Source organism: Nelumbo nucifera, chromosome 3, assembly GCF_055504915.1.
Source record: "Nelumbo nucifera cultivar China Antique chromosome 3, China Antique-T2T, whole genome shotgun sequence".
In the NCBI taxonomy this organism is placed as follows: Eukaryota; Viridiplantae; Streptophyta; class Magnoliopsida; order Proteales; family Nelumbonaceae; genus Nelumbo; species Nelumbo nucifera.
The window spans coordinates 47606549-47678637 of record NC_142651.1 but is presented as its reverse complement, the minus strand read 5'-3'; the positions used below and the strand labels follow the sequence as shown (position 1 = coordinate 47678637).

The 72089-nt window shown below is 40.4% G+C and overlaps 3 protein-coding genes and 2 pseudogenes across 6 annotated transcripts; 2 read left to right on the top strand and 3 right to left on the bottom strand.

Moving 5' to 3' along the window:
* Positions 1 to 10010: 10010 nt before the first annotated feature.
* LOC104609584 (uncharacterized) lies at positions 10011 to 12621 on the bottom strand. The gene is made up of 3 exons (XM_010275944.3): positions 11348 to 12621; positions 11021 to 11210; positions 10011 to 10827 (listed from the first exon to the last, which is right to left on the bottom strand). The coding sequence occupies exons 1-3, from the start codon at positions 11768 to 11770 to the stop codon at positions 10205 to 10207; spliced, it is 1236 nt and encodes a 411-aa protein (XP_010274246.1). The 5' UTR covers positions 11771 to 12621; the 3' UTR covers positions 10011 to 10204.
* A 13910-nt stretch (positions 12622 to 26531) lies between these two features.
* On the bottom strand, positions 26532 to 28054 carry LOC148801200 (pyruvate kinase isozyme A, chloroplastic pseudogene; annotated as a pseudogene).
* Positions 28055 to 44773: 16719 nt separating this feature from the next.
* LOC104609620 (pyruvate kinase isozyme A, chloroplastic-like) lies at positions 44774 to 52548 on the bottom strand (annotated as a pseudogene). Its single transcript, XR_016083909.1, has 2 exons — positions 51786 to 52548; positions 44774 to 51090 (listed from the first exon to the last, which is right to left on the bottom strand). The product of XR_016083909.1 is annotated as a pyruvate kinase isozyme A, chloroplastic-like (transcript).
* Positions 52549 to 52911: 363 nt separating this feature from the next.
* Positions 52912 to 59047, top strand: LOC104609585 (putative histone H2A variant 3). Of its 3 annotated transcripts, none has more exons than XM_010275945.3 (3): positions 52912 to 53069; positions 53537 to 53652; positions 58531 to 59047. In XM_010275945.3, the coding sequence occupies exons 2-3, from the start codon at positions 53545 to 53547 to the stop codon at positions 58825 to 58827; spliced, it is 405 nt and encodes a 134-aa protein (XP_010274247.1). In that variant the 5' UTR covers positions 52912 to 53069; positions 53537 to 53544; the 3' UTR covers positions 58828 to 59047. The 3 variants fall into 3 exon arrangements, with proteins under 3 accessions (XP_010274247.1, XP_088756819.1, XP_088756818.1); XM_088900693.1 differs by having other exon boundaries at positions 52938 to 53066; XM_088900692.1 differs by having other exon boundaries at positions 52961 to 53096.
* Positions 59048 to 61133: 2086 nt separating this feature from the next.
* On the top strand, positions 61134 to 67487 carry D27 (beta-carotene isomerase D27-like protein). Its single transcript, XM_088902118.1, has 7 exons — positions 61134 to 61815; positions 61947 to 62086; positions 62165 to 62257; positions 66022 to 66083; positions 66298 to 66404; positions 66821 to 66916; positions 67269 to 67487. Exons 1-7 carry the CDS (start codon positions 61611 to 61613, stop codon positions 67319 to 67321), a joined length of 756 nt encoding a protein of 251 aa, XP_088758244.1. The 5' UTR covers positions 61134 to 61610; the 3' UTR covers positions 67322 to 67487.
* The last annotated feature ends 4602 nt before the right edge of the window (positions 67488 to 72089 follow it).

The window sequence follows — 72089 nt, the reverse complement described above, 5'->3', positions numbered from 1 at the left end:
AGATCGTATCACAAGGTTGGTAAATGATGGTCCTTTGGATTTTCTAGCTGTAGAAGATCTTCCAACCTGTGAACCTTGCCTTTAGGGTAAGATGACGAAATGACCATTTAACGGTAAGCCTGAAAGATGTACAAGCACACTTGACCTTATACATACTGATGTATGTGGTCCCATGAGTGTTAGGACATGTAACCAACACGTTTATTTTATATCATTTACCGATGATTACTCACGGTATGGTTACGTGTACCTAATGAGACACAAGTCTGAATCCTTTGAAAAGTTCAGAGAGTTCGGGCAAGAGGTCGAGAAGCAGTTAGGGAGAGAAATTAAGAACCTTCGATCGGATCGAGGTGGCAAGTATCTTTCTGATGAATTCAGGGACTACTTAAAGGTCAATGGGATAGTATCACAACTAGCTCCTCTTGCTACACCTTAACTAAACGGTGTGTCAGAGAGAAGGAACCAGACTTTATTGGATATGGTCCGATTACTTCTCGTACACTCAGAGTTACTCACATCCTTTTGGGGTTACGCATTAGAGACTGCGATATACGTGCTGAACCAGGTTCCAACCAAATCAGTTCTGAAGACTCCCTATGAGCTTTGGACCCTTAAGAAACCAAGTGTGAGACACTTGGAAGATTTGGGGTTGTCCGACACATGTTAAAAGAACGAGTGCGGACAAATTGGAATCCAAGACCAACCGTTGCCTATTTGTAGGCTACCCCAAAGGCTTTGTGGGTTACTTATTCTTTGACCCTGGAGAATAGAAGGTGTTTTGTAGCCAAAATGCGCATTTCTTGGAAGATGATTACATCCTGAACAATCATCGTCAAGAAGTTGTTCTTGATGAGGAGAGCTCTGGAGTGGGAGATGTCCCACAAGCTCTAGGTAATGACCAACCTAGAAGATCTACCCGGGTTTTCAGGCCTCCAGTTCGTTTCGGCTATGAACAGGATAGTTACTTGGTGGAAGCGACGACCAGTGAAGAGGATCCCATGACTTATACGAAAGCTATGTTGGACATAGATTCCTTGAAGTGGGTAGATGCCATGAGAGCTGAGATGGACTCAATGGAGACCAATGGAGTCTGGACTCTGGTAGATCTGCCCCCTAGGGTAAAAGCAATTGGTTGCAAATGGATCTATAAGAGGAAGAAGGGCCCCGATGGTAAGGTTGAGACCTACAAGGCTCGTCTTGTGGTGAAAGAGTACACTCAGAAAGAAGGAATCAATTATGAGGAATCCTTTTCGCCAATGGCCATGCTTAAATCCATTAGGATCCTGCTAGCTGTAGCAGCGTACCATGATTACAAGATTTGGCAAATGGATGTCAAAACTACGTCCTTGAATGAAGACTTAGTGAAAATATTTATATGTAGCAACCGCAAGGTTTTATAACTACGGGTCAGGAACACATTGTATGTAAATTAAACCGATCCATATATGGACTTAAGCAAACTTCTAGGAGTTGGAACATCCGGTTTGACTCTACTGTCAAAAAGTTTGACTTTGAGCAAAATTCGAATGAGCACTGTGTTTACAGGAAATCCAGTGGGGATAAGGTTATGTTCCTGTTTCTGTATGTAGATGACATTGTACTAATTGGGAATGATGTAGGAATGTTGACTACGGTGAAAGTATGGCTTTCACAACAATTCTCCATGAAAGATCTTGGAGAAGCCTCCTAAATACTAGGTCTTCGGCTATATAAAGATAGATCGAAGAGGATAATAGGATTATCCCAATCTGCTTACATTGACAAAATAGTCAAGAGATACAACATGGAAAACACCAAGAAAGGAAATGTACCTTTCAAGCATGGAGTCACTCTCTCAAAGGGAATGTCTCCCAAGACTCCCGAAGAGATTGAGGGTATGAAGGACGTTCCCTATGCCTCAGCCATAGGGAGCATCATGTATGCCATGTTGTGCACTCATCCTGACATTGCTCAAGCAGTGAGTGTGGTAAGTAGATTCCAGTCAAACCTAAGGCAGGAGCATTGGACTGCTGTGGAAAACATACTCAAGTACCTTCGAAGGACAAAAGAGTTTTGTTTGGTATTTGATGGAAGTTCATTACAGATCCAGGGGTATACTTATGTTGACTTCCAGTCAGATCCAGATGATAGAAAGTTTACATCTGGATACATTTTCATGATAGGATCGTGTGTTGTTTGCTGGAAAAGCAGCAAACAGGGGTCCACAGCGGATTCCACAACCGAAACCGAATACATTGCCGCAAGTGAAGTTGCCAAAGAAGCCATATGGATGAAGAAGTTCATTCACGAATTGGGAGTAGTTCCATCTAGCACATCACCCATTCCATTGTTGTGTGACAAGACTGGAGCTATCGCTCAGGCTAAAGAGCCACGAGCCCACTTGATTATGAAGTGTATGCCCTTAGCTCCAATCAGAATGATGTACATTATGACATTTAATGTAAATGAATAAAGTACATATTTGATTCATGTTATTATGGTGTGTTTCTGTGTATTACCCTTAAACTGGACACATATGAGACTCGTGTTACTTTAGAATCTTCACAACCATTGGATAGATCTGGGGAAATTTATCCTATCAAGGTTGACACTGATGTGTCGCCAAGTTGGTTGGGGTGGCTTGTCTCAGCTGCCAGGGTGAGACCTGAGGTACATGCAGTGTGGGTTTTCTTGAAACCCTGAACCGGACCAGAATTCTATTATTGCCCTGGACCTTGGAGATAGATGGGCAAAACTAGAATGTTACACTTGACTCCTATACTCGATTATGATACTGCACTAGGTGTCGGATTGGGCTACCTTTGATATGCCAATCAGTGAGATCCTTAGAGGGAGTCAAAACCTGGGTATGTTGGGACAGTCCGAGAATTCATCTGAGTGGGTGATCATAGTGACAGGATCAGCCCCTTTGTCGGACAAAGTGAATGATCAGGGCTGCACTTTCTCTGATGGAAACCAGAAATGCCGACAATCAATTTCAACCATTGAAATTTGTTTTGCAAAATATATTTATATAGAGATATACATATATATATATTATGGTTTCAAAATGTTTGCAAAATGTTTTAATTCTCGGGATCCATGTGAGTAGAGAGTGTAGCACTGTACTTTGCAGCCGAGGGAGAGGTCATCTCTTGTCGGGCAGTGTTTGATCATTATGGGCTGAGAGGTTAAGTGTAAGACCATTGAGGGTAATACTTGATGGGCTAACCTTGCATCTGCCCATAGTCCTTGGGTTTTTATAAGGTGGCTTGACCCAATGACCATTTAGTATAAATGTTGGGCCCATTAAGAGCCCATGGTGATGGACTCAAGGGTTCACTGTCTCATACAGTGAATTCGGCCAGGCCTTGTAACAGAGGTTGGGCTGAACCCATGTGGCTGATGTGTAGATCAATGTTTGGGTCTCACGCCATACAAGGATATCTAACTGGGCAGCAGTTTGGAGGATAAGTGAGTACCTGGACTTAATGGGCCTAAGGCCCAATTCGAACTAGCTTAATTAGATAAATTGAAGAGGGGCGGTTTTGGGATTTAGATCAGCAGATAGGATAAGGGATTGTCCCTATCCATTCAGAGAGTCCAGATCCAAATAAAGATTTGGATCAGGAAACTCCTAATTGGATTAGAAGGGCTGATATTTATCTGCAGATAAGATAATGGATTATCCTTATCTCTTAAAGAGAGTCCAAATCCAAATACAAGATTTGGATTACGAAACTCCTAATAGGATTAGGAGAACCTCTCTTTAAGGCTATAAATAAAGGAGAAGGACGAACCCCAAATCATCATTCAGTCTTATTGATTCAAGAGAGAAAACAACATATAGTTAGACTGACGCCATTTTTTGCTCTTGCCTTCTCCTGCTATTGCCGCCATTACCAGTTCGATCTCTACCTGTAGGAGTGATCAAGAAAGGGTTTTTGATGAAAAATCAGGTTTTTGCTGAAGAGCCATCCTGCTGATTCTGCTCCACCCTACGCTGTATCATCTTTAGTGGGAGCAGTTTTTGGTAATTTCTTGGGCGTGAACACCTTCGTTAGTGGTTACTACTACTTCGTATCAGGTATATCCCTCTCCTACATTTTGGTTTCAGATCTGGTCTGGTTTAGGTTCAAGATTGATCCTTGAAAATGCAGTTTTCTAAAATAGGGAATGTGATTCCCACATGGGAGAGTGAAATTTTTGAAATTTCACCCAACCTACCTGCAGGTTCGGCCATCCATATGATGGATCTCTCATCCCTTCAGAAACAAACCAAAAAAGGAGATCCTCTTTATACTCAAACCAATAAAGTTGCTAATTTATAATATTTTTTGTCTCAATGTTTTGTACTTGTGATGTAGAATTTGTTTGGCAATTTCTTGATGGTTAAGTCAAAGATTAATTCTCATTTATTGTCCAATCACCACCCTCTCTTATTGTAATTTTAAGTTTCTTGCTGTGTTGGTGAACCAAGAATCTCGGATAAACTAGTTTAAAGAAAACGATTTGGTTGGGTTGACAAATAAATGTATTATCTTTACAAAGACAGATGGGTCATATTATAAATTCCATACTTCATAGTCCACGCATACGAGAGAGAAAGAGAGAGTTGAAAATATCAACGGTTCAACCCATTAAGGAGGTGTTTGTCAACATGAAAGGTAAAATTTCAACTCATTAAGGAGGTTTTTGTCCACATGAAAGGTAAAATTTCAACTCATTAAGGAGGTATTTGTCAATATGAAGGGTTTTCCTTTTCAAAACAAAAATAGCTGTCATGTCAGAAAACATGTGGCAGTTGTTTTGGTTTTGAAAAACAAAACCATTCTTGTTGACAAACACCACCTAAGTTGTTAGCATGTACTCATCTGGGGTTTGGTTTAAGTAAGGCTTTGTTTGATTTCCCATTAAATGACAGTAAATTATTTTGATTGAAATATTTGAGCAATTAATTTTGCCCTTTTTACAGCTAAAACTTTATTTCTACCCTTGTACTTTGTTTTAATATAATTGACAAGAGAAAGTTTTTGTCATAAAGGGACAAAAGTATAGCTCAGATGTTCCAGCCTGAAAAAAAAAATCTACCCATTATGTTGAAACAAAGGGAGCAATGGGTGGTGAGAGAAAATATTTGAGGGAGAAGAAGAGATGAGGGGGGGACAGATGGGTGCCCTTGGATTAAGAGTGGGCACCTTACAAGTTTGGTAAAGCTTATCCCAATCTATGCTGCCAAGTCACCATGACTCTCCATAAACTGATCCAAAAGTTTAGTTTTCTTGGGCCCATAGACAAGGCTTTGACTAAGATTTAGTACAATTGCTGTTTCTATCTAAAACGTTTTGGGTTGATAAATTCAATTTGCTACTTGTTTCAATTATAAATGTCAACGATCAGTCGCACAAATGCATTTTTCATCTAAAGTGACTCTAATGTGATGCAACAACACATATTTTTCACCAATTTGTATCCATCAATCGAAAACATTTCAGGTAGAACACAGCCCTTTGGCACCAAACACAATCTATGTTATCCAATCCTAAGGCCTAATCTTGGTTAGCAAACTGCAATGCCAGAAGGAGAACAAAGGTAGTCTTGCAGGGATAATCTGAATTTACAATGTAAAGAAAATAACTTCTTCTTGGGCTACTGGTTCAAATGAAATTGAATAATGGCTGAAAAGAAGAGAGAAGGAGAATAAAATGAAGAGGAACAAATGGTATCCCTGGATTGAGAACAGGTGGTTTGCAGTTTACAAGCAACAATAAAAAAAAACAAATCAATAATAAATGGCAGATTAATCAACCAACTTATCACATTTAGGGCTACCAAGAGACCTTGATTAAAAAAAGACTAAAATTCATAGTTTATTTGGAATCCTGTACCTGTACCAGGTCAAACTGACTTATCTTACCCACTGAGAATCAAAACAAAATGTAAAAAGAAGAAAGCGTTTAAGGAATAATCTGAGTTTAGGGAGTAAAATATATAAACTTGTGTGGGAAAGTGTGTAAAGTTTTGAGATTTATATGAGAGAGATGTAAGAAGTGCTCCCTCTTCCCTCTTTGTTTTTTCTTGGGCAAAGTTCGAAATGGAGTATAGAACCTTTAACCTTGAAGGCATGTTATTAAAATAAGGCTGTGCTAAGAATAACATAGACAAGATCCGGCCCACTAATTTTTACTTAATGGGAGTTGTGTATAAAAGCCCATAAAGAATAAATGGGGGGCACATGACTTGTACGACCCTAAAAGAGGTGGATTTCATTGAGAATCACAAAACCCCTTTTCTTATTTCTACTTAATCCTTTTACTTCATCCATAAGCTCGCAAAGATTACACAATTTAAACGTGCCACCATTCCAAACACACACACACACACAAAGCTCCCCTTAAATCGCCTTTTATTTACGGTCATTAAGAAATAAGTACTTCCTCGGCCCAACAGACCCAAACCCATCTCTCTCTCTCTCTCTCTCTCTCTCTCTCTCTCTATCTAGAAGTAAGAACCTCCACTGAAGCTTCCTTAGAATAATTCAAATGGGTGTGTTAATCAGAGCTCTGTCTGAGACAGGGACCATACAAGGGGCATTTGGATAGGGAAAAGGAAGACAAATCCAGTAACAATTTATTGACCAAAATGCCCTCTAACAAGTTCATCTGTCGCAATGAGATTGGTTGGTTAAGTGGACAATGGGGACAAATTCAGCCCGTGGAGACCTCTGCTGGGCCCTTAACAAGTACAAGAAAGAGAAAAAGAGAATTATTTGTTTCGGATGAGATAGGATAAGGGCCTCCTACGCGTTAACTTATCTCCATGTAGTAGCGTAAACGAATTGCTGCTGGGAGTCAAAAGTCAATTGAACAAAAGAAAAAAAAAAAAAAAAAGTAATGGAAAAATTGACCACTATTGATGGTCCATGAAGGGGAGAGTCCAGACAAAAAAATCTACGGCCCACCGCCCACTCTTATATGGGCTTTGGCCCAGACTGTCGGGTGATGGAATGTAAATTGTCCGCTGCGTTTAGGAAACAAACAAAAAAGCGGTTCGTCTAGACGCTTGAAGGGCAGCATGTGGTAGGGTCCAAACGGATCCTAAACAGTTGAGAAGAAAAGGATCATTATGATCAGACGGTTCAGAGTGTCTGGCCGTTGAGAGTGAGACGTGGTCCAATCCAATCTAACAGAAAGGTAAAAAAGGAAAATATAAAAAAAAAATAACTCTTTTCTTTTACTTTAGCAATGAAATTGATGCAGCAGAGGTGACATTGGAAGAAGATAAAAGAAGGTCTGTAATGGAACATTTGCATGCAGCAAGCTTAGTTATTCAATTCAGGGAGAAAATTTAGAAAAAAAAAAATAAAGTAAAGGAGGGAAATCTTTTGAGACAATTCCCCTTCAATTCAAGGAAAGAAGTGTGGATTCGGTATTCAGTAAGGCTTTTATGGGTTTATCGCTGAGTAATATGCTCTCTCTCAGCTCTCCTTTAAGTCTTTACTGAGGGTAAGTCAGTTGAGTGATGATGGTACATACATTGGGGTAAGTAGGTGGTAACGCCCTCTCCAAGTGGGGTCGCTATCATGGAATTTTGTGACCCCTCACCATCTCTCTCTCTCAACATATAATTTAATTTAATTTAATTATTTTTTTTTTTTAACTTTAATGCTTTCTCAGAGCGAATCAAAGAGTGCGAGTCCTAGAAATCAACTCTGCACTAATCTGTGACCATGTGTCACCCTCAAGATAAGGCTTTATTGAATAATATGTTGATGATGATTCGATGCTCACCCTATGCCCCTCTTAATATCAATTTGACATAATTCAGGTTCCTTATCATAATATACAACTTCACATGTTACACGAAATCTTTTAAAAGCAGAAATTTTGCAAACGTTATAAAAAAATATACTCATGTAAATGCACATTGAAGACATTTCCCTTTGAATTTTATGTAGAGAGATTTACTTAATAGATTTTTGTTTTGAAGAATGAAGAGATCTTGACTCCCCATCCTTAGGGCTGCAAGTAAGTTGGATCAAATTCGATTTTAATCCGGATTCTATCTAATAAGAGCTGGATTTGGATACCTCATTTGATTCTAACAAATTGAATCGGATTGGAAAACTTGATCCATTTAGTCAACGGATCAAATTCAAATTACCCTAATCCAATGCCATCCATTAATTATGAAATATTATTTACATATTCTATATTATATAAATAATATAATATATCATTTATGTTATAGCATTAAATTTTTTTATTATCTAATAAGCAAATCCAAATCATGTTCTTAAAAATTAGGTGGATTGTTATTGGATTTAAATCTTTTGAATAGCTTAACGGATCGGATCGGATATACCTCACATGCACCTTCTCCTTACCCCACCCCCTTCCTCCCCTACCAAAGAAAATATTAAATATTTTAAGATGCTTGGGCGAATAAAAGAGTTGAGGTTTGGATGAAGAGAAGCTAATAAAACTTTTTTTTTTTTTTTTAATTTTTGGGGTTTCTTGTTGGCTTTGATGAACCACTACTACTACTACCATCTACTAATTGGTTCTGTTCTGCTCTTGCAAGCAATCAGCAGAAATCCTACCCTACCCAAGCCCAAACAAAGGATTAATTAATAAATTAATAATTAAATAAAAGAGGGTAAAGGTAGTAGGTGAGTGGTTGCTTTCCTAAAAGCACTGCTCTTATTATTATGAAACTTTGGCAATCGCTTTTTATTATTTTCCCTTGTACAGTAAGTGACCCCACACCACGACCCTTCATAAAAAATGTTAAGAAACAGGGCTGTAATGATTCAATGTTCACCACTCACCCGCTCCAATTTACATTTTGTCAACCTTTTTTCTTCTTATCCAATAAGCTACAAACACGTAGAAGGGTAATAACGAATGACCGAATGCCCAGTTGTTTTCCCCAAATAATATTATAATACTTTCAGACGTAATGATTGTTCTTTATCTTATGGCTTATGCTTATTAAATTTTAATTGAAAAAGCAGTTATTATTATTAATTGTTTTTTCTGATTTCCTTCAGTGATACGTCGGTGGGCCCGGGTTTGCCTGAGGCGCAAACTATAGAATTGCATATGGACGAAGGCTAAAAGACACCTAGAGAGGAGAGGGTGCAGATTAGCGGAAACCGATACGGGGCAACGGGGCAAGCGAGTGACGGGACTCTGTTTCCAAAACCGTGGAGCAGAGTTTCTCTAAATTCAAGCTCATCGCGGTTCACAAACTGGGAAAAACGAAAACCCCATCATCAAGTCATCGTTCGTTGTTTCCGAAAGGAATCATTATTCATTTCATTTCTACCGAGACAATGCAAATATAGAGACGTTAGAGGGTAAATCGTTAATTCTAAAATCCCGTGAGATGAGACGAATTTGTACGGGAAGCCTTCGCTTCTCTTCTCTCTGTTTTCTCCCTTGTGAGTTACTGCGACTTTTTGTCATTTCCACCACCCAACTTTCGGTCCTTTTTCTCCTCCTCCCTTTGCTTAAAACCCAATTTAACGAAGGCATCGGGTATGCCGGTGGCCGGTAAACCAGAATACCAAGTTTTGAACGACTTGTCAGTTGGGAGTTGGGAGAAAGGGAAGAAGATCACGATTCACGCAAATGTTGTGGGTTCGTCGTCGTCTTTGCCACACGGCGTTCGAGACGGCACGAGCCTGCCGTCACCAGAATCTCGTTCTCCACAAAGTTTAATTGGAAAAAGAGGAAATTTCGAAATTTTTAAAGAAAGAGATGGGGGACTAACCTTTTCCTTCCCACTTCTCCTTTTGTTTCCCTTCGAGGAACCGTCACTGCACACACTTGAACATAAAAAAATTAAAAAAAGAACAAATAAAATTTGGCAAAAACTAAAAAATAGTGGATAAATCCAAACTGCTCGTTAAATCCCACACCTGAAACGAGAACTGAAAACGCGTACCTCCGTCCGTCGTCCTCTCTCTCAGAAGATTTTCGCAAGACAACACTCGTTTTGAGGTAAATACAGAGGAAATTCAATAGAGAACAAAGAAAAATATATATTATATATATTGCTATTTACTGTAACTTTTTTTTATTATATCGATAGATGGATATGGATTACTATAGCTTTGCTTCTTCTTACAGACCCTTGCCCAAAAAAAGAAGGGGAATTTCGATTTTCCGGAACCAAAAAAAAATTAAAAAAAGAAAAAGCAAAATTTTTTTTTTTTTTATGGTTTTTCTTTGAGGACCGAAGCTAAACCGGTGACAACCTTCGTTCCTCCCTGAGAACTCTTTGGTTTGATCGCCGGTGGCTTCCAGGGTGAGATGATGACCTTAGCCTTTTCCTCTTCATCAGGAATTCCAACTGGAGAAACCGATGAGCCGGAGGTTTCGGTTCCCGTCGGCGAACATTCCTCCCCGAAAAGAAGATCGAACTCACCGGAGGAATCGGAATTGGAATTCGAAACGGAATTGTTAGTAGTTGTATTCAGCGAGGATGGCTTGTTCTCCCTTTCGGTTTCGGTCTGGGCCTGGGTTTCAGTCTCGACTGGCTTGACCGATGGCGATGTGGTTCTAGTATAAGGAGAGAGCCATTTCGAATTCATGTATTCGGCCTTCCTCCACGGAGGTATGTGCATTCCTTTTTTCTTCAGGCTCTGTCTTGCTGCGTCTGAAACGATTCCTACGATCTGTTGGAGGCGGTCAGCTTTTCCGACGAAGATGGATGGTAATGCTTGGAGGACCACTTTGTAGGTTCCAGTCGATCGAGCGATCTCGAATTCCGATCGGAAGTCTACGTCGACTATCAATCGTTCACCTTCCACAATAACGTCTATGTATTCGTATTCTCCTGCATCACAAAGGGAAAATAATAATTAAGTTTCACCGAAAATGTAGAGCAGAAGAACAAAGATATATTTTTTTTTCTGTTTTTTCCGCTTTAAGAACTCCTGTAGAAATGCAATCTTTAACGCATATGGATTGAATTCGGACAATAAAGAATTGGATAAGAGAAACTTAGTAGGAAAAGAGAAAGAAAGTACCAGCAGGATAAGATGGAGATTTTTCCCAACGGGATTTGCAGATGGATGCATCGTAGCCAAGACTAATAAGACCATCAGTGACGATCTTTCTGCAATCATCCTTAAGCTTGCAGCTCTTATTCTTCTCTATGATCTTCGCAGTGTCCGCTAAGAGGTTTCTCTCGGCAACGCTCGCACAAGGAACCAAGCTCTGTTCAAGAAAAGGGGAAATTTTCACTTAAAAATAAGACATGCTAAAGTTCTTGTCTTCAGTAACTGAATATATTAGAAGATATAAAATAAAAGCAAATTAAAAGAATTGAAAGTGATTCTAGAAAATCAGTTTACCTTGAGAATTTCGCAGGCATCGCCACAGGAAGCCGCCGACATCGATTCACCGAAACAATTGCACAAGTCGAATTCATCGTCGGAGCTATCTTTGCAGTTTCCGTTGAAGCAATTGCATCGATTTCGTCCACATTTGGTAGTTGAGGAGTGTTTTTCATTGTTCTCTTCAATGAAGTTCTGAACCATCTTAGCCAAACACACAGAACTCGGCTCCCAATCGTTGTTGTTGTTGTTAGTAGCATCTTTGTTATACTGCTGTTCACCAAGGACGGGCTTCTCAGTCGATGAAAGCCTCAGAACACTCGGGAACTGCCGCTCGAAGAGCCTCTTGAGACGCGATTTCACGACAGGCTTAACCGGATCGTTCCGTATAGACTCCTCAAGCAAATGGCCATCTAATGGTTGGATCTTCAAAGGAGGCATGTTCTTTAACGAGACTAAAACCAGAGAAATCTATTCTCTTCTACCTTCAACTGCTGCTCTCCATTTTCAGTAACTGTGAAATCGTGTTAGTCCAAGTGTTTCATAATCCTAGAACTCCATCTCAGAAGGCTTAGGACTTTGGGCTGCGTTCTGAACTACTCAGTGAAAGAACAAAATAATCACGGTTGCACAGAGTAACGTGAAATCAGGGATTATATTCCTATACATCTACCTCCTCTTTTTCAGCTAACAAGCAATTGGATTGAAGCAGGACGGAAAAGGCGAAACCATTAACTCATTAGATACATCACCACATCGACAAAACCCTCATTCATCTCTCCGATCATCCTCTCCGGAACACCTCATCGGACCAGAAACCTTTACAGAGCAATCCGATCACAACAGAAAAGGGGGACAAATAGAAATCCAACGTAGTCAAATGAAAATCGTCAAAATCTACCAAAATTCGATGCTCTAAACAAAACCGATACCTTTCTCTCCGATTATTATATAGGCTTGCTTCGAGTTTGCAAAACAAGCATGGAATAACTTGAAAACTCTGCTAAAAAAAGTCACTTCTTTCCCCTTTTTTCATTAGTGTTTACAGGAACGATTAAAGCAAGGTTCGTGAAAGACATGACGGCGAGGAACGGAGATACGGACATGCAGGCGACGTATAGAAGGATCAATCGCCGGAGTTCTCATTTCTCCGGTGACGAACGGAGGTTTCAGGCAAAGTAATCAGCGTCGGTGTAGGAGCAAAAGAGAATGGGCAAAACTAAAGAAAAATGCGAACTTCGTCGTCGTTTGGCACTTGGTCTTTCTGAGGAATAACGGGTAGACAGGGATGGGATGGGGTGCCTTTTAAAGGGGCCGAGGTGAAGAGCTCCAGGGCCGAGGCTGCTGACTAGGATTGGATGCCACGTGGAATCTCAGTTGGCGTGGATAAATGGCAGCTGCAATCTTATTAAGTGGCGAAGGATAGGCCCGGTGGTTTCCTGGCCGTGAGAGCACGAAGACACGTTGTCTCGATTGTGACGCGAGGATTCCCTTCATCGGCCCCGTGAATGTGCTCATATACCGAAAATATCCTTGCTTTTGTGAGAAATATCGGACAAAATATCCCTATGTTTCCAAGGACCGGTTAACTGTCCCGCGATCGTGGCAGGGGTAAACCTGGTAACAGGACTCAGTTACTAGTTCTTTACCAAGAAAAAAAAGACTCCGTTACTAGTCTACTGCCAAGAGATCAGTATGATTTTTTTGACGAGAACACCCCTCTGGGATAGAAGAGAGTTTATGATTTGAATTTTAACATATAAGGGTTCTTTTGGGTAATTTATTTTGGCCATAAAGCGGTTTGTGGGTGTCGTTTAGCGAGGCACGCGGCGCACGGACGGGCCATGAGCTGCGGGTTCGCGACAGGAATGTTATGTCCTGGGAGTGTAGGATTCCGCCACGCGTCCAGTAGTACAAAATCGAAAGCGTCCAAATCCGGGCAAACCAGAATGAAAGTCTTCAGTGAATTGACTAGATTACCCCTATGGGAAATGCTAAACCGGAATCGGGTGAATACCTATCGTACGTTAGAGTGGGGTCCGCAGCGAAGTTTATTTAAATTAGCAACTTAGGAGGGGTACCACGTATATAGAGCTCACAGGTCAAATAATGTACAGGAACAGATCTAAGCAGCGTCCGATCATGATAGATAGCGATGCAAGGTGGGGCCAGATGTCGAGGTAGAGGGAGTGAGGGACTACATCATAGAATCAGGAAATCAGGGACATTTTGGTGTTAAACAGGGAGTGTTCGTTGAGACATGTTGGATCAGTGGATCAGGGGGTACGTGTCGAGCTGAGAGAGTGTTGATGAATGATGATGATGACTCAATATTTTTCAGACTGAGACTGAGAGAGTGAGAGGGTGGGGAAGAGAAAGCATGATACAGGGTTTAGGTCTCGTGAACTATAAAAGATTAAAAGGTTTCCAGAGGGCAGAGACCCACTCCACTCGTATGCAGGAAGGCAGTAACGCAGAACCTGTTTTCCTAAATGCCTGTAAGAAAGATAGACCAGATGTACGGGTGAGATGAGTACTACGTACGGTCTTGCATGTATGAGTTTTGCAGCACGACGAAACCAACTACACCACCGAAACGCGAGGTGGGTGGGTCCTCGCTCCACTTTGAACAAAACGGTTCGACCTCTCTCGAGTTGTTTTGGTGGCGTCATGAAACGGGTCGAATCAGATCATGTCCAAATCGAGAAACTGGTTTGGAGTGACAGCCTTACGTGGTGGAAACTGGAAACTGGACTCCTAACCAAGGATGCAACTATGCAACTTGGTTTTGGGTCAACCCGAACCCAACCTAAAACAATGCTTGAAACTTGAAAGTTGAGTGAGTGTGAAAGTGTAATCGCAAGTTTCGCAACCCAACCCAATCCTACCTTATGATCACTTGATCAGTTGGGTTGCATTCAAGACTAGTCTAGTCCTGATTTTGTTCATCAAGTTTAAGATTCTAAATATAGATACAGGCTTGTATCGGTGTTTTTTTTTTATGTTTTATTTATTTATTTTAAAATTGATTTAGAGGAATCAATTTAAGTCCGACTATCCTATAAATTATGAGCTGACTTGATACTCTTTATAGGGGCGTATTGGGAAAGCCCCAATATACCCTCTATATCAGAAAGACTCCAATACCGTATTGGTCAATACAAACTAATACATAACGATATTTTGAACCTTGAGACTAATTACCAAACTGGTTGCAGTTAACCATGCCCAGGATGTTATCCATTTGAATATTCAGGCCCCTAAACAAACATATATATGGAGTTTCCGGATCTCAGATCGGACCCTCTGCTTGGTAAGTTGTGGGTTATGACGGTGCCCCCTACTCTGAGACTTGTTAGGGGGTAAAAGGTGAAAGAATAAAACTAAACAATGATATGATGTGCTCACTGCTCACCAATCAAGTATTGTTAAAGGTTCAAAGTATACGGTGCGGATGCGGAAGGGGTGTATTGTTAGTTTGTTGCTTTGAACCACACTGAAATGGGTCAACCCCCCGCCCTACATTTGGTGTATTGATGACCCATCATTACCAAATGGTATTGTTTGAACCTTGGTATTGTTTGTGTAAGAAGGTTTATTTATGAAAGCAATGTCAAAACAGCCCCAAGTCTTTTAAAGTGCCACGTTTGGGAGGGATGAAGAGTAGCAGCTTCAGCTTTTAGAGAGCCCAAATTGGCTTACAATGATTTGATGAGCTGTCCACTTCAGCCTCTTTAAGTAGTTTAACTGAATGTTCAGGTTTGTCCTCCCAAACAGGCCCTTAAACGTTTGAGTTTAGTTTCTGCCAAAAAGCAGGACAAGCCTGATCCATCTGAAACCCAAAAAAAAAAAAAAAAAAAATGGTCCCCTTGGAATAGAACTCTTTCCTTTTTCCTGGTAATTAATTCGTCCGTATGCCCCTCATGAATGATGAAGAGCCAACAATTAGAGAGCTTTAACAGTGAAACCAAACAAAAATTAAGGCCTCCCTCTCTATGCTCAATGACCCTCCTTTCATTCAATCAATCTTTCTTTTCTTTTCTGCTCTTCTCTGTTCTCTTCTTTTCTTTCTTTTAGGATCAGCAATGAACAATCTTCCCCTTCTCTTGCCATTTATTCAGATAACTTTAATGGGACAAAACAAAACCCTGGTTCCCCTCAATAGAAATTTCTGAATGATGTCCCTCAAAAATTATTGGCTCTTTTGAAGGCTCTCACCCGCCTTTATAGCTTTTAGAACGTGGGCTTGTTATTAGCTTTTTGAGATTCAATTGCTTTAGATTTCTTCTTTCTTGTGAAACTGAGACTTTGAGAAATGCATTGAACAGGACTCAGGAGGCAGCAGGGCCTACATTTTATTTACAAATTGCAAACCAGAGTGATGACTGTGAGTGTGGGGTTTAGGGTTCCTAGAAATCCAAATCTCCACAAACATTTCAAACCCTAATCCCCATAGAGTAAGAGATTTATGGGAACTTGTCTTTGTGCTTAGCCCCAAACGAGCTCGAAGGCCACACTAGTTGTGGAAATATGGGATAAAACCCAAAAAAAACTACGAGTTTGAATTATAATTGAATATGTGCCTGCGAGTTATATTGTAGATGCATTTCTTGGTCTGACTACTATGGTGGGATTCTTACTCTTGGGACGCTAACCCTCTTTTTTCTTTCTTCTTATTTCCCTATTTTATATATAGATAGACTAGTTGGGTGGCACATGGAGAAGAGGAAGAAAGAGAAACCATATGGTGGTTTGGACGTGAAGCCAAGTACCATCAGACTATTCCATAACACTTGAACCAAATCGAATATACCATTATTACATAATTTGGTGAGGGAGGAGGTAGAGTACCCGTTTAGAAGTGATTTTTTGCAAGTTGAAGAGGTCAATAAATCTCAAAGGGCATCAATTGAAATGATAATAAACGATTTAAGATTAATTTATAATTTAACAATAGATATGACACTAAAAAGAACCGAATCGAACAAACAGCCTATTCTGAGTTCTGACAAAAAAATAAAAAAATGGTCAAAAACAATAAACAGTTTGAATGGTTTAACCGCCTGAATCAACGATTTACTGACCAAAATCAATGTTTTTTTTTTAATCAAAATCCAGTTTTGAGAAAAACCAAAACTGATCACCTGATCGATTCCTGTTTTTCTGATGCAGTTTGAAAACCATGGTACATACACTAACATGAGACATGAGGTATTATTATTGGTTACACAAATCCGAAACTCGCTATGCTCATTGCACAAACACACACTATAGGGGTGTTTTGTCAATCAATATGTATGTTGTTGTTTTGAAAAGAAAAATCAACTGCCACATCAGCAAAAAAAGATCCCATTTTTTTGCTGATGTGGCATGTACCATTAAATTTGTTTCGAAAACCAATCAAAGTTGGAAATACTGTAAAAGAATGCAGAAATCAGATGGTGGGGCCCCATATGAGTTAGCTATTTGGTGTTCCCACCCAAACACGCAAGTCTGAATGAATGGAGGCATGGAATCTAGGCTAACGTAGAACATTACCTAACAAACATAGCAACAGAGCACCAACTCGAATCATAGAAGATATTTTCTGTAAGTTGTTATTGTAATAATAAATATTGAATGAATACAGAGAGGCAGCTGGCCTTAAGAAATAGTTATTAGGGCACCTACTCTCCTTTTACCACCCAATCCTATTAAATAAGTTATATATTTAAAAAAAGCAATCTGTTAAACAAATACAGGTATTCCATCTAACTATGATTGGAATTGGAAGGTTGCCAAATTCAACGCCAATTGATCGGAATCCTATGTTAAATGAACCCCCGCACTTTGCAAATGTAGATTTGAACTGATACAAGTTTTACACTCGGTTAGTTTTGCATCCATTTGTTTTTAATTATGATTTATATTTTTATCTGATGCACAATTTGTCCTTTTTTTTGGGGGTCTCATTTGCATATAATGGCAGTGCAAATTTTGTATTTCAAAAGTTGATGCAAAATTTGCACCGCTTGCTCCTATCTTAATTCTCTCTCATATAAAATGCTTCCTATATTATCACTCTCAAACAAATAACCATCGTCCTACTTCCATTCTCTTGCACAACATTTTAATTCATATTTTACTTGTCACAAAAGCAAACTAAATTACACTCGCTCTATTTAATTTGCGCTCCCATACATCTAAGCCAATGCAAATGAAATTTGCATTTCAACCAAACTGAGCCTTAAGGATTTTTGAGACTGTATCTATTTCATTTGTCCTAGTCCAATATATCCAAATCTTGGTCAAGGAGCCCTTTTCTTTGATAGGGCTGGTTAGGAGACTCTTTAGAAGTTAATGGGCTCCCATTTCCAAAGTCTCAGTCAGTCATTCAGTCCAATTGAATTGATGTTATTCTGTGTTCTAATTTGTTCTTCTTTTCCGTTCTTTTCAATTTGTCAAATACTCCCCGTCTTCTCTTTGGAAAAGAGGATTGGTCATGACTGATGAACACCGCTTCTTTATTATTTAACTGTTAGGTATATATAAGTCTGGACTATTTCTGTTTCCAAACATAACATCACTTACCCAGTGGGTTCAAGTTCAACTATTCAATTAGGTAAAAAGATACATATGGTCAAGTGAAATTTCATGCTCTCAGTCTCAGTTGTTTTCATATATTAATGGTTTCTCCTGGCCATTTTGGATTTAGATCATAGCCAAACAAAGCAAAATTCCCACAAGAGAATGCCTGCCCCTGATCCCTGACAAATATGTCTCCTTGCATCAGGGGATTTGAAAAACTGGAGAGAGGAGGAAGAAGCAGAAGAACAAGACTAAAGCTTCATGTGTCGTTTTCTATCAAGTCATTACAGTTGAGGTTTTTAAATAAGTGATGCTGTGGGCCCCCATGTTTAGGTAGATGGGATGTCAAATCCATGTTGGGGCCCACAAAAGGCTCACCTCATATTTGTGTCACTACCCCTTTTGTGGCTGGCCTATTATTATAACCCTCCAAGCCGTTTGGGCAGTTAACGGGACTCTCCTCAATTCTCAAACCCTAGTAGGCTGAGACTGCAACTGCAAGAGTAGATTAACCAATGGGCCTCCATGGATATATCTTTTATGGCAATTGCTCATGTCTCATTTGATATATCCAAATTCAATAGAAAAATCTGGAGTAGAGTGTCTGATCTGTTTATGATCCATAAGACTAATAACTTCAATTGGTTAATTTCCTTTCTAATAAGGAGAGGTCAGTCACCAAATTGATTGTATACATGAAACCATACTAGAGCCCAAATGCGATAATGTATGAACAACTGCAACCACCATCTCCTCCATTTTCTTTTAATAATATCATGGTCACCCATTTTTTTGTCCACTTCTTTTCTGATTTTTTCTTATTATTGGTAGTTAAGTCTACACATCTTGGATGTAGCAGAGAGGACCATCCCAATTGAAAGCTCCATGGCCGACCCTTAATCAATGGGGGGAGGGCACCTCTGTGGATGGAGCCTTGCTAGCCTCACAAAAGCATAAACCAAACTAAACTAAAACCAAGTCACGTGCAGCTTCCAGCAGGGTCACTGTTCAATAAAGGATTCTTCACATGATCGTGTTCTTTTGACCACTAGCACTGGGTTGGTCTCATCAGCAGGACTGGAGCTAATTCAAGGTGGTGGCCTGGTGGGGATTGGGGAACAAGTGTTAAATTTTAATGCATTCCAATGTGACCTGTTGTCTGTTGAAACTTGAAAGCGCTCCCTCGTGTGACTGTGTGAGGGGCTTGGTCCTTCATTTAATCAACAATCCAGAGCTTTCTTCTTGTTGGGGCTACAAGAGGTGCCAATTGGTTTGGCTTGAGTTCAACCCAGCCACGAAATGGCTTAATCCAAGGCCTACAAAATCTAATGAATTCATGGTCTGGTTCTTTTCGAGTAGAACCAGTTTGGTCAGATCAGGCTCGGTGATGGGTCTGGGTTGTTGACCCAGGAAAATCGGTTATGGCTCCTGTCTGGGTTTTAGACCCAACAACTGTCTGACTGGGGTTTGGACCAGATAATCGGCCCATTTGACCTGAAAACTGGTCGATTTTTTAAACCATACCATTTATTATTTGAATCAAGATTCACTCTTCAGCGAAAAAAAAGGTAGGTTAGAATAAAGGCATGACAGGCGGAGACTTTGCAACCCTTGTGACCCATCACAGTTTAACATTTTGATTGGAATGTTTGAATCAAACATTTAATGCTATGAGCTCCCCCTCCTTGTTCGTCCTTTCTGCAGCCAATGAAGGAAAAACTCCAATTGATATCTGGGCCCTAGTAGGAGTAATTTTAGGTCCACCTGTACAGTAATAGAGGTGTTCCTGGGCATAAACGCAGTGCGACTTTTACTTAAAAACATCCAAATTGATTCAACAGGGATTACTGCATCTGTATATTTATTTTTTCAATTGAAAGTTTGAAACTGAAACTATTCATGAAGTTTTCACATGGTTGCTGCAGAAAATTTGGGTCCACTGAGGACCATGGACTTAAGCCCATATAAAAGCCCATAAAGTACAAGTTGCGAATTGTGATACCTTACTAGTGCGACTCATCAATGGTAATGCCTAGCACATTGTCATCGATCTCTGCCCCACGTAGGTCCTCCTCGCATCACTTACCACTTGATGAAACAGTTTCACCCTTTTCCTGATTTGCTTCATCTAAGGCTCTCTTGGGCCCTTCTGCATCGTAATCCTAATTGTTTTCCAATTAATTATTGGCCTTGGGAAAATGCATATATGCCTTTCTCATCAAATGGGTGCCGTTGAAGCTTAATGCACAATCAATGGAGAGAGAGCATGCATTCAATGAAAGAACCCGTTTCTTCTTTTCCTCCTTTCTTTCTTTTTGTTCTTGGAATGCATAATCAGATTATTACAAAACATAAATAAGTACAAGATTTTATTTTTCAGTTGGGTCAGGGAGTAGAGAGGAAGCATTTAGTTTGTCTTTTTAATTCTAAGGGTAATAAAAGCCCATTATTTATAAGGTTAGATTCCATCTATTGACATAAGATCATCTACAACACCTATAAAAAGAAGTAATAAAAGCCCATGATTTAAGTGCTCATATTTAACAACCGATATGGTAATAAATAGAAGTTATTAAGATAGCGTTTAGGCGACAACATCAATGGTGGTGGTGATGATTTATTCTTTAGACTCTATAAGACCCATTTGATTTAAGTTTTTCCTCATGGGTATGGTGATAGATATCCTATTTGATCAACCTCATTGGTTTTGATGTATGATGTATGATGCATGATGGTTTATGGGCTTGAAGGCATAGTAGAGAAGCTTGTATTATATATTGTACCATCCCATCACATGGGATTGGTTAAAGGTCGTAAAAGCTATTGTCATTTCTCCTTACTGGTATAAGCTGACCTTATCCAGCTGAAAGTGATGGCAACCTAAACTAAAGGTTAATAGCTTTTTACTTGAGCTTGCAGAGCCTCATCACACATTATCTTTTCTGTATATCTTCTGCTGGTCCTCCACTCCTGAGAACTTGTTCAGGATTTATTTGTGAAAGACAAAACTCCGAGTTTTCTTCCTCCTATCAATTTCCACATAAATTCCCATCTACTCCACTGTTTGTATTGCAAATTTGTAACCTGGTTCTCAACATTTCTTATCTCATGGTAACAAGAGATGAGACATTAACACCACAAAAGCAAAGAAGAAAAAAGAAAAGAAAAGAGATGGGTTTTCAATTCTCAGAGAAACTGATTGATGGTTTTTACCAGAGTTGATGATAACATGGATCCTCTAGTAAGGAAATGACCCAATCTAGAAAATGGAAGTCAATGACCTTACATCTTTATCTGTGGCACTTGTAAATCAGAAAGAGATTGGTTATACTTTATACAGGGAATTTTATTTATTTATATACGAATAATGCTATGCTAAGATAGTGATATCTCATGTTCTCACAAGTAGCTTCTCTTCACCACACAAGAAAACGAGAGTAAGACTTATCATCTTCTTGAGCAATTATTGTGACCACACTAGAACCTACTGGAAAAAGTCAGGAAACCAGAAAAGTTATAAAACTTAGTTAGATCCCAGTAACCTAACAGAGACAAACGTCAGATGTAGGGGTCATAAACAAATGTTTCACTCAAAACTCAGAAAAGATCCCCATTTGCTGCCCTACCAAAACCCAGTTTCTTATGAGATTTGGTAGTCTACTTACTTTGAAGTAGTCAGGTTCTAGCTATCTCTCCTCCTCTCACCTCAAAATTAATTCCATAAATTCAGGCCTCGTTTGGTTTGCAGGAATAGGGGTCTGGAATCGGAAATGGAGTGGGCTATTCTAATTTCAACTGTTTGGTTGGACAAAATTGGAATCTCATTTCCATTCTTGCTGGAATGGCATTCCCCCATTTGAGGAAATGGCTGTTTCCTGCCCCTCCCTTAGAAATGAAATTTTATTCCTATTGATTACAGTTTCATTCCCATTCCTGTCTGAAGTCTGAACCAAACAGACTATGGGAATAGACCATTCCAATTCCGATTCTGCTTCCATCTGGAACCAAACGGACCCTCATTCTTTGGAAAAGAAAAAAAATTGTCTCTTGGGTATAACCCACATGAAGCAATTTTTCCTTAATAGAGTTTCCTTTGAGTCACATCCATAAAGGCTGGTCTAAAGCTAAAGATGATTCAATCCCCTCCAACATCATCATCTCTATCGGATTATGATGGTTGGGTTCTTGTTTAGGGCTTTTATCTTAGTGTTATTTTAGCTTTAGTCATCTGTAGGGCATATACCCTTGTGTGCTCTTTAGATGAGGGTCCCTTTTCCAGGGCAGTTTAGGGTACAATTTCAATGGTGGATTGATTAATGTATTTGGCAGGTACAATGTTACTTTTTATATAGTTTTCAACTGGGTATGATTAGTTAATGTATGATAGAGTTGGTTGGTGGCCGATAGGGTCATAGTTTAACGAGTCATGTATCGATGAATGAGGTGGATCAGAAATAAGATTGAAGTGGGGGAGGAGGGGTAGAGGGTCTACTGATGAATGAAGATGATGATAATGAATAAAACAGATCGCATGATCAAATCCATGACAAGTTGGTTTTTAATGATCAATAGCCCTGTTTTTGCATTTTTGCCTTGGCCTCACCATCTCTCTCTCTCTCTCTCTCTCTCTTCATGTACACATGCCACTTAACTAAAGCATCAAAGAAAAAAATAACAATGAAATTATGGACCCTTTACTAATCTTGGTTATTCATGGCAATTTTGGACCAGCAATACAGTTTTGGGTTGACTGGTTGTTAGAAATGTTGACTTGGTAAAAAATTTCTCTATACATTATCTTAGATATTTATTTTAATAGAAAATAACTTTGAAAGATAATTTAAAGTTATTCTCTATTTCCCCCATTTTTTGTATGAGAAAATTTGCACATACAGTAAAGTAAACTGCATCCTCATACTCTAACCCTACTCATCAAAGGAAAGCCTCTACTGGAATGACAACAAAGAAATTTATCTCTAGAATTCTGAACTACCTTTTCCTGAGCAACTTTGTGTTTTCTCTGTATATATACTCTCACATTAGGCACTTTATGTTCATTCCCTTCCTATTCTTGCATTGAAAGTAACCACCAAACTTGTTGCATATGCTTTCATGTCCCTTCCAAGTCTTATTCAATGTTTCCTGGCTAACAAGACCAGGGCATTGAAGATGAGGTTTTACAGTATTTGATCATCTATCACATCGGACCTTATGGAAAAGTTAGGACCTGTCATTGGTTCTAAATTAACCATGGTTCAAAGTTTCTATATGTATTGCATCATATGATATGTATCGGTTTTCAGGATCACCAAAACATTAAGGGTGCGTTCGTTTTTTTTGGATTTTGAAAGGGGAGAAAGTTGGTCAATGGGATTTTGGTTCCCATTGACCAAGAAACCCATGTTTTTTTTTTTTCAGATTTATGTGGGGACCAGGGAACATTTATTTTCCTGGGTAAGTGATACCCTTCTCCCAAGTGGGTAAATAATTTCCCCACCTGAGGAAAGTTGTCAGCGCTTGGATGGAACAAAAATACCCATTTTAATAATGACATTTTATGTCTAAAATGGTCATTGTCTTATTTAACTGAGAAATAAAGGAACATGGGTAAATGCATTTACCCATATAAGTAACTTACCAAAAAGCGAACAGGACCTAAATGCAAAGACTTGGGTTGCATCCAAAGAAATCCCTGTTTGTTCACTATCAACCAGCTAGGCTAAGCAGATCTCAGGCCTAGTTCCCACCGGCCTCTGGATTGTGGACCTTGGGTTAATTGTTAGATTTCTGCCTTGAATTCATGCTTTACCCAATAAACTTAGCTTGAATTTGGGATCAAGGTTTCCTTGCTCACCATCTTTTGAGTCACCTGTGGTGGTCTAATATGGCCACATCATGTGGCAGATTTGAACCGTTGGATCAACGCCCAAAATATCTTTACCCGTGTGCTCCAACAGTTGTGCAATCGAAATTTTGCAAGAACAGACTCACCAAGTTTTGGACCCAGATTTTGCAGGTGGTCTATTCAGAGACCGAACTTCTACATGAGAAGTTTTCATCTTGTCACCATGAATTTGGCAGTACTAGTAAATGAGTTATTTAAGCATCAATCATCTGTTTCCTAAATGTGCATTGTTGAAGATCTCGAGCCCCCAGGCCAACCACCTTTTCCCACAAGGCTATAACACAAACTGATCCATTCCATAGAGGACCCATACAGCCAGCCCGTCATGTTAACCCAAACTAGAACGCAAGAGCAATTTGTAGAAAGTGTCGACAACTCCATGATTTGTGTTTTCTGGGTGGAATTTGAATATCAGAATGTAGGAAGACCAAAGGGTGATGATGTCAAGAAAGGTTAGTGTGAACCGTAAACAGGATCGCCTTGAGAGTTGACAGTTGACAGTTGAGAATTGGGTGTCTTGGGTACAAACCTAACACTTAGTTACTATTCTCTTGGTCACTAGTCAGTCAATTTGTAGGGTTAAGCTGAAAGCGAGGCTTGATGGTGCCCATATTGTTGCTCTGAAGTCAAGAACTCGTGGCGCAACAAACCATTTATATATTTTATGGATAAAAGACAATTTGCATTATGTAATCCAAATACATTAAATGATTTATTAATTTTCATACAGAGAAATTACACCACTTATGAATGCCATCTTCCTCCTCTTTGAAGGGGTTGAGTTCATTCATTCTTGAATAAAAAGCCAACAAACCGGAAAACGCTTGTCAAATTTTCATGTTCAACAAGTAAACCAACTCTTTTTCCAAGGTCCTTTGAAGGGGTTGAGAGCCTGCTCTCGTCCTTGGAAAGAGGTCGACAAACCAGCTATTGTTTTTACCAACCTTTCATGTTCAAGATTTAAAACCAGCCCCTTACTAGGAGTGGACTGAATCCTGCCCGTAGATTGATGCCACATTCACAGGAAAAATGAGGCTTATAGGGGGGGGCTACTAGTAGAATAGGAGGGGGCTGCAATTCAGATTTCTGAGGTAGATTGCAGTCCTCTTATCCCTTTTTCTTTTTGATATCCTTTTGTCAAGTTGACAGTTACTTGCACATTATACTTGGCAGTCGAAACTCAGAAAAAGCAAGCTTTTAAGGGTATATGTATATTTGGTTTGAAAGAAATGGTAGGAAAATGGAGGGAGGTAGGAAAGCCTATACAAACCAAACACAGCATAATAGGCTTTTAAAGATGTGTTTGCATAGGTTTCCCTACCTTTTCCTTCAAACCAAACACAACATAAGTGATGAGCTGCTGTCTGACTGTCAACGATAAGACCAAAGGACAAATCAAACACAACTAAGTGACCTGGGGCAAATGGGTGTAGAGAGAAGGGCGGGGAGGGAGGGAGAGTCAATTCCAGAATTCCTTCTATTTCACGTGAAGGCTAACCTGCATTTAACGCCACTCTTTGATTCAGGTGTTGGCTACCAGCCCTAGTAGGACCACCGATCATTACATGTAGGCCTAAATGGTAGTGGCATGATAAGCCAGTGGGCACGTAGTAACGTGTCTGAACACTGAGAAGAAAGGTCCTCTGTAAAGAAAATGGCAAGGTTTAACCTCTTTGGTTGGGTGGTGCTCTGTTTCTTGTTATTATTGGATGATGTTGAGGTTCAACAATTTATCAATCCAATTCCTTCACCAAAATTAAAATAAAAAAGAAAACAGAATAAATAATAAAACCTTTCTATTTAGATACAGAAGTGTGAATACATCTTTGCAATTTTCAGATGGATAGAAAGGATACCAGAATATTTGCTTGTATCTCTGATCTTTGAAGGTCTTTTCCATTGCAGCTATATGAGATTGCAGTTTCAAGATTATTGGATTTGATCATCCTTATCACATTTAGCCAACAATTGTATCGTATCGGTACTTAGAAAGGGCCGATACATACCTTTTTTTTTAGTATTTCTTTTTCAAAAGTTTAGTTTTTTGGGAAACTTATAAGATATTTTTTATTATTAAAAAAAATTGGGGGTCAGAAACACCTGGAAACAGGCATTTCGGACTGTATCTTTTTCAAAAGATACGATACGATACACTCCGCATCGGGCATATCGTATTGATACTTTGAACCATGAGTACAATTGGGGTTGCACATCAGTTTCAAGATTATTGGATTTGACCAAAGACAGCTTCTCTCCAAGTTTCTAGCAACAACCAAGTTGTTGAATCTTCAATTGACTGTTGTTATTAAACACATAATTTCCCAACCTCAAATAATTATCAAACCCTAGAAAATCATAATCAAAAGAGAGAAACACTTCAAACTTCCAAGTGAAGATCTGTTCTTCAAGGGACGTGATCACTTGAATGGATTGCAACATATCGGAGAGAGCTATGACAAGGTCACTGGACTGGATCATCCCCCTTGCCTTTAGAAAGGAGAAGGGTCTATTGAGGTTGTTCCCCATATCATTAGAGAAGCTAAAACGGAATGGTATTAAACCTGATTGAAGGTTCAGACGCCTCCTTACTGAAGTTGTGGTTGTAAAAGCAAAGATTAGGAAGTCTGGTCGGCAGTGTGAGAAGGAGAGATGCCATGTGACTTGTCTTTGTATAAACAAAAAAGTGCATCCACATCTGGATTGTTGGCTAAGATCACAATTCTACCCTCATCAAACAGGTCCATACCCATCAAGCATCAAAGCAGCAGGAGCACTTCAACAACAATGATTACAAATAAAATAACAGATTACCACACCATTAAAATCAACAAGAACCATGGGATTTGTTTTACCCAACTTTTTTGCACATGATACTGACAATAAGAAAAAGCTGTTTATTTCAGCAACCATCTAGCCTTCGGTTCAAAATTCTTTTTTATTGGTGCTTGGTGGTGCACTTATTTATTAAAAAAAAGAATAAAATGCAAATATACACTACAAACTTGACATTTTCTTCCATAAAGCATGAATTATTAGGAACTAACCTAAGTTTTATTCTTCCCTAGATAAAGCAATACCGATTTACTCAATTAGGTACACACCAAATAAAGTTTGTTGATTCCTTCCCTGGTGGGAATATGCTAATGTCTGTTTAAAATCATATACTCATATCTGATAACTATGGAACAGCTAACAGAGTAGAGCAACTCTATAAATTATGTAAAAATTATGTCAATATTCAGTACACCCCTCCCAAGACCCTTGATAGCCAGGACCAACATAGGGTAATGGCCCTTGACAGAGTAGCCCAAATGAAGCTCTTACTGGAGAAAAGATCTTAATGTCCACTTCAGAGAGAGTATATGCTATGAAAGAAATATCGACATTTTTTCAGATAAAAACCCATTCACATTTCAATTCAATCAGATACATGCTTATTAAAGGAGCTAGAAGGGATTCAATCTAAAGCTTTTAGAAAGCTTCAATTCCAATCCGTCTTTTCCCTGTATGACTTTCTGCACAACAATATCCGTCCGTGGAACTTTACTCCCCCTATCCCATAAACAAATTATTATTGAATTTTTCCCCTTCATGGGATAATGTCAAAATTCCTGGACCAGGAACCTACCGAAAGCACCATTTCAATGGGCTCAGACAGGGTTTATCATGCATCCACCGGAGATAGGTGGGCTTTGGCAGTGGGTTTTCTTCTGGGACCCTATTTTAGACATGCCAAAAGTTGGTCTCTAACAGCCAATGCTATCTAGATTTAGATTTCCTTTCCAATATATGAAAAAGGTAATGTACTATAGATTTCTAAATTTATAGCAGGATTGAATCGTATACCCAGAAGGCTTACCCATCTTAGCAGCAGACTTGCATATCTCCTCTGAAATCCTGTCTGCAAATGAAGCAGAGATGTCTGGGAATTCCATACCTTCATGGTGTTTCTCTTCCCCCCACCTTTCAATTCTCAGGCTGACACTTCTCAGTACTGTCAATGCTTTCTCTAGGTACTGACCCATTGTAGACTCACCAGAAAGCATCAAAGCATCTGCCCGCTGTCTAATTGCTTCAGAAACATCCGCTACTTCAACTCTTGTGGGTGTAGGGTATTCAATCATTGACTCAAGAACCTGAGAGGCAACAATGGCAGGCTTGTTTAGCTGTCTGCATAACTTGACTATCTTTTGTTGGGCTGATGGGACTTGCTCCAATGGGATCTGAGCACCTAGATCTCCTCTTGCCACCATGGCTCCATCTGATATCTGGATGATCTCTTCCAAGTTCTTCAAGGAGTCTACTCTCTATCTTTTCTGTTGAGTTGGGCCTAGTTGTTTTTTATTCTTATTTTAAGCTATTTAGTTAGGAAGTTGTTGGGCTTTAGGCCCATTAGTTTATGTTTTTAAGTTGTGACTGTTCAGCTACATTAGTAGGGGCATCCTTGTAATATCTCATCCTTTAAGTAAAGAATAAATATAATGAGGGGTTGGCGACTAGGGTTAATTCAAGAATCCTGGTTGACTTCCTACTCTTTTCTCCCTCTCTTTTCTTCTCTACTACTGAAATCTTTATCTTCCTCCCCTTTTCCTTTCACAAGAAATTCAACTAAATCTACAATCAGTGATTTCTACTTGGTATCAAAGCAGGCCGAAGGTTCATTAGTTGTTTCCTCATGCAGCCCTAGATCGGTCGACTGCATGGTGATTTAAGAGGCTGATCAAAGTTCTCAGGTAAGCCCAGTTTTTGGATTTTTTTGTGGATCTGTGTGCCCTGTAGCTAGTCTAGGGTTTCTCATCAAAATCAAGAAAAACTAGAGAAAGGGGAAGAGTCCTATTTCTATTGGATTCTTCAATTTTGACATCGGAAGTGGCGCCCTAATTTTTTAGGGTTCCTTGGAGTTTTCTGTAAGGGGCGGTTCAAGTCTTGCCTGATTTGGAGGCTTCTAGAGAGAGCGACTGCCTCTTCTCTCTCTTCTCCCATCCCATAAAAAAGGAATCTTTTGTGGGAAGACAATCTAGGACACCAGAAAGGTGTTGTTGGTTCCAGAAGTGTTTCGTTTGATCTTGTTACATATTTCGATTATTTTCTTTACATTTTTTGAGAAGCATGGAGGGTCACGGAGTTGAAAATAAGCCTGGGAGTGAAATGAGACCAGTGAGAGGAGGTGGTGGAGACCTTTACGGGACTGAGACCATTACTACAATTAGGTTGGATGGTGCAAATTACTTAGAATGGTCACAATCTGCAAAGATGGCCATTGGTGCTCGTGGGAAATTAGGGTATATCACTGGTGAGAAAGTGAAACCCAAAACTAGCAACTCCCGGTGGGTACAGGAGAATTATATAGTGATGACTTGGTTGTTTAATTCCATGTTGCCCCATATAGGTAAAAATTTTTTATGAGCAAATACAACTAAGGAAATATGGGATGGGGTTGCAGAAACCTATTCACAGAGGGAGAATGTTGCTAGGGCTTATTAGTTGAGAAATCAGATTATTTCTACAAGACAGGGAGATAGACCTATTGCAGCCCATTTTTCAACCCTTAAAACCCTGTGGCAGGAGATTGACCATTTAGAGACATTTGCTTGGGAAACCACTAAGGATGCAACTACCTATCAGAAACATCTAGAGAAGTATAGGGTGTTTGAATTTCTTGCTGGCCTTAATCCTGAGTATGATATTGCAAGACAACATCTTCTTTCCAGGGACAGTGTTACCCTCTCCCAGAGTCTCAGGCATATGCCTTTGTGTCAGGGGAGGAGAGCAGGAGAGATGTGATGATGAAAAATCCTGTTTCTAATCAGTCTGCCATGGTGAGTATTGTGAAACCTAAACAAAGTGGAGATCGGGGTGGCAGTGAAATCAAGAAGGAAGATGAAAGAAATTTGATCTGTGACTATTGTAAGAAGCCTAAACACATAAGATATACTTGCTGGAAGCTTCACCCACATCTTGTGCCGATTAGACTGAAAAATAAGAAGGGAAATGCACACATAGCAGTTATTGGTGACATTCCCGCCCCTCCTACTACAACTGCTCTGGAGTCTGTTGCGGCAGTTGAAATAAGGGCCGAACTTGAGAGGTATGTCAACTTTTGAACCAGCAGGATACAACCAGTTCCAGTTCAGAAACAAGCGGACAACAAGGTACAGGTGGCACTGGTGGAATCCACTCTACTGCCTTTGCTCACACAGGTAGTTCACACGTCACTGCAAATTATTTTTCTACTTAAGGTAAGGAGGGACCTCCTTGGATTATAGATTCTGGAGCCTCAGAGCACATGACCCATAGCTCTACTATTTTTTCTTCTTACTAGCTCTGTTCTGGCAGAGATAGGGTCTCCACAACTGATGGATCCCACGTTCCTATTGTTGGGAAGGGATCTGTCAAGATTAGTGATTCTATTTCTCTACCCTCAGTCCTTCATGTTCCTAGATTGAGCACTAATTTGTTATCTGTTAGTAGTTTGATTAAGAACCTGAACTGCTCAGTAATTTTTTCTCCTGGTCATTGTATTTTGCAGGATCTGGATTCAAAGAGGACGATTGGGAGTGGTCATGAAGTGAATGAGATCTACCTCCTGGATGTTCTTCCTCTTCATCAGAGTCATCATGTCAGTAGGGATAGTGAGTTAGGATCTATGGGTCAAATTATGTTTTGGCATAACCGTTTGGGCCATTTACCTTTTTCTTCTTTGAGTCTTTTGTTTCCAAAACTTTTTGAGTCTGTTAGTTTGTCAAGTCTGGAATGTGAAGGTTGTCAACATGGAAAGCAATGTAGACATTCATTTAAACATAGTAATAAAAGGTGTGGGGACCTTACCATGTTCCTTCCATGGGAGGTGATAAAGGAAGATTTGGCCCGACCTCGCAAATCACGACACGTGGCAAAAAGGCAAGTAGCTCGGCACTCAAGACCATACCGAGGGTACAAACACCAAAGGGAAGGGACCAGCGGGCCCGAACTCCCTAGCAAGAGGCCCGAGCTCCCTACTCAGTGCCCGAACTCCCTACTTAGAGTTTGAACTCCCTAGCAAGAGGCCCAAGCTCCCTACTTAGTGGTCGAACTCTCTGCAAGGTGCCCGAACTCCCTACTTAGTGGTCGAACTCTCTGCAAGGTGCCCGAACTCCCTACTTAGTGGTCGAACTCTCTGCAAGGTGCCTGAACTCCATACTTAGTGATCGGACTCCCTGCGAGGAGCCCAAACTCTCCCTTTTGACCCCGAGTCACACAAAGCAGAGGCCCGAACTGGTCCGTCTTATGACAGTTCGGGGCCTCCCCTTATCCGAACTCAAGACTTTGCCTCACGCACCGCTCTAGGCACTTCGCTTCCGGAGCATCGAACTGGGCGAACCACGCCGTACCTGACACCGAAGGAGTCTGTATCCAGGGGCGGCGCACCTGATTGACTTGGGATCTGACGCTTGACGGCCGCATTTCCAACGGCCACCTGCCACCGTCACCTGTCACCACTGCCTCCAGTTACAGAGACGGCTCCGACAAAAGGAGCAGTGACGGTTCTGTCCCAGCAGAGGCGATGACGCCCGAACTGGCAGAAGCACGTAAATACTCATTCCCGACCTGACAGGAGTCTAGGAGTGAGTGCACGAGGTGGTTATAAAAGGCTCTCCACCCCCAAAGAGGAGGTATGCAAACTTTGCGTTATCTGGTTTATCTTGCCTTTGAAGGATTCTAACTTAAGCTTCGGAGCCTTTACACCGGGTTCTCCCCGGAGCTTCTTCATCTCCTCCGTTTCAGGTCCCCCGCTACTTGATTCAGAGGCAAGGTCGTTGACAGCTAAGACTGGCCGGATTGCGCATCATCAATTGGCGCCGTCTGTGGGAATGCTTCAAAAAGCCTCCCTCCAAACTCTCATACCCCCTTTTCTTCTTCAAAAAACCCAACACTCATGGCCTCTTCCAACAACGCCGGACGCGGCACAGAGACAAACACCACCGGGGAACAGCTTCAAGTTCCCGTGGTGTGCGTTGGACAGTTCACCATCCCCCTTTCGGTGGATGGAATCCCCAGTTTGAATGCGCCACAAGCAGTGGTGCCCGTAAACCTTCCTGCCACAAGTATCCCCTTTCCCCCCCTATTGAGACAACCTTTACTGAACCGACTGCCGTCCCACTGGTAGCCAGCCAAAACCGGTTGGACGACCTAATGCAGTGCATGCGGGCAATGCAAGCCCAAATGCAACAGTTCCAGCAACACCAGCTCCACCAGCACCAAGTGCTGCACAACATCTCCCAGTATCACTATCAACAACAGTTCCCCCAACTGCCACTGAACCAACCACTACTTCCACCTCGCCACCCTGCTCTGAGGCCGGTCAAGGCCTCCCCACAGGATGGGTGCCCCCACCAAGGAAAGGCCTCCAGGCCCCAGAAAACCCGTAACAGCCAGGCCTCGTCCCCAAGCCGAAGAGAGAAAAAAGTCATCCCCGCCTCGCAGCTCGCAGGCGGGTAGGGAACCTCGCTCGCGAGATCGGCACCTCGGCGCTCCAAGCCCAAGTTCCCACTCACGAAAAACCGATTCGGCGCACTGGCAGCAGCAGACTACCAGCATTCCGGGCCCGTCGAGCTCGGCAACACGGAGGCCAGCAGCGCCAGTACAAGGCTAACTCAACAGCAAAGGCGTCGGTGAAGTCGCCAAACCGCCACCCATGTCCTGTCAGAGCTCAGAGGCAAAGAAGAGACGAGCTCGGACGAGGTAGGAGTTGCCCTGATTCTCTTAGTTCCTTCCCCCCTCGCATCAGAACTCTTGGCGGTCCCCTTGCCCAGAGATTTCAAGCTCCCACTTCTGGACAAGTATGACGGGTCTTTCGACCCCAACGACCACGTTGACGCCTTCCAGTCTTAAATGCACCTCGCCAGAGCCAGCGAATCATGCATGTGCGTGGCCTTCACCACCACCCTCAGGGGGGTAGCCCGCACTTGGTACAGGAACCTGGGCCCCGGGTCGATAAAGTGCTGGGCTCAGTTCGTGTAGGTCTTCACCGCACATTTTGTCACTAGCAAACGGTGCCCCAGAGCAGAGGAAAGCATCTTCGAAGTAGTCCAAAGGGAAGGAGAATTCATACGGGGCTACATCAAGCGATTCAATGAAGCATGCTTGCAGATACTGCGGTTAGACCCCGCGGTGCAGCTCGTGGCAGCAAAAAGAGGGGTAACGCACAAAGAATTCAAATGGCACATGGTAGCTAACCAGCCCACAACCGTGGCCGAATTCCTCAAGCTCGCAGACAAGTTCATGAGGACAGAGGAAGAAATCAACCAACGAACCGAGGGCGGAAACGAGAAAAGAAAGAAGGAAGGCGAGCCCTCTAACCCAGTCGACTGGAAAAACCCGGCCCGAGAGCCGAAGCCGAACCAGTCGTTCCGAGCTCGCCTAGCAGTTCGGACGGATTACACGCCACTGAACACAAGGCGGACCAAGATCTTAATGATGATTAAGGATGCCCCATACGTGAAGTGGCCACCTCGCCTAAAGGGAAATCCGAACGAAAGAAATAAGAATTTGTATTGTAGTTTCCATAGGGACCATGGTCATAGTACCGAGCACTGTAATAATCTCCGGGACGAGATAGAGGGGATCATCCGTCGCGGATACTTGAGAAACTTTGTACAGCACAACAATAATAACAATAAGGCAGATCGGCCAGGGGAGCACGAAAAGGATGCCCCCGAATCTAACAACAGACCTGCCAAACCATTGTAGCAATGGCCTCCGGTGGAGAGGCCAGTTCGGGGAACCATCCATGTAATTGTGGGAGGTTCGGTGGTAGCAGGGTGTACCTCGGCAGCAGCGCGGACTTCAGTTCGTGAAGCGGCCCTCGAGGAGCGGAACCCTCCAAAGAGACCAAAGACCGAAGAACCAATCTTCTTCACAGAGGACGACGCGCGAGGAGTCCGCTACCCCCACGATGACGCTCTTGTCATTAAGCTAAGGATCAGCGACTTCGAGGTCAGACGCGTACTCGTAGATTCGGGCAGCTCGGCGGACATCCTCTTTAAATCAGCATTTGACCAGCTACAGTTACAGAGGAGCGAACTGAAGCCCGCGAACACTCCCCTGGTGGGTTTCAACGGAGAGGAAGTCAGGCCCCTTGGAAAAATAACAGTACCTGTGGAAGTCAGCACATGGCCTTGTGCGGTCAGACTCAACCATGATTTCCTGGTGGTCGCGACCCCCTCCCCATACAATGCCATAATAGGGCGGCCGATCACGCATATCCTACGGGCGGTGGTCTCCACCTACTATTTGGTCATGAAGTTCCCTACGGACTTCGGTGTGGGGGTAGCGCGGGGCGACCAGCTCGAATCCTGCAAGTGTTATGTTGCCGCCCTGAAGGGAAAAACCAAAGCAGCCGACGACCTCGAACTGGAGCGGCTTGCGGAGCAAGGCGAGGAACGAGCTTCGCCCACAGAAGAAACAGTCGCAATCCCGACTTCGGCTACGGACCCAGCTCGCACACTCCAGATCGGTGCTTCTGTCGAGGAACCCCTACGGACCGAACTGGTGAGGTTTTTACTTCAAAATTTAGATATTTTTGCATGGTCCGCGGCTGATATGCCCGGTATTGACCTTGGCCTTATAACTCACAAACTTAACATTGACCCTGTAGTCAGACCCGTTAGACAAAAGAAACGCAACTTAGCCCCAGAATGTTGGAGGGCGGTCGACGAGGAGGTCGAGAAGCTCCTCGCAGCAGACTTCATAAGGGAAGTCCATTACCCGAGCTGGGTGGCCAACCCTGTGCTGGTAAAAAAGGCGAACGGCAAATGGCGCATGTGCGTCGACTACACCGACCTGAACCGAGCTTGCCCGAAAGATTGCTTCCCCCTCCCCAGAATTGACCGCCTAGTGGACGCGACCTCGGGACATGAGTTGCTAAGCTTCCTGGACGCTTACTCAGGCTACAACCAAATCCGGATGGACCAGTCCGATGAGGAAAAAACCAGCTTCATAACCGAGTTCGGCCTGTACTGTTACAAGGTCATGCCCTTCGGATTAAAAAATGCCGGGGCGACCTTCCAGAGACTTGTAAATAGGCTGTTTCGACCCCTGATTGGCACGAAGATAGAGTGTTATGTAGACGACATGGTCGTCAAGACACAATTTTCACAAGAATTAATACAAGACTTAGATTCTGTCTTCCAAATCCTGCATCAGTTTAGCATGAAATTGAACCCCAACAAATGTGTCTTTGGCATCACCTCAGGCAAATTCCTAGGCTACATTGTCAATCGGCGCAGTATTGAGGCCAACCCGAACAAGATAAAAGCCATCCTAGATATGAGACCACCTTGGAAAGTAAAAGAAGTTCAGAGGCTAAACGGCCGCATAGCAGCTCTAAGCCGCTTCATGTCCAAGTCAGCAGACCGCTGCCTACCTTTATACAAAGCAATCAAAGGCAAAGGGTTCGAGTGGACCCAAGACTGCCAGCTCACGTTTGACGAGCTAAAAGGTTACCTCGCCAGTGTGCCAACCTTAGCCCGACCCGAAGAGGGCGAGGTCTTAGAACTGTACCTCTCGGCAAGCGACGAGGTGGTCAGTTCGGTACTAATAAAGGAAACAGACCGGGTCCAGCGACCCATATATTACGTTAGTAAAATTTTGCAGGGAGTAGAGACAAGGTACCCGCAGATAGAAAAGCTAGCATATGCACTGGTGATAGCAGCTCGGAAACTCCGCCCGTACTTCCAGGCTCACACCATCATCGTCCTGACTGACAAACCTCTGAGACAAGTTTTACTCGAACCCGAGGTTTCCGGTCGACTGACGAAATGGGCCATCGAACTCAGTGAGTACGACCTCCAGTACAAGCCAAGAACTGCTATTAAGGCTCAAGCCTTGGCAGATTTTATCGCAGAATGCACGTTTAGCCTCAAAGCCCCTGAGCCGGTCGAGCCCGAGATCCCCAGTTCGGGCGAGCTCGGAGCTCCCAAGCCAATCGAGTCCGAACCCCGTGAAGTAGCAGCCAGTGTAGCATCTCTCCTGGTTAGACCAAGCGCGAACTGGGATGAGGAGCCTTGGATCCTTCACGTAGATGGCTCCTCGAACCAGCAAGGCAATGGGGCTGGAATAGTGCTACGCGGCCTGAGCGGAACAAAGTTGGAATACGCACTACGCTTTGAGTTCGCGGCATCCAACAACGAGGCGGAGTACGAGGCACTGATAGCTGGGCTGAACCTAGCGCACAAGGTTGGAGCAAAGTACGTAGTTATCTGCAGTGATTCCCAGCTCGTGGTCAACCAAGTTACAGGCGAATACGAAGCGCGCGAGCTCACAATGATTGCATACTTGGCAAAAGTAAAGGAGGCTCTGCTCAACTTCCAGTCACACTTCATCAAGCAGATCCCGAGGTCAGAGAACACTGAGGCCGACGCCCTGTCCCGACTAGCCAGCACAAGCCACAACGCCATGAGAACTGTGTACGTTGAGGACTTACCTCGGCCCGGCATTCTCGGTGGAGTAGAAGAGGTCGCTCCCGTCTCTGAAGCAGAGCCGAGCTGGATCGACCCACTCGCGAGCTTCCTGCTAGACGGATCCCTCCCCGCGGACCGCAACGCAGCCAAGAGGGTGCAGCGCCAGGCAGCCAAATACGTCATAATAGACGAACGGTTGTACCGACGATCCTACACGCTCCCCTACCTGCCCTGCCGAAGCCGAGCTCGTACTCCGCGACACCTATGAAGGCTTGTGCGGCGGACACCTGGGGGGCAGAGCCCTCGCCTAAAAAGCACTTCGACAAGGATACTACTAGCCAACGATGAAAACAGAGGCCATTGAGCTCGTCAGAAAATGCGACAATTGTCAGAAGCATGCCAATATCCACCATCAGCCCGCTGCCGACCTCAAATACCTCACCAGTCCATGGCCCTTCACCCAGTGGGGCATCGACCTTCTGGGGCCATTCCCACCAGCGACGGGCGGGAGAAAATTCCTAGTGGTGGCAGTAGATTACTTCACAAAGTGGATAGAAGTTGAACCTCTGGCAACAGTTACAGCCCGAAACATATAGAATTTCTTTTGGAAGAACATAGTATGTCGCTTCGGGCTACCTTGGGTACTGATCTTCGACAACGGCAAACAGTTCGAGGATATCAAGTTCCAAGAATGGTGCCAAAGTATGGGAATTAGTTAGAACTTCACGTCGGTCGCACACCCGCAGGCAAATGGCCAAACAGAAGTAATGAGCAGAGCCATCCTCCGCGGACTGAAAGCACGACTAGACCGAGCTAAAGGGTTGTGGGCAGACGAGCTACCAAGTGTTCTATGGGCTCATCGAACCACGGAAAAAACCGCCACAGGAGAGACCCCCTTTAACCTCACCTACGGCACCGAGGCAGTAATCCCGGCGGAAATCGAAGTACTTACGCTGCGGCTAGAAGCATACGACGAACAGACAAACGAAGGCGAGTTACGCACCAATCTCGACCTACTGGACGAGGTGAGAGACGCGCACATCCGAACTGTGGCCTACCAGCAAAAGGTGGCTCGGTACTATAACGCCAGAGTAAAGAAGAGGAACTTCCGCATCGGCGACCTGGTTCTCTGTAAGGTCATGGTGCCCGAACCCGACGTAGGGAAACTTGGACCAAATTGGGAAGGACCCTACAGAGTAAAGAAAGCACTCGGGGGGGCATACGAGCTCGAAACCCTAGAGGGAAAACAAGTACCTCGAGCATGGAACATTGTCAACCTAAGGTGATACTACCTATAGACCGCCAAGCGAAATGGGTAAAATCACCACCAAAGCATACCGGCTAGGATGTCGAGCTAACGAAGGAATCTCGGCACAAGCAAGCAAAGAAAACAGTCTGCGCGAGTGCGGTTAACTAAGGCAGAAAACAAACCGAACGAATAGTCAGTTAGGCAAATATGCTCAGTTCGGCAAAACCTGAAGGCCCCGCCTCGTTCTCGGAGTCTGGCTCGGCGTCAACAGCATTAGCCATCTCCTGAGTTATGCGCGAAGTGGATATGGCGCTAACATCGAGCTCGGGGTACGTATTCTGGATCATCCACCGGCTTAGTTTAAAACCCCTCCTATATGAATCCACCATCAGATCATCAAAACTCGACGAAGCGATGTACTCTTCGACGGCCTTCTTCTTGGCATCTTCAATACCTTGGGAAAAGATCTGCGTCCTCTCCCTGATGTCCTGAAGATACTCGACCTGATGCTGCAGATCTAGCCTCAAGTCCGCCATGTGCTTCACCACCACTCCCATGGCCTCGGCATCTCTCTGAGACCTCGCCTGCCTGATCCAGGAAAAACGAGCAGTCTCTTCAGCAGCACGAGCGGCTTCCTCGGCCGCACGACGAGCCTCTTCTGGCTGGTAGCCCGGCACCTTGGGCTCCACATCCTGAGGCACCTCGGCGCGAGTTCGCTTTGCAACCCGCTTTCTCCTCCATACCTTGAAGCAAGTGCCCACCTCGGGTCCCTCGCGAATCCATCACACCTGCGAAAAGAAGTTCGCCATCAGTAAAAAGCATGAAAGACAACAAGATAAGAGTCTCTAAGTGAAGGACCTACCCGAGCTCAGGCCGGCCGCAATGATCTTGGCCTCCGTCAGATACTGTTCACACTTCAGCCCAAGCCGCGCCCATTGCCGGAGGCCCTTCGCTGTCTCCTTGTCAAGCGTAACCCCGGAGTCGGGAGCAGCCATCCCCCACCCGGTCTGAAAAGGCCACCCCAGCACACTTCGCACCCCGAAATAGTCCCGCTTCCATGCTGGGACCTTGTTGGGGAGCTCGTGTAAAAGCTTAAAACCCGGGCGAGGAGACAGGTAGTAAGCCCGCTTGCGCCCAGGGAGAGGACCCGCTTGCTTCTTGAGCATCAAGATTGAAGAAAAAATCTCCAAGTCCAACGGAAAGCTCTCGTCACAGAAAAGGGAGATTGTCCCCACCAAGTTCCGAATGGAGTTCGAGTGAAACTGGCCGACTATCACGCCGAAGTGGTTCAAGACTTCGACGAAGAGGGGGTGGAAAGGCAATCGCAGCCCCGCGGCGAACTGCTCCCGGAATATTACGATCTCATCAGGACCGTGTTCCCAAGGAAAGCTACCCGAAGGTATGAAATAAGCATACTCCTCGGGCAAGTTATAGTAAGTAATGAGGGATTGGAGCCCCTCGGGCGTCATGGTCGAAGGGCCGAACTTGTCTAACATCCGACCCCGACGAGAAGTGGACGCCAAACTACCCGAAGCGCCACGGCCTACAGGCTCGAACTCTTCCTCGAGCTCTACCTCCGACTCGCTAAGGCTATCGGGGGATGCAACTTGGTTCGTAGAACCTGCATCAGACCCGCTGAAATGACTATCTGAGCCATCCGAGCTAGACATTGGGAGTGACGAGACCCAGGAAAGTCCTCACCCGGACGAAAAGCTGTAGACCATAGGAGCTCGGACGAACGGAAGACCTTGAGCGCGAACTGAAAAAACTTGGACGCGAACTGGATGCGAGCTGAAACTCAGACGTGAGCTCGAGAGAAATACAAAAGCGACAACAAACCGGGGCGACCGCACGTCGCCCGAGACCGAGATGTGATTGGCGACTGTCTTTCTGAAACTGACAGCGACGGCCACATCTTTTTGAAACTGACGGAATGTCAGCGCACGTCTCAAAAAAAACGGTAGCGGCACGTCTTTTTCAAATTTGAAAAAAAACGCGCGCTTTCGCGCCCCCAAGTGGCGTGCCCTTTTCTTTTTTTTGAAATTTCGAAGCAATGCGCACGCACCGCCACATCTATCAGCATTTAGACAAGCCAACACTCTTCCCGCATAAATGGCCACTCAAAGAAACCCTAGAAACCCTGACAACGCACCTCGCGCCAGCAGAACCAAGATTCAAAGTGCAGGACAAATCTACCTGACACCTTGCGAACTCCCCGCGCCAAGGCAAGACCTTAGCACGAGGAGTGGGGGGCCATTGATAAAGGAAGATTTGGCCCAACCTCGCAAATCACGGCACGTGGCAAAAAGGCAAGTAGCTCGGCACTCAAGACCATACCGAGGGTACAAACACCAAAGGGAAGGGACCAACAGGCCCGAACTCCCTAGCAAGAGGCCCGAGCTCCCTACTCAGTGCCCGAACTCCCTACTTAGAGTTCGAACTCCCTAAAAAGAGGCCCGAGCTCCCTACTTAGTGGTCGAACTCTCTGCAAGGTGCACGAACTCCCTACTTAGTGGTCGAACTCTCTGCAAGATGCCCGAACTCCCTACTTAGTGGTCGAACTCTCTGCAAGGTGCCCAAACTCCCTACTTAGTGATCGGACTCTCTGCGAGGAGCCCGAACTCTCCCTTTTGACCCCGAGTCACACAAAGCAGAGGCCCGAACTGGCCCGTCTTATGACAGTTCGGGGCCTCCCCTTATCCGAACTCAAGACTTTGCCTCACGCACCGCTCCAGGCACTTCGCTTCCGGAGCATCAAACTGGGCGAACCACGCCGTACCTGACACCGAAGGAGTCTGTGTCCAGGGGCGGCGCACCTGACTGACTTGGAATCTGACGCTTGACGGCCGCATTTCCAACAGCCACCTGCCACCGTCACCTGTCACCACTGCCTCCAGTTACAGAGACGGCTCCGACAAAAGGAGCAGTGACGGTTCTATCCCAGCAAAGGCGATGACGCCCGAATTGGCAGAAGCACGGAAATACTCATTTCCGACCTGACAGGAGTCTAGGAGTGAGTGTGCGAGGTGGTTATAAAAGGCTCTCCACCCCCAAAGAGGGGGTATGCAAACTTTGCGCTATCTGGTTTATCTTGCCTTTGAAGGATTCTAACTTAAGCTTCGGAGTCTTTACACCGGGTTCTCCCCGGAGCTTCTTCATCTCCTCCGTTTCAGGACCCCCGCTACTCGATTCAAAGGCAAGGTCGTTGACAGCTAAGACCGGCCGGATTGCGCATCATCAGGAGGCTATCAATATTTTTTCTTATTTGTAGATGATTTCTCACAATACTCTTGGATTTACCTGATGAGATCCCTCGATGAAGTACCATCCTTGGTGAGGCAATTTCATCAAATGGTGTTAACACAGTTTGGAACAAGAATAAAGGTGTTCAGATCAGACAATGCCAGGGAATATTTTGGAAAACACCTTGCTTCATATTTGTTAGAATATGGTGTTGTCCATCAGAGCAGTTGTCCCTATAGTCCACAACAGAATGGTGTTGCAGAAAGGAAGAACAAACACATTGTTGAGCTTGCAAGAAGCATGATGAGCACATCTACAATTCCAGTTCGGTTTTGGGGTGATGCAGTTCTCACAGCAGTATATCTGATTAACAAGGTGCCCTCTCGTATATTTGGATTCAACACCCCATTCAATCTCCTTTTTCCTGAGGGGGAGATGTTTCATATTCCTCTCAGGGTGTTTGGGAGTGTCTGCTTTGCACATGTCCTTGGTCCTCACCGCTCAAAGCTTGATCCCAAGACAAAGAAGTGTCTTCCTTGGAGCCGATATGATCCAGTCTCTGGGAGCCGATATGTTACCATGGATGCCACTTTTTTTGAATCCACGTACTTCTTTTCAAAGAATCCTTCTCAGGGGGAGTGTTTTGGAGAAGTGAGTCAACAGTCTATTCTTCTCCCAGTTCCAGTCCCTGTGTCTACTCCTGTGCTTGACCATCCTGTGTCACCTACCTTACCACCTTCTTTGCGCCCTGCTTCTCAACATTACTTACGACAGAGACTTCACAAGGAGGTTGGTTCCATTGCAACAGAACTCACATCACTTCCTACCGTGTTTTTCTTTCCTTCCTTGACTCAGTATCTATACCCAAGGGTGTTAGTGAGGCTCTCTCCAAACCTGAATGGAAGACAACTATGTAGGAAAAGATGGAAACTTTGATTAAGAATCAAACATGGGACATTGTGGATCTACCAGAAGGCAAGGAGACGGTTGGATGCAGATGGGTTTACACGGTAAAATATAAGGCAGATGGAAGTATAGAAAGGTACAAGGCAAGACTTGTTGCAAAAGGGTACACACAGACCTATGGTGTTGATTACTTAGAGACATTTGCACCGGTTGCAAAGATGACCTCTGTTCGAATACTTCTTTCTCTTGCTGCTTCATACTCTTGGCCCTTGTTTCAACTTGATGTGAAGAATGCTTTCCTAAATGGGGATCTGCAAGAGGAAGTGTATATGAATCTTCCTGCTGGCTTTTACAATGATACTAAAAAGGGAAAGGTATGCAGGCTTATGAAGTCACTTTATGGCTTGAAACAATCTCCTAGAGCATGGTTTGACAGATTCAGAAAGGCCTTGATTGCTTTTGGATACACTCAGACTCAATCCGATCATACCTTGTTTGTGAAGTGTAGGGGATCTTTGGTGTCAGTCCTAATTGTTTATGTGGATGATATTGTTGTCACGAGGAATGACCTAAGTGAGATTGATTGTCTGAAAAGGAATCTACATAAAGAATTTGAAATTAAAGATCTTGGAGAACTGAGATACTTCCTAGGCATTGAAGTTGCAAGATCAAAACATGGAATTTTTATCTCTCAAAGGAAGTATGTCTTGGATCTTCTTCAAGAGACAAGGAAGCTTGGAACAAAGGCAATCAACACTCCTATTGATCAGAACTATAAAATCAATATATCAGAAGGTGAACCAATAAAGGACATTGGGAGATATCAGAGACTTGTGGGTCGGCTGCTATACTTGTATATGACAAGACCAAACATTTCCTATGTAGTAAGTGTAGTAAGTCAATACATACATGCTCCACGAGTCTAGCATTGGGAGGTAGTTGACATGATTCTTGTTTATCTGAAGGGACACCTGGGCATAGGCATATTGTTTATTGATCATGGATAGTTGAAACTAGAGGCTTATACAGATGCAGATTGGGCAGGATGCCTCGATGACAGGAGATCAACTTCAGGAGTGTGCACCCTTGTTGGGGGTAACCTTGTCTCGTGGAAGAGTAAGAAACAAACGGTGGTGGCAAGATCAAGTGCTGAAGCTGAATACAGGGCCATGGCACATGGAGTTTCAGAACTTTTCTGGATCCGTTCCCTATTAGAAGAAATTGGTGTACAGGTAGAAGAACCTATAATGTTATACTGTGATAACCAAGCAGCAATTAACATTACCCATAACCCAGTCCAGCATGACTGAACTAAGCACATTGAAATGGATAGACATTTTATCAGAGAAAGAGTAACTTCTGGAGAAGTTCGTCTTCCATACAAGCTGGAGCATGATCTATGCAAGTTGGGAATGTGTGACATTTACTCCCAACTTGAGGGGGAGTGTTGAGTTGGGCCTAGTTGTTTTTTATTCTTATTTTAAGCTATTTAGTTAGGAAGTTGTGCTTTAGGCCCATTAGTTTATGTTTTTAAGTTGTGACTGTTCAGCTACATTAGTAGCCGCCCTACTAAGGGCATCCTTGTAATATCTCATCCTTTAAGTTAAGTATAAATATAATGAGGGGTTGGCGGCTAGGGTTAATACAGGAATCCTGGTTGACTTCCTACTCTTTTATCCCTCTCTTTTCTTCTCTACTACTGAAATCTTTATCTTCCTCCCCTTTTCCTTTCACAAGAAATTCAACTAAATCTACAATCAGTGATTTCTACTTTTTCAATGACAACAATTTCACTACAGAAAACCAATTGGACTTTCCAATATAATAATCAGAAGCACAATACATTTGCAGATTTCCCTAAGCCTGTCTTTGGATTTGGGTGATGGAAGTGGAAATACAGGATGTAAGTGAAGAATCAACAGGTTTTGGAATGACAAGACCTCTAAAGATTAGCAAATCTGATTTGGTCAAATTCATTGCTTCGTAGCAGACCAGGAGCACTCATATCAAAGCCTTTAGCTGTAAAGTTTGGTGCCCATCAGAGTTGTGACAATCCAAAGCTTCATAAGCCTACTTGAAAATTTTCAATGGACTTGAGTGACATGCGGCTAACAGGAGGGGAAGGATTCTCCTGAAAATTGGGAGGGATAGTTGGTGCCAAATCATTCAAGTAAACAGTTCTGATCTGCCACATGGCCATTTCTTTGCCAATGTTGGACCACTGGTGGTTCATCCACAAGGGATTCTGTCATATTCCCTTTATCCTTGAAGACAAGCAGCAAAATCCTGAAAGTAGCTGATTCAATTTTCTATCTACATCCCACATTTCATTTCCACCAAATCCAAACACAGCATAGAGGTCTGAAATGATCTTACTGATCCACCAAGAGATAATGCGAAGGCCATTGTGATAGTTGCAATCATCCAATCTTTGAAAGGCAGTTACTTGACGATGATTATATTGAATATAAGAAAATGGGAAATGAAGATTGAGGTGACAAATTTTTAATAGAAAGAGATTAACATCTTTCCCCTGGTTAGAGAAGTTCATAGTTTCATAAATGCAAGTTTTAATGATCTAGCTCCCATTCTGGTTAGAGAAAATAATTATCTATTTTTGATGAATATCAAATATTTACTTATCACAAGACCGTGCTACAATGTAACTCTTAAGATGATTGATCACTTCAGCAGACTTGAGAAATGAAATTGCAATGAAACACCCTCTGTAATCCCAAAATCAATGTCCAGCAAGTCCTGTAAAAGTATAAGGATATCTAAAAAAAGTGTATACTAATGCTACAAATGAGACCATAATGTACAATAGAGCCTTGGTCATATGCTTGACATACAAGACCCGTTTTTTTGTATATCAGCAAGAATGAACAAAAAAAAAAAAAAATCAAATATGAAACAAAAAAGCTCTTTCAAAAGTGATGGGTAATAAGGGATCAAGCACAAACAGAACTTACCTTGCCATGGCACAACAATCTAAGAGCAACCTTACAAGTTAGCCCGAGACCAGATGCCACCAAAACAAGTCATCCCTTGTAAGTTGTAACCCCTTCCTTGCTAGAGTATTGCATATGCTATTTACCAGCTCTTGGAATTACCAGAAAAAGTAACTCAGTCTTGGCATGAAAAATATTATTGAAATTTTTAAACAATTACAAAGGAGGCTTAACCCAATGCAAAGAGTGTACAGTTCATCAATTATGTATTGAAGGCATTACATGATCTTTAATGCAATAACTGATGCACATAGACTCTAACAACATATACTATGAGAAGCAAATGCTTATGATAGACAATTCATTAGTGAACCTCAGTATCACACTGATACAAAATAGTCAGGAAACAAGCTTTATGAAGAACAATTAACTTTCACATTTCACTTTCAAATTTCTTTTTATTTTCTTTGGGGGAAGGGGAGGATGACAGCTACTGGCCTTAGAAGAAATTGTTGGGAAAATTGCATTACGTTCATGAACTAGACTTCCATCCCGCCAGAAGGTCAAATTAGCACATGGTAACAATGGCCCAGGATCAGTACAGCGGCAGTTGATATCTGGACCAATCTTCTCAATCACCTCAAACCTAACCATTCCTCCATCCACAAGGAGTTCATCATCCACTTTCACATCTGTATCACATCTATGCTTGTTTACAATTCAAATAGATATTTTTTTTTCAATATATTCACAAATATAACAATATGGGTAATCAAAGAATTGATCTTTTATAACCTTCAGCAAATCCATCATAATTCACATTTATGGTATGCTCTGGACGAGATGAACCAAATTCTTGGATGGTGAATGTCCACATCTCACCATCTTTCACACAAACAAGTCATATCCATGCATCATGCATTGTATCATTTGCATGACTGGGCTATTATTATATTGTCAAGATCATTATAAGTGGCCCAGTGCAAGTAAAATCTGAAAATAGTTTTTTCAGAAGATGATCTTAAGCACCTTCAATGGAATTTTAAAGGACAACCTTCAGCTCTTCCCCACCAACAGTTTAGAACAAAAAGATTACAGACCTCTGATCTGAGGGTTCAGGACCATAATATAAGTATACAACTCATTTCTGTTTGGTCCCCCATAGCAAGACTATCAGCCTTGGTGTTGGCTGATTTCCTTATCCATTAAAAAAGTTACGTTTTGAGATCTTTCCAGGAATCTAGTTTTCCTTAAGGAATGTCCATACTGCCATGGTCATTGGATGAGTCCTTGCATCCATCCCACCACTATTTGGAACCCCTTCCACTGTAACATTATTTATTTTCATTAACTTCTCAAGTTTTAAACCTTCAAGAAAAGACAAAAGTTCAGCCCTTGTTGAGTTTCATAGCTTACAGGACCAGTATATAACATCAAGATGTCACCTTGGCGGTCTCTAAAGAAACCATCTACCAGAGGCCACTGGGTTTCCCAAACTATATCCATCAAAATTCAACTTGATGGAATTTGGTGAAGTTTACCACAAGCTATCTATGTTAATCTCATACAATACTGGTTTTGCAAATATGATAAGTTCATGTTAGAAGTTTCACAAAATGAAAAAGGTCTAACAGAAGAGGGAGGTGATGTGGAGAGAAACAAGTGCTGTAATTCTATGGGCAGTGTGGGAAGAAAGAAATAATAGGGTTTTTAAGGGGCAAGAAAGAATGTTGGAAGCTCTAACAGAAAGCATTAAGCTGAAGGTAAATCCACTGGTTCAAGACAGTGGAGATTTTCAATGACTATAAAGTGGATGATTTCATTAGAGTCTGGGCAGTGATACCAACTTCATCCACTTTGAAGATGACAATTCAAGAATCATTGGATCCTTCCAGAAAAAAAGCAGGATCAAAATTAATTTTTTGACAAAAGCTCAACTGGAAACCCTGGTCAATTGAGCAAAAGGGGAGAGCATTCAAGGATAGGAATGGATCAATTGTTGCACTATTCTCAGGCCCAATAGGATATAGAGACTCTTTGTCAGCAGAAATATCGGCATTGTTGCAAGGTCTGAAGCTTGCTAAGCAGCTAAACTTCAGACAAGTTGAAGTGGACTCTATGTTAGAAGTGGGGTTCAGAACAGCCAAGGTTCTTGGGTGTACGGATATGGATTCTACGAGGGAAATTAGGAAGTTAGCAAGAGAGGTAGAGGCTAATTTTAGATGGGTCAACAGATCAGCAAATGGTTTGGCTGACACATTAGCCAAACAAGGGGAATCTAGGAACAACTTTTTTTGGGCTTAGTTGTATGAATAATGTGATATGGGGAATAGCTCTTGAGGTGAATGTGAGTTGTAAAATTTGAAATCATTATTCTAATTAATACAAGAGATCCATTTCTTATCAAAACAAAAAGAAGGGAATGAAAAGGATCCTTGTTAGAGAGGCCATTAGGAAGGATTCACATGTTTTTCTTTTTTTTTCACTTTTTGACGGGCAACATATAACTTTATTAACAATGGTCATTAAAAAAATACTATATTGAAGGTTGAAAAACCTTCATATTAGGCTGGTCCACACCACTTACTCCTTATTTACAATAGAAAACACCCAGCTTAGATAGCTTTACTGCCTATCCTGTTTCATTCGCATTCCCCATTTAGCTTGAAGGCACCCAGTCCTCATGTTAGGCTCGTCCCTACCACCTACCCCTTGAATATTCTTGCATTCCTTTCTTCCCAAACTGCCCATAGAATGTCAGCTTTTTACGCATTTCAGAAGCCATCATCATCATCCAATCCTTATCCCAACTATATGGGGTTGGCTACATGAATCCTATTTTTCCGGTCCATTCTATTTAATGCCATATCCATTGTTATTTGTTAAATTATTGGCACTTACATCATTTCTTACTACCCCATGTGTTTTTTGGTCTAACCCTTTCCCTACTAGCCCTTTCAACTTGTGACAAATCACTTCTTACAAGTGTTGTTGGTAGTCTTCTATGCACAGTCCCAAAACATCTTAGTCAACTTTCTCTCATTTTTTCACCTATTGGAGATACTCGAGTTCCTAGTTACTAATGACTTCATTTTTTATCCTATCATTTCTAGTTTTTCCACTCATCCATCTTAGCATTACACATTTCTGTCACACCCATTTTCTGGACATGCTGTTTCTTGACTGCTCAACACTCTACACCATACAACATAGCTGGCCTTACACATGTTTTATAGAATTTTCCTTTTAGTCTAAATATTATTTGCCTATCACGTAAGATTTCAGATGCACCCCTCCGTTTTGCCCATCCAGTTCTAATTCTATGGAAGACATGGACACCCTCCTCAAACTTTCCCTTGTTTTTCCTTTTAGTCTAAATAATATTTGCTTATCACGTAAGACTTCAGATGCACCCCTCCATTTTGCCCATCCCACTCTAATTATATAGGAAACATCCTCGTCAACCTCTCCTTGTTATGAATTATTGAACCAAGATACTCAAAAAGGCCACATTGAGTTATTATCTCTTGGTCTCCAATCCTAATTTGCACTCCCATTGTTATTATATTTACATGCCATATATTTTGTTTTAGTCCTACTTGCTTTAAAACCTCTTGTTTCTAAGGCATTTGTCCACAAGCTTAATTTTGCATTTAATGCTTCAAAGGGATATGGAAAGAACTTTTCTTGATCAGTAACTGTGATTTGTGAATTTCATTAATGGAGAAAAACAGTGAATACAAATTGAGAATATGGTCATAGAGAGATAAACTCTCTTATCAAACTCTTTCTTTTACAATTGCACCAAAAATGTTGATCCCTTCCCACCCCTTCTTTGGGAATTAGCACTTCTTCTTTTTTTTTGATAATTGAATTAGCACTTCTTTTAACCCAATGCAACCTCACTTCTATGTCTTTTGTCCGCCATTTGAATTTCTTTTTTTTTTTTCATTATTGTAAATCCACAATTTTGCCTCCTCACCTTGTAGCCAATCCATAACCAACTTGGAATCTCCTTAAATGATTAGTTTCCTAATATTCAAATTTCTTTCCCTTTATACTCTCTCAAGCATTGCCATGACTTCAGCCCTTAAAAGATCTCTTACACAAATTGGGCCTGAATATAAAGCATTTAAGCTGCCCTCAACATCCCTAAGCACCCCCTCCTATCCCTAAGCATGATCTCCTGAAGATGCTTTATATTCAAAAGCTAGAAAATAAATGCTTTATATTCAAATAAGACAAGAGATGTAAGCGCCCCCTCCTCATCTTGTGGGAATGCTTCGTGACAAAAGAGAGTCATGGCATGTTTGTCATTCAACATCTTCGAAAAATATGTGGTCCTAAATGAATTAAATTCAGTTCTATATATAGCCAGCATTTTATATCCCTCTATTTTGAAATCAAGTTTCTCGGTAATTGTTTCAGACCAAACATTATCTAGAACCAACAATATGTCATCTTGTTTCCTCTCCTTGAACAAGTTCCTAGCTTCTTAATTACAAGTTCATCATTTTGGAACATAAACGGTGAGCATCCACTAAGCTGTTCAAATACTGTATGAGCACCTTCAAGTTGGGGGAGCTTGAAACAGTTTAAAAAACGTTTTCCTTGAATAAACCTGTACGAAAAAGAGTATGATATTTGCCACGACAAAGTGTTCCTACTGATGTATGCAAAAGGGAAGAACATAAAACAAGGAGGGCATAACCCTTACACACTTTGAAAGGAAAAGAAGGGGACCGAAAAAAGCTGCATGGGAAAAGAAAGCAGAAGTACAACACAACCATCTGACAAACAACAACAAAAAAGCACTGTTAACCAACCACTTGCAAGCTGACAAAAACATAATGGAACGGATGGGATAATAAGTGAAACTTATGTGGTGAGGATGCATATATTTGCAACATATTCAGTTTCCTAACCATAGGAAGTAAAAATATTCAATCCTTCCATAGAGGAAGCAATACTGGAAGGGAACATGATTAATCTTCATGTGAATAGTGCATCATGTGGCAAAACTTCATGATGGTTATGCGAGAGCTTAAAAGAGCGAAAAGAAGCATGGAATTGAGATTTCAAGGCACTGGGATTTATAGAAAATTGTGACCCAATTATGGGTTGAAGCATATAATTCTTGGTGAATCAAATGTGTTGTCTGAAATGAAATAAATCAAATGTTTTTTTTATCAGAAAAATAAACCAAATGTTTTTGTACTGGAAATGGTTCATGAGAAACAGAGAAAGAAAGGAATGTAAACAGGAAACCATATGTGTTTCAAAGAATTATAATATTATTCTTCAAACTTAAACCACAAGATTTTGGCAACAACTTCGGGCCTGCTTGGCAAGTCCTTTTGAGAAGATCTTCTCGTAGCTCTGACAGTCAATAGACGCATTGAGCTTTTGTCATAAGATCTGGGCAGCCCGAAGACCGTTTGGCAGATGCGCATCTTTCCGTGCGTCATTTCGGGTGTTTCCGCATGAGATTAAAACGTGGAAGACACGGGAAGCTTCATTTGGAGCTTCCCGAAATCAGCCCAAAATGGCTTCCCGTGTCTTTTCGGTGCCCCGTCTTTTGGCGGTGAGATCTTCCGCGTGCCAAACGGGAATAGACTGATTTTCGGTCTTCCCATTTTGTAAGCAGCCAAAAGACCGCGCGGAAAGACATGCCAAACGGGGCCTTCTATTAGGTGGACTGGAACTTGTAGGACACATTTTTCTGATGATAAGCTTCCATAGGTCCAATCTGTGGTTTGAACACGTTAGATGGATTGTCTAGGAAGTGGGAATCTTGTAGGATAATCCCCAGTTCAGAAATGGTAAGTGGGGGAAACCAAGAGAGTGGAATTTAAACACATTACATTAAGACAAGTTGGCACATTCAGAACTCATAGGTGGACATTTAATTACATGAATCTAGAAAGAGGTTATTTGGATAGACTCCGAAGTCTCCCTCCCTTTCGTATGCATTAACTTGCATTGGATTCCATGCAATCCAAAATAATTTTGGTCCCAATTTCATTTGTATCCTCCAGTCCTTGGTCAACAAGGCAAAACCAGAAGCTTCCAGTATCTCCAATGTGAAAAAAAAACAGTGGTAAGTGAATTCTAGGAAGGAGAAAGCAATCTGATACTTAAGTAGTCTAACATGTACATCAAAATCTAGTAAATCTGTAGTGAAAAATGTTTTTAAATTTTGAACTTTTTACTAAAAATGACTACCTCTAGAGAGCCATCTGAGATATGTTGCAGTCATGGATCTCGATTGAGCTTAAACTCTGGCAACTCCAAAATTAGAAACCTCAATAACCCAAAGCATAAACTCAAATATTTTAAACAAACTAAATACTGGAACTACAGAAACCACAATCAGGAGGCAAGAGAAGCCTCTGACCTGCCAATTGTAAAGTGTATAGAGAAGCCTCTGACCTGCCAATTGATTTTGAAATTATTAGGAGGCAAGAGCCCCTCATGAGTCAAACGTTACTTTTCTTAACCTGCAAAACAGTCACCAAATCTTAAATATTGACAAAGCATCTTAGAATAACTGTCAAAACACCTAAGAAATATCTAAAACACATTTGGTTAGATAACTCATATACAACTTGGACATTGTTGAAATTTACACATATTTGGCAAAGAATGCATCTTAATAGACATTGCACATGTTATAAAAGATTCTGTGGTCTCTACTTTCTTGTAGAATTGAACAGTTGTAACCTGATTTTCTCACCATAAAACCAGTTGGTATGAACATCACAAATGCAACTCTGGTAAGTTTCAAAACCAAATTCAAGATTACGTGGTCATATTAATAAGTCTATGATCTACTGCATAAGTTTGAGAAGAAACGACACAGTCCAAAAATAAGCTGAATCAAATTATTACCAACATCCTTCAACTTGTTGACTAATCATACTTTTGTTCTTCAATAAAGCAATTCACTCCTCGAATTCAAATTTAGAACAGTAAATCCACTAGACAAATGCTTTACTATATCCATCCATGAAAAGCCAAACAGACAAAGACCCATAATCATACATCAAAGCAAAAAAAAATACAAAACGAGAACTTCCTTGAACCAAAATGCATTTATGGAGTAAGAATAGTTAATAATTCAAAAGCCATGTTAGTAATGAATTCCATTGCACCATATAATGAAAGATTTAACAATAACTTGAGTCCTAAATACCTCAGCCTTGGCGGATGCAGCGCCACCGAGATCTCCCATATGAATCTTGCTCCCCTCTGTGTCCATCATGATGGCAACCGCATATCCCTTCTCTTCATTCAGCCTCCTCACCCGCTCGATCACGGCGCGGTGCCACTCGCGCGTTCCGTGGCACATGTGAACGCGCCACGTTCATCCCGCCAACGGCAAGCGCTTCCAGCTGCTCAAACCCGCAAGAGGCCGGGCCAATCGTGCAAACAAGCTTCGTCCTCCGCGTACTACGGAAACCATTCTCCTTCAGCTCAGCCTCCGAAACCGCGTCAACCTCGATTGCACTCGAATCCGTCGACGCCTTCGCTTGTGGCGGTAATGCAGCCGGCAAAACCCCTCCTTTTCCATTTTCAGAGACCAAGACCTTATGTGACGAGGAATCTTGATCCGACGACATGGCTGATATCGGCTTCCGTGTAGAGATGACGGGGATCAAACGATAGGGAAGCGATTGAGAAGGCTTCGACAGGGAAAGCTTCGATAAGGAAACGCTAGATGATTGGGAAGAAGATATCACGAAATGGAGAGCTTGCGCCATTGTTCCCGCGAAGTCGATTTCCTATTTGGTTCTGGGGTTTCCGGCGACGGAAAGTCTACAAATTAGAAAAATGCAAAATTGGCCGGATTCCGGTGGGGTGGCCCCAGACGGTAATCAGGGCTGAGAGTTCAGCACAGAGATTTGGAGGTTCGCAGTTGCAGTTAGTCGCCCCGGAGGGACTGGATTGGAGTGGACGGTAAGAAATCAAATTACAAGATTCCCGACCTTTTAAGAAATTAATAATTAATAATACTAGTGGAGTCATGACCGTCCGATTTGTTGTTGATTTGACAGGGTTTAGCAAGCGCTTGAGTCCTGATTGGGGGTTGCCACGTGTTAACACAGAAAAATCAATTGATGGATCTGTATTTCAAAGACTTGCCGCGTGTTCACGGCCGAGAGGACATTGGGGGGTGGGGGCAGAGATTTGTAAATTAGGAGCTAAGAAAGGTTAAAGTGGTAAAATGGAAAAATTTCGAAATCCACTAAGCGTTGGCTTCCCACCAAAGATAAACCGCCCTTTTTGATTTTACCCAAAATATCGGCTGTGGAAAATTTTGGAATCTATATATATAGAAAGAACGAAACCCGAAACCGCAAGTAAACAGAGCAGACCTAACAACTCCCAACCCCTCTAAACTCAACTCAAATTCTTTTTGAGTTTCCGGTTTCCTCTCTTCCACTCTTCTCTTCCTTCCACCGCGCGAGCAAAGAAGGTCATCTCTCTCTCTCTCTCTCGTTTGGTACGGAGAGTTCTTGATTTGCCTACGGAATCTCTGTATTTTTCTTCTTTTTCTTTTTTGATTTGTTTAGTGAAAGGGTTTAAAGTTTCAATTCTCACCCCTCCCCTCCGTGTTGCGCTTGTTTTTGGGGTTTTCAGCGGCTTTTGGTTTTAAACCCCCTTTTTTCAAAATCTTTTCTGAAGAATTCTTGAAGGGTTCTCTCTTCTCTCTGAAAATTTCCTCCTTTCGGGTTAAGAGTTCAAACACTCGTTCTTTCCTACCTTCTTTCTGGGGTCTTTATTTTGTGGTTTTTTCCCTGTCCGACCTGGGTCGCGTGGTGAAATTTACTGGAGACCAAGAACGGAGATGTCTACCTTGAGTTCTGTTTTTTAGGTGTATAGATCTCATACCTTTTATTACTATTTTTAAAATATTTTCCTGTCATTTCGTTTTGATTTTAGGCCGGAGAATGGCGGGTAAAGGTGGAAAAGGGCTTCTGGCGGGAAAGACCACAGCTGCAAACAAGGACAAGGATAAGAAGAAGCCGGTTTCACGGTCTTCTCGAGCCGGTCTCCAGGTAAACGTGATTACATTGTTCATACCTTACGCATCCTTTCCCTCTGCTCTTGCAGGGATACCCTTTGACTTGTTTGGTTTGTCTATTTATTTGGATATTCTTTTGAAAATTCTAGTCGCTTGGAACCAAAACTACTATTATGGCGAATTCTTCTTTTTTCTGTTTTTTCCCATTGACATCATTGGTTTTGTGCATAAGATTATATCCATGATCTGGGTTAGTAAATTAGATTGTCAGGGTAAGACATTAAAGAAGCTTGAAGTTCTTTACGTGAAAGGTAATGGTAGTCCGGTTATTGAACCTTAGTACTTAAGTTAAATAAATTAGATAATTGCTAATAATACTGCAAGAGTATATTATGATGAAGTCTGAGTTGCCGATTTACATTACGCTATTAAGCCTTAATAAGGAACAGGATTTGGGGGATGAGTTAAGGATATCTCTTGCTTAGTATATGAGGCTATAGTTCCAATTGTTAGAAATCTAATGTCCATGTTTAGCAGGTGGTGTATGGGTTCTTGCAATAAACATTGAACAATACTCTGAGAACAAATTTTGTTTTAATGACATTTTGTTGAAGATAAATAAGGGCAGTTGGAAGTTAACTTTCATCTTCTTCTGCATGGTAAAATACACAATTAGGTTAGACAAATTTAAGACGGTTTTGAACTAAGAATTCAAATGATTAACAGAGAAAATACTCTTATCTGACCTGGGGCTGCTCAAGATTGGGCAATCCTTGATCTGGAAAAACTAATTTCTGAAAACTGGTTTAGGATGATATGCAAACAGTGGAATCTAGTGGGTATTTCAGTATGACTAGTTGTTGATTATGGTCTTATGGAGATTGCAGCCATGTTTTAAGTAGGGGTGCAGCTTGGGTTGACTATAAACCTGGCCCAAATCTTAGGGTTGGGCTTGAGTTGACCATAAACCTGGCTAGTGTCATGGGGTGGGCTTAGCACCTATGACAAGGGGCATAGCTAGGGGTGGATTCAAGCTGAGCTGAGCTGCATGTCTGGCTATTTGAGCTCAGCTTGCCAAAAAAATCATATTTTCATGTTTCATACATGCTATTTTTAGTTAATTTTGTTATGATTTTTTTTTTTATAATTGTTCATTTTGTTATGATATACACTAGCAAAGTCATTTTTTAGTTCATTTTAGTGGTAACATATAATACATTGATAATTTTTTTGCTTTAATTTATAATGCTATTCAATATCATGTTACAATCAGTGTTTTAAAAGCACAAGATGCAAGCTGAGGTGTACACCTTTTTGAAATGAGGTGCAAAATTTTAAAATTTTCAAAAATATCCAAAAAAATTACAAGAAGTCAAAAGTATTAATAAAAAGGCATATTTAACTTTTAAAATAAAATGTTTTAAAAAGCCTATTAGCTAATATGCATAAACATAACTTATAAAGCATACCCAAAGTGAAAATGTAAGAATAAAATTAAACATAAAATGTAAAACACATTCAAGTAGTCAACAATTCAAGCATGTGAAACTTTCAAACATGTCCATGCTAGGGTCTTGCTTTTTTAATTCATACATAAAAGATTGGTTTTTAGTTTTAGATATAGTTCTTTATCTTCTAAAAAATGTGTTGTATTAATAAAAATGAATGAACATGAGTAAAATACAGGTTCTTAGACAGGTGCTTTCCTTGCAAAGATTCCTAGAAGCATGGTTCTACTTCTATCACTTATCAATGGACTAGATCTAATGGAGTGCAAGAACAAGTAGAGGTGCTTTGGACTTTCAACCATTTCATAAGGGATGCTAGATTTTTGGACTCAAGACTATGCCTCATTCAAAACTTCAAATGGATCCAATTATCATCCCAACAGTGGATGCACTATCCTAAAATCTTAATTCTATCACCACCTAATGATTCATATTTGTATATGTATCATTAATTGTAGAGAAAATTGAAATGTGAATCATATCGTAAATTGCAAGATAATTTCTATTTTTTAAAAACTTGTGAAAAATAAAATATAGATATGCTAAAAGGTAAAATATATATAGAAAAGTGATTCTACCCTATTTTTAATCCATATCTACCATGTATGTACCTAAATCAGTAGAATTTACCACTTGTACAATAAAAGTCTAAGATGGTATAATCAAGTTTGATTTGAAAGTCAAATAATATACGTACAATGATTCTGTATCCTATATATGATGGTAAATAAACTCAATATATTGTTTAAATAATGTAAACAAGTCAATTTCTAGTAAGGCCTTTATAACAAGTCACCATTGACAAAACTATATACTAACCAAATAAAATGACAAAGTAGAGAGCTAATTCTTAATTGAATTGATTTGAATCACAAGAATCATATAAATTGTAAGAATTATGATTCAAATCGTAGGATTCAAATAATAATCGTAAGACTTTTGCAGAAAAGGATTCAGGCATAAGATTTAAATTGGAACCCTTGGGATTCATGATTCAAATCGTGAATTGATCGTAAATCATAAGATTTTAATAACATTGTTCATATCTAGTTAAGTGCAAGAAGGAATAAAGGGAATTCAGTTCTCAACCATTATATAAAAAATGCTAGATTTTTGGGCTCAACACTGGATGCCTTGTTCAAATGTGTCAAAGATCACTCAATTTGCATGGATTGAAATTGGCTAAACAGTTAAGGTTCCAGCATATAGAAGTGGAAGGTGATTCCAATTTAGTGATGGGGTGGTTGCAAACAAGGAACCTTGGGGTGTTCATACTGTTGTAATACTTTTTAAATATTAATTGTAGGACTATTCATTAAACCGGTGAAACTTACCAACTGGACCCATCTCAACCTGAGCTGGTCGGTTTTCTAGTATTTTTTGTTGGCTTTAGTTTGACCATTATGATAACCTGAGAGGTTGGGTTGGTTTTGGTTTGGCCTGTGTAAACTGACCCGACCGTGTATATATATATATATATATGTTTTTTTTTTAAATGTAATTTTTTAATATGGGAAAATGGAAAATTTCCCATATTTCCTAGTAAAATATTTTATATTACAAATTTATTTTTTTTAATTTAATTTTTTAAACTTAAATCTAAATTTTAAATCTAAATCTTTTGAACCAACTGACCAAATTGATAAGCTGATCCAAACTGATACAACCCGAGCTGACCGGTTTTTACCAATGGTTAGTTGGTTTCAGGTGACCAATTCCCCAATTAATTGAACCAAACTGACCTGTGAACACCCCCAATTAATTAGTCACTTCTTCCAATAAAAAAAAAATCACTCAACTCAGTGTTAGGTATGCATTTTCAAGTAATGGCTGGGTTTTCTTGAATGCCATTTATTTCTTTTATTGCGTTTGGTGGAAGTTGTTAACTAAATTACAGTTAACTAGAAGTTATTTTCTATTAGAGAACAAAGAGATAATTGAACCCTTTTGTTTTCTGTAGTTCAGTGAATCTTATCTCTATGAGGGTAGTTTCACTCTATTATTTGGCAATAATAATATTTGGTTGTGAGAGTCAGTGAAGTGTGTAGCTTTTGTTAGTCGTATTTGAGTGATTTGGAGTTTGGTTATAATAAATGGTGGTTGTGATTCTCTGCATTTGTTTACCATGATTTAATTATATGTTCATTATCATCATCATGTAATTTTTGAGTGTTACATGTCTATGAAGTTTTACTGTATTACAAGGTTCAACAAGATATGCGATTTGGACAAGATATTTTCCAATTGTTGTGGTCAATAAGCTTTGGTTTTCTTTTTTGCATTATCATCATCATGTAATTTTTGAGCTTTATATGTCCATGAAGTATTACTGTATTACAAGCTTCAACAATATATGTGATTTGGATAAGATATTTTCCAATTCTAATGGTCAATAAGCTTGGATTTTTCTCTTTTGCTTCACAAAGGGCAACACAACTTTGAAGCACTAAATAATGTAAATGTAATACTTTTTTCTATACATGCTGAGGCATCTTCACATGATTTGGCAATGTTCTATGGCTAACTGATCTTTAGGAAAAAAAGGAAATTGACATTCTACAACATATAAATCTTGTGCCATGTCTGGCATTATTTTTCTGTACTATATCCTTTTGGTAATTGCAATCTCAAGGCACTTTTTTGCAGGCGGACAAATGAAAATCTTGTGTATTTTTACCTGAATGAATTGTTGTATCTTGGTGAAACATAGCTCAGGTTGTCATGTTCTATGCAGAACTGGTTTACAGTTTGCAACCTAGACCTTTTGGAAATAATTTTGGCCTTATATATTCAAGATTTTGGACAGCACTATCTTTCCAGCTTTTCTGGTATAGAGGCACACACTCTTGCCAAATTGTTTGGAGTCTCATAACTGGCTTGGAAAGAACTTACCTTATTTCTCTCATAGACATTCTGGAGCCTCATGAGTGGGGAAGGATGTCTTTACTCCAGACTTGTGACGGGGGGTTCTATTGGAGTCTTTATTGCTTCAGATATTTTTCCTGGGATTAACAACAAATCAAATAGTTTTATTAATAATAACAAAATATTATATCTTATGGTACAAGGATGAGAGAACATCAATTCATCCCTTGTTTTGCAAAATGCCAAGAAATCTGTCCAAGATTTAGCTGATCTTGGAGTAGTACACTGAACCACCCACCTGCATAAATCCTTTCCTTATGCCTTGAGATAATTTTATGCTTCTTTTCTTGTAATTTTGTATTTGAGATTGTTGTTTCCTTGTTGATACTCTGCACTGCAATTGTATTTGCTGTTTGATGCCAGATATTGGTGAAAGTATGAACATGACAAACTAAATTGAACTGGTCTACATCTTTATCCTGTTTTGTTCCTTATTAATGATTGGAGCTATTGTTCTATCATTTCTTTATTGAGTCTAGTTTCCTGTGGGTCGGATTCATCGGCATCTGAAATCAAGAATTGCTGCCAATGGGCGTGTTGGGGCCACTGCTGCTGTATATTCTGCAGCCATCCTTGAGTACCTTACAGCGGAGGTATTAGAGCTGGCAGGAAATGCTAGTAAAGATCTCAAGGTGAAGCGCATCACACCAAGGCATCTTCAGCTAGCCATCAGAGGGGATGAGGAGCTGGACACATTGATCAAGGGTACAATTGCTGGAGGGGGTGTGATTCCTCACATCCACAAGTCCCTCATCAACAAGTCATCTAAAGATTGAAATTATGGTTTAATGGTATTCGTCCTCTTCCAATTTCTTCACTGATAGACATTGTTTAGGATGTATGATTGTATGTTGGTGGGGCTTAGGTGGACTTATTTTAGTTTTGTTTGTGCAATGTTTTACTTGGCTAGGATCCAGTATGATCCTCAATTGTACTTTTTACTCTAACATCTTTGATAAATTCTAATCTGAACGAGTAGATTGTTTAGGTAGGGAAGATTTGAGTATTTATTTGTCTGATCATTCATCTCATTTTCTTGCTTAATTGCGGCTTCGAATTTTGTTTTTCATGCATCTAGTATCTTAGTTTGGGCTTTCAAAATGCATTAATGATTCATAAAGAGCAGATTCCATTAATTATGGTTGTGTTCTATTGCTGTTTCCACCTGAAACGTTTTGGGTTGTGTTCTATTACTGTTCGGTACAAATTTGAAGTTTATACAAGCAACCTCTGGCACATGTTTGTTTTGCCTTTTTAATGTATATGCCAGTTTCAATTATAAACATCCTCAAATAACAATTGTATGCCAATTTGTATTGATCAACCCAAAACACTTGAGGTTGAAACAGCAATGATACCAAACACGACCTTTATGTTTAATTACATGTGCATTCAGGAATTATTTTGCTCTTACGTGGTTATTACCATTATGGGAATTACTTAACCACATTCACCTGTTAAATAACTAAGGCTGTGTTTGGTTTGAAGCAAAAGGAAAGGAAAGGAAAGGTAGGGAAACTTGTTCAAATGTATAGGTTTCCGCATCTTTCCCTTTCTTTCCCTACCTTCAAACCAAACACAACCTAAACTCGTTACTGTGGATTTAATATTGTATGTCTTTTTATTTATGCAGTGTTTTAGCGAGTTTGGTATCACGATAACAGAAGTTAAAATTTTAGAGAGAATTGAGACCCATGTGAATATCACGATCATGTTCTTCACAGTTTTGTTGTGTACCGTTTCATGAGTTTGGATATCGGGTTGTAGTTCTATCAAGCTGTCATTGTTGGTTCATGGAATCATGGTTCAGTTTATGTTATCTCTAGTTTGTCTGAGCTGGGTTGGGTCTCTGGGAATGTAGGAGTTGGGACGAATAATGGTTCCTCAGTCACTACCCACTCACCAAAACTAGCGAAGCCCTTTGCCGGTAAAGGAGAAATTGAATGCCTTCAGTGTTTTTCATCGTGGGCTCATTTGCCGAAGCTTTGGTTGGCTAGTAATGTCCGAATGGCTGGAGTGGAAAAGAACTTAGGGTCCACAAGGCTCAAAATATCGATATGCCCAACATGTCGATAGAGGTGTATTGAAAGGGTCTCAGAATGATACGTGTTGATACTTTGAACCTTGGGGGTCCATTTGGTTTGCAAGAATAGGGGTCTGGAATTGGGTTGGATCCAACCGTTTGATTGGGGTTGAATCAGAATTCCTTCCCATTCCTGGTTCTTCCTATTCCTATTTGAACCAAACAGGGGGGAGGAATATACCATTCCGATTTTGATATTGAAAAAACTCATCCAATCAATTGGCATCATAAAAGATATGGGCAATTAAGTGGTATTAGTCAAAATTCACAATATCTTTCAATTATTGTAGGTTTTCCCTTCGGATTAAACAATTATAAAAGAAGCAGCAATTTGTAAAATATATTATAAATAAAAAAATTATTAAATAATTTTAAATTAAAATTCTAAAAGGGTTTTTTGTTTTGTTTTGTTCTTTCACCAGGAGATCCAATTTGATCAGATTTTATTAATGGATCAAATTTTCAAATCCTATTTAATCCAATTATGGCTAAATGGATGTAGAAGTCGGACTTAAATGAATTGAATTCAATTTTGAATTGGTTAAAACCTGAACCATTTGGTCCTGGTGATTTGTTTGGGTTTGTACAAGCGCTAATCGTTTGAGAATTGTAGAAAACACCTAATCTCCATGGGGAACCAGGTTCAAAATATAGTGCGTATGTGTGCTGATATTTATCGGTTTTCTGAGTGATGGATATGCTAAATAAGCATAATTACATGAATTCAATTTTCAATTATCTGTGGTGTTACGTCTCTAATGAAACCACCTTAATAATTGATACATTCTATATTTTTGTTTCGTTTCACTTTTAATGCAAATATCGTAGTTTATAATTGCACCTATGGCTTCATTTGGAAGGAGTACAAATACAAATATGTACTGTTTAAATACATATAAAATGATATAAAATACAAGGTTCTGCACTTTACATATTTGCATTTGTACTCTTTGTAGAGTGCAAAACCTATAAATATAACTCAATTTGAAAAGAGTACAAATACAAATATGTAGAAGTCAAAACCTTGTATTTTGTTTTATTTTATATGCATTTGCACTGTACATATTTGCATTTATACCGTCAAGATAAATTGGATTGGGTTAGATTGAACTAGGCTTGGGCCTCCAGAGACCTAATGCCAAGTCCAACTTGGGCAAAGGAAAAGCCAAGGATTTAGGATAAGACCAGGCCGAAGCCCAATAATCCAGGCGCAATCTGTCTAAGCAATCGCTTGGGTCCATCTAAGTTGGAGCCCAATTTGAGGATAAACTGAAGCAACATGAATTAATGTTCACCCAAAATTGTATAATGGATTGTAGATACAGCAAAGTCAACACCCAGGACCCAAAGCGAAATTCTCGTTTCTCTAGGCCCATGCTGGGGGCGTGGGGCCACCAAAAATGGAAGCTTATATATTGAGCCTTCTTGGGAGAGAAAAGAAGGAAGACTCCATATCTCTCTCTGTGGACGATAGATATGGAAGCCAAGCTTTTTGTCCAACATGGAGGTCTTTGCCGGAAACTGAACCACAAGGGAGAATGTCCCCCAGTGGTTGTGGCAGTAATGGTGAAGCCTAGAGACGAAACCAGAGGAGCAAGACAATCAAAAAGTGTGTATAATGACAACTGGTTCGATCGGATTGCCATCAATTATCTCTCCCAGAGTGTCCAAGCTACGTCAGGTTCAATTCCTTGGGCTCTATCTCCTTTCTTTCTTTCTATGATTCTTCTCTTGTCATCATCATCATCATCAATGAAGCAAAAGATCAGAACAAACAAATTGATGAGCAAAGGGATGTGTAATCATATACAGGGATAAGAAATGATAAGACTGGATACGACAGTTTAGTTGAGGCGGCAAAGGCGGTATGGCAAAACTTCAATCACAAGAAGCAACATGAACTTGTGATCCATGCTCTACATAAAGCTTTCCCGCCTCCCCTTTTCTTCTTGGCAAGTTTCTTCTTCTTCTTCTTCTTCTTCATTGTTTCTCTTGCTTGATTTGTTGGGTGGTTGGGCATGAAAAAGCAGATCAGAACATTGTTACCGCAATCCAAATTTACGAGGGAATTGTATGCCGTATTCACCACTTTCCTGTTTGCTTGGCTGGTCGGGCCCTGCGAGGTATGAATTTCAGCTCTGGGTATCCCGCTGATTAACATGTTTTCTGAAACTTTAGTTTGATTTGAAGGAAAAGATAGGAAAAGGAAGAAAAAGGCAAGAAAACCTATACAAGAAATGGTCGTTACTTTTTCCCTTTTCTTTTCCTACTTTTTTTCCTTCAAACCAAACACAGCCTAAGCGATCGAAGCAAATTAAGTAGGAAATAAATGGTCGTTGTATTCCTCAAGCTTTGCTTTTCGTAGCAAGTTGTAATCAATTCCGTTCACAGAAGTGAGGACTCTTTTACGTTCTGTGCCCTCTGCTTTCCCTTGCCACCTGTCCAAATTAAGCCACCCAAACAATATACCTATAGGTTAACGTGGACAGTCATATCATGTAGTACACGCAATGTTTGGTTGCAGTGAAAACTTATTGCACTAAAGTAAAATTATGGTAGCCAAAATGATTTTGGAAGCAAATTCTCATTTATTTTTATTTTTGTTTCAAAATTTATTTAAGCTCAGTTTGGAAAGAGTACAAATACAATTATATACAGAGCAAATGTATATAAAATATAAGGTTTTGTATTTTACATATTTGTATTTATATTCTTTTCAAATTGAGCTTTAACCTTACTTTGGAAGGAGTATAAATACAAATATGTACAATATAAATAAATACAAAATGACACAAAATGTAAGTTTTTACACTGCACATATTTGTATTTAGGAGTATAAATACAAATATGTACAATTCAAATACATACAAAATAATGCAAAATATAAGGTTTTGCACTCTACAAATTTGTATTTGTACTCTTTTCAAATTTAGCTTTTTATTTCTTTTTATTGCGGTGTAAATAAAATAAAGTTAAACTCAAATCAAAATTAAACCAGAATTTAATACATTTGTACTAGTGCAAACAAGATTGTGCTGCAGCCAAACCAAGGTTTTTAAGACCAGACTGGATGGGAAACCATTCTGGGTCTGGTTCCCGGGTCGACGACCTGACTGTCCAGTCCAAATGGATGGCCCATTTTGACAAAAAAATAAAAAATAAAAAAACACAAAAAAATGGTGAAAACCTTTGTACTTGTCGATGGTTTGATGATTCGATCGTCCGGAACACTGACCAAATCAATGGTTTTTTGTCAAAAAACAGTTTCGGGGTAAAACGGACTAACCAGTTTCCAGTTTTTCTGGTCTGACCATTTGGTCCAATCCGATTTTGAAAACACTGAGCCAAACAAAACCTTATTATTTAATATACACAAGGGCTGTTAGACATCACGTATACAAAAATGCCCCTATGTTATTTCCTCCAAAAGTAACATTTATATAACCCAAAGTAATGAGCAACCAAAATATTTGTACTTTTATCTTAATACGGAGAAGTACGGACAGACCCAATGTAGAACTACAAAACTATAAATATTCAAAAAGTCAAAAATCCACACTCTATCCATCCATACCCACATACATTTACATAACCCACAGTCAAAAAAACCCAATGCAAAACTACAAATTCTGGCTCTGGGTGAACCGTCAATCTCCCAAATTAAAATGCCTGTATAGTGCTTGTGACAGTGAAATGACCCCACAACACCATAGTACCAAACATCCCCATAATTTGAAATCCAAACAAACCATGAATGCAATTAGAGGGTCCATCACTTTGTTTTGACTTATATTTATTTACAGATTTAAATAATGTTCAAAAATTAATACTAATTGCACGAGAAGTCACTCCAAATCTTCCGCTTACCTATTTAGTTGGATCCATTCTTCTATCCTGATAAGAATGTCCCATACGTGCAAATTTCTTTGCAAATAAAGACTCTTGTTTATATATGTAAAGGGCATTTAGGAAATTGTAACAGAAATTAGGAGGGCATAGAGTAGAGTGCTTCCCTAAAATCTTGATATGTCATGTCGGCACTTTTCAACTTGATGGTTCATTAGTGGATGAAGTTAGGGGTGAGCATTATTCGGTTAAAATTAAAAAATCGAATCGAAAATTTTGGTTTTTAGGTTTAAAAATTTGATTAATCGAAAAAACTGAATTAAACATACTATATTATCTATAATATATATTAACATATAATACATATATAATATGTATAAAATATATTATGTTATATTATATTATATATTAAAATATATATAGACTTGTAATTCAGTTTTAACTGAAATAATTGAAGATTGAACTGAAATTTTCAGTTTCTCATTTAAATTTTTGGTTTTAAAAACTTGGATTTATTTGGTTCGATTTTTTACCAAATGAACAGTTTGCTCACCCCCAGGTGAAGTTTTTCAAAATTTCAAAAAAGGGATATCTAAGAAATATTTCCTTTTCTAGCTTGTATGTTCATGTAAAAAATGATAGAGACATACAAAGCTGATTAATTTAAAAATTGCCGTTGATTTTAAAAATTAAAACCAAGGTTCAAAATTTTGCAACGTGTTGATGCGTTATTAGGTTTTTGAATCAAGTCAACACCATTTAAAGGGATCAGGTGGCTCTTGGGTTTGGTCATTAGTATCCCTACTATCTTACCGAACCTGAAATGATAGCTTGAAAAAATTAGAAAAAAAAGTATCATAGCTTAAAATGTGCAAAACCCTTTTTTTTGTATTTTTTATCCTGTTTGTGAATTTTTTGGAGAAACACAAATGGATAATATATGTTTCCTCTTCAAATACAAACTTAATAAGATGGCTTTCTACGGTGTTTTTTGGATATTAAAAAACATAGTTATATATTTTAACTGTTAAGAAACAATGTCACAATTTTTAATATCTTTTACAAATAAAAAAATTAAAATTTGATTTAAGAAATATAAATTAAATATAAAATAATAAATATATTACATGTGAAATATAATTAAACATTATTTATTGACAAAATATATGTTTATACACACACGTGGTGTTTTTTGACAATTTAATATGTTTCATAATATAAATTTGATACTGAAACTTGATCTTAATTATTTTGATTAGAGGAGTAGCCCATTGTATTAGAAGGTCAAAAATGGTAATTAGGGGATGTAATAAGAAGAAACTATATACATAGCAAGAACAACTTCACCATGAGTGGATCAAAATTTCGCAATGTATCGGCTAATATGTATCATATCAATGATTCATCAATATGCAAAATATAAGGAGTTTCGGGGTAAGACTTGTTTTAAGGGGTAACCAGCCTTATACCAAGCTTCTTGAACATGTTTGAAAAAAAACAAAAAAAAATAGAAAATAAAAACATAATATTTTGAACTCCCATAGTTTGAACCTTGGTTATGCCATTCAAAGTTGAAATAAACAAAATCCATGTTCTCAGGGGGAAGGTTTATTGTCGAAGGTTTTACCATACACTTTTTGCAACATATCTCTGAAATTTTAAACCTTGTATTTGCATTATACAATATACATATTTATATTTGCACTCTTCCTAAACTAAGACTTAGGGCTTGCCCTCCAATCCTATAACTTTTTGGATTTCACCCTTTGGGGTCAAATGTGAATTTTAAGAACTTGCAGAAGGTGAGTTCCACAAATTTGGATGCATATATTTGAATTTTTCTTTCGTTTTCTATTTCTTTTCTTTCTTCTTTTGTGAAATGGATGGTCATTTGAATTCTATAAAATTTGTCTTCGCAACAACCTAAGAGAAATGCCAATGATAAAAGAAGAAAGCCTACACTGATGCCATTGTATCTTGTTCTTCTATTCTATTGGGTTGGATCTAAATAGATATTAAAATTTGAATGCATGAAACAAAGGTGAAGGAGTCGGAGATGGAAGGAGAAGGAGAAAAGAATGTTGTCCACGTCAAGAAATGCAGGTAAAACTACCTTACTCAAATACACCCATCTTCCTGAAATGGCATATTTTAATTAACTTTGCCCTCAATGGCCCCCAAAGGACGAAAGACACAAGTTGGTCCATTTGAAACAAATTGATCAGACCATTGGGACCCACCAACCAAATTGGGCCTAAAATGCTCTCATCTCATCATCATCATCATCTTTCCTTTAATTTATTTTCTCTTGTTGCAGGTTTTTGGAGGAGACAAGCTGTGCAGGAATGTGCATCAACCTCTGCAAGATGCCTACTCAAAGGTTCATCAAGGACACATTAGGAATGCCTACCAACATGGTACCAAGTAAGCACTATTCCAGTATCTTCTTAACAGTGTTAATGCACAAACACTTGCATGCATAACATCAAACAGTTGGTGCACTAAAATGAAGGGGGCCACGGAGGGCAACTAAGGGTGCAAGGAGACGCATCAGAACTCAAGTAACCTTCTTAACATTCACATTACTCTGGTTCCACCTTGGTAGGAGCCTTCTTAGCCAAACCAGAAGCAACAGAGAGTTCACTAATCAATCACTACCCCAAAGAGCACACAGCCTAGGCTGCATCGTAGCCAATCAAAGTGTGCCACATCGCCCATGTATCCGTGCTTTTGTCATGCATGTGATGATGATCAATGAAGTTGTAGGGGCCGTTTTATAGCTGCTGAAATGGCTGAACCCACATGGTATCTTAATTATGAATTTTCTTCTTGATCTGCAGACTTCGATGATATGAGCTGCGATATGATAATCGGTCAGGATCCTCCGGCACCGGCCGATGACCCAGCACTGAAACAACCGTGCTACAGGATAATATGTAAGTCTTGTAAGACACCAAATGCATGCCTAACTACATTTTCCTGTGTTCCATCTGTCCACCACTCCATTTCTTTACAGGCAATGCCATTAAGTCAGTTGCATTTGGATAGTCCATATATGGTACGCAAGCATGTGGGTCCGGTATATGGACCCACCGACTAGATGGGTCTGGAACATTATTCATGAACCAGCTTGGATTATGTACCAAGTGGACTGAGTGATGGATGATGAGTGAGTAACCGTGTGTAGCATTGAGCTGCATTGCAATATCAAGGGGTAGCATGGACTAGCATGTATTGGATTCTTACTGCCTGCTCATATAATTTCTTGTCTGCAATTATTTTTCTCAGGTAAAGCAAAGCAAAAGCACAGCACGGATTGTTCAAACTACTTACTTGATTGAAGAGGAAGATGTGAAAGACTGACAAGGAAGGATATTTGGAATGAAATCCTCTTTTATTACTTCTATTTGTCACTCCCTCAATGAAAAAGAGGAACCCATTTCTGGTCAATCTTTTGTTTATGACTTATTTCTTAAAATGCTAAAATGATCTCATTCTTGTTATAAATCCACTCATACAACTCAAACCAATACCAATACGGAATGATTCCATTGCAATGGATTCCAAACACCCAATCGATGTGAATTGCCATTAATGGGGCACAAGGAAAAGCAACCGTCCAAGTACATCACTGCACAATGGGATGTTAATTAAGATCTCAGATTGGTCAACTGTCACCGTCACTGAAGAGATGTCTCTAGCTAGGATGTTAAGGGATTTTCATATCTCTCGATTCTCTGCTGTTAGGGAATATTATGGGGGGGTTTTTTTTTTTTTGGATTTTTAGTGGGGGGAAAGTTGGCCAATAGATTTATTGACAAAAAATCTCATTTTCATTTTTTAGATTAATGTGGAAACGAGGGAAAGTTTATTTTCCTATCCTAAGTGGGTAAATAACTTTTTCACTTAGGAAAAAAATTGTTAACACTTGAATACGACAAAAATATCATTTTTAATAATAGATTTTTATTATTAAATCAGTCATTACCTTATTTACTTAAAAAACAAAAGAATATGGGTAAATACACTTATCTGCACTTACCCAGGTAATTAACTTACTAAAAAGCAAACAGGGCCTATATGTCACATCTTACAAAATTCATCAATTCGTTTTTCCATCTTACCCAGGTAATTAACTTAGAATGCATGACACAAGTCTCCTTTAAGAAGAGGATGAAGAGGAAGGGGATCTTATTTTTTCTTTATTTTTAATAATATTTTTTTATATTAAAAAGAATAAAAATACATCTTATCGAAGAAGAGGCGAACGAGTGAAAAGAGAGATTTTTAATGTGAACGAATCTGTAGATTTGATTGATTGTGTTGCCACTTCATTACATTGTAGCCTAACTTCCGTGACAGTGATTGAAGACCCAGAAGCCCAGGTACCACTTGATTTGATTTGGACTAAGTACATTTTTCGTGGTGGTTGTACCACACATCTCCCTGAGGTTTCTTTAATTTGATACTATTGATGATGAAGATAGGTGACAGGGGGACCATCATTCCTCCTTTGCATCCATAGTATTTTGACTTAAGATGCAATTAGGCTTCACTGTGTCTCCAACATTCTACATGCCATCAGGTAAGTCACTAGCCAAGATTCTTGTGCTGTCTTTTCTGTCTTGGTGAGAGTGATGGGCTGACGCAATTCAACCATCAGCAAGTTCTCTTTGCAAGGGGATCAGCTTCGTTGATGAGTAGTGTTAGTCACTCGGTGTTGAAATTGTACAAGGTCTGGGGACAGTGGAAACACAGAATAGGGAGCTTAATTATATTTGGTGGTATATATGAGACATATAGGCCCCTAACCCTAAGATGGTGTTAGAATCTTTAGTGCATGGCACTAAATAGGAACCTGCAAGTGGGCTATATATGATTGATATTTGATAAAATGGTGAAACCCAAAATGGGTCCAAGCTCCCAGATAGATAATATACATCATAACTGCAGTCTAATGCTGGAGCAGATATAACTACATGACAGTGAAACTAGTTCGTTTCAATGACAATCCCATGGCCAAAAACAATGGAGTCTTCTAGAGATATATGATGGCTGTACCAGGTGTGACCAAGCAAGGTCAAGTTAACCAGCAACATGGAATTCTAGGGGTACATCCCCAAGACAATCTTTTTCCATTTTAACTTACTCTCTCCAAGTAGAGACCTGTATACAAGTAATAGAAAAGTAACTAGATAGGTAGAACAGATGAACTTAAAGATTTGAAATGCTGTGTGATATACTGTAGAAACAACAATAATCTCTCTGCCAATCAAGTAGAAGAAATCATATACCCATCTGCTTTTAGCTGTCAGGAAAATTACTGATGGGTATGCTTCAAGCTGTCACAGCAAATTTCTAAAGAATTTTCTTCACAAAATGAGAACCATTTATCAGGCAATGTGTGTTTGGAGGAAAATTACTAACCCCATTAGTTCATACAGGATCAGAAAGTTGTCCACAATAATCAAAAGTAGTGTATCTTATTGAAAAATAAACTGGGGAAGAGTAAGGATAATTGAGCTAGCTCAATCTTTCTCAGCTTAGAATCATTTATGATCTTGATACTCTAGATGATGAAAAACAGGCTTTTCATCCAAGAATCTACTAGCTAGTTGTTGTAAAACAGGTTGGGGTAACTTGTGAATTGTGGCCTGACCCAACTCTCCTTCCCCATCAACTCCATTCTTTTCATCTTTAGGATGTCATTGAGGAGAGGCGACTCTTCACAGATGGTACGCAATTCTGGAAATTATGTTTGTGTGCTAGACGGTAATAATTAGCAATTAGCTGAAGATGTGTGGTAATAAAAACATTTAATTAGGGTGTTTGAATTTGAAATTTTGAAAACAGATTGGAAATTTGGTAATCAAATATATCCTTAAGGTTAAGGTGGCTCCCAAATAAGATTGGAATCAATTGATTATTGATTTCCAAAAACTGCATAACTTGATAATACTAAAAGAGGATACTCCTGTATGAGCTGAAACAAAATACTTCTCATGGTTTGAAGTAGCGAGAAATGATTTTGGGGGCTATAATTAACAATGTATATGACACTGAACATAGCGGTTTGGTTGTCCACAGATGGGACGAATGACCCATTCCAACCACCTGTTATCTCTCTCTTTGTCTCTCTCTCTATTTATATATATATAAACAACCACTTAACTTGTCATAGAAAGACGTGGACCAATTTACAACAGAAATTAAAAGTTCCTAATTTTTGTGTTGGTTGTTTAAAAGAGGATTGGAATATGATGGAGGGTGATTTGACTTGACCTCTTGAGATGGTGATACGTGGACATGACTCAACACAACAGGCTCATTGTGACTAAGTAATGAGCCCGCAGGACAGCTCGATACATCACAGCTCGCCATAGGGAGAGCTCGCTATAGCGCGAACTGTGAGGACCCCGATGTACAAAGGGAATACTCCAAGACAAGTCTACCCCAGCTCGCGAGCTAGGATAACTAGCTCGCTCCAATACTTAGGTAGAAAAACTGCCTCAAGGGCCACTTCAAGAGGAATCACCTCGCAGTACCCTCAGGAACTCGCTACAAGGTAGCTCGCGACAGGATAGCTCGCTACTAAGCGACGCGATGTTTTCAGGAAGCTTCCATCTGATAAGACCGTACCCGCCAGACTACACCACATCTCCTGATTGACGGCGCAATCCCTGCCAGCCCGACAAGACTGCGCCCACGTCTCTCAACAGATGGTGGCGTGTCTATCCTTTCGGGACGTGTCACTCATTCGATTGGGTAGTACTCTGCAACGGTTACCTCCGCAACCCTGGAAGATAACGGCTGCGACAGAGGTCCAGTGGCGGTTACGCCTGATTTGACAAGAATGCTCGTATATAAAATCCCCCTAGTTGAAGGAAAGGGCTCTCTCGAACATCTTGAATATCTCGAACTTTCTCTCGAGCTAACTCAATGATCTAGCGCGACTTACACTCTTAGCCTTCTTTGCACTCTTTACAACTTTCTCCAGTGTTCTAACTTAAGCATCGAAGTATTCCCACCAGGCAAGTCCCCCGGGAATCCTTCACCATCTTCTTCTCAAGTACCGTTCGTCGCTAGCCAGGAGCCAGTCAGCTGCCAGGTAGGAGTGCCCGGATTGTGCAACATCAGAATAGATGAAGATGAGGAACATCAAGGGAAATGCAATCTGATAATTAATCAAGTGGTCGGAGCTTGGTCCACATGCTCTATTATATATCCTTGATGGACATGTGGTACGTTGTAGGCCCGAGTTGATCGAGTGTGTTAGCATTAGGCCATTAGCGGCCTGATCGACTCATCCATGTGTAGTGCCTAATTAATGGTCCTAATTTTAATTGCACTTGGCGCATGGCCTCCTAATAGCATGCCTCTATGTGGACATCCACTAACCTATCATATCCCTTGTGTGTGAGTCACATCTTGCTTCCTTAGTTGATTGGCCACATATTATCTTCTAAAGTGAAGTGTGGACGCTGATTGTTGCATTTGTCTCTTACTTCCATTCTCTATGTGAAACATTTTTCTCCTTATATGTTTTGATCATGATAACAAACTCATTGAGAATACTAATGGTTTGAAAAGTATAAGTATGTAGCTGCAGAAAAACAATTTTCACTTGAGCTTAACAAAGTTGAAGAAACAATTATTTACATGAGGCAAGGAAAGTCATATAATGCAAAGAAGACAATCCATTACTTTCCAAAGAAGATGATAATTTGAAGATCACTAAGATGAAGATCTGCTACCAAAAAATAAGAAAAAGAAGGCATCAAGCTCCAAGTTCCTTATTTGTTTTTATCTTTTTAGGACTTGATTTAACTCGGTGCAAAGTATACAACATGGGTTTAAATGAGATGAAACTTAGTTAACCAATCTTAGAGACCAATGGCTAGAGTTAGGTTTAATCGATCCTTAGGTTTTCCTAGACTTTAAATGAGCTAAATATGTGAAAAATCATGTTTAGAAGCTTAAAAGATTGATTTCCAAACCTCTGAAATGAAAATCTATAAATATTCTAAAGTTGGAAGCTGTATAGTGGCAACTACCAAGAGAATGTAGCAGATACTTTAAACAATAAAATACTATGAATAATGTAGTAGT

Coding starts and splice junctions, on each gene's coding strand:
- D27 (XM_088902118.1), top strand. CDS start 61,611: ATGGAAGCCAAGCTTTTTGTCCAACATGGAGGTCTTTGCCGGAAACTG. Junction 62,087..62,164: donor CGCCTCCCCTTTTCTTCTTG/GCAAGTTTCTTC, acceptor ATGAAAAAGCAG/ATCAGAACATTGTTACCGCA. Junction 66,084..66,297: donor GTCCACGTCAAGAAATGCAG/GTAAAACTACCT, acceptor CTCTTGTTGCAG/GTTTTTGGAGGAGACAAGCT.
- LOC104609585 (XM_010275945.3), top strand. CDS start 53,545: ATGGCGGGTAAAGGTGGAAAAGGGCTTCTGGCGGGAAAGACCACAGCT. Junction 53,653..58,530: donor CTTCTCGAGCCGGTCTCCAG/GTAAACGTGATT, acceptor TATTGAGTCTAG/TTTCCTGTGGGTCGGATTCA.
- LOC104609584 (XM_010275944.3), bottom strand. CDS start 11,770: ATGCCTCCTTTGAAGATCCAACCATTAGATGGCCATTTGCTTGAGGAG. Junction 11,211..11,347: donor ATGCCTGCGAAATTCTCAAG/GTAAACTGATTT, acceptor TTTCTTGAACAG/AGCTTGGTTCCTTGTGCGAG. Junction 10,828..11,020: donor ATCTCCATCTTATCCTGCTG/GTACTTTCTTTC, acceptor TTTGTGATGCAG/GAGAATACGAATACATAGAC.